The sequence below is a fragment of the Oncorhynchus gorbuscha genome, linkage group LG02 (assembly GCF_021184085.1).
Source record: "Oncorhynchus gorbuscha isolate QuinsamMale2020 ecotype Even-year linkage group LG02, OgorEven_v1.0, whole genome shotgun sequence".
In the NCBI taxonomy this organism is placed as follows: Eukaryota; Metazoa; Chordata; class Actinopteri; order Salmoniformes; family Salmonidae; genus Oncorhynchus; species Oncorhynchus gorbuscha.
Window position 1 is genome coordinate 13,415,583 of NC_060174.1, and position 59,026 is coordinate 13,474,608.

General features: G+C 45.2%; 3 protein-coding genes across 8 annotated transcripts; 1 reads left to right on the forward strand and 2 right to left on the reverse strand.

The window, feature by feature from the left end:
• Window positions 1-4,476: 4,476 nt before the first annotated feature.
• LOC123997436 (single-stranded DNA-binding protein 3-like) lies at window positions 4,477-34,802 on the reverse strand. 4 transcript variants are annotated; one of them, XM_046301682.1, is made up of 18 exons: window positions 34,666-34,802; window positions 33,325-33,502; window positions 32,344-32,416; window positions 32,123-32,184; window positions 31,780-31,864; window positions 18,073-18,162; window positions 15,197-15,271; window positions 13,588-13,650; window positions 13,317-13,454; window positions 12,113-12,180; window positions 11,975-12,023; window positions 9,829-9,864; window positions 9,513-9,567; window positions 9,264-9,328; window positions 7,841-7,919; window positions 7,351-7,379; window positions 6,288-6,389; window positions 4,477-5,784 (listed from the first exon to the last, which is right to left on the reverse strand). In XM_046301682.1, the coding sequence occupies exons 1-18, from the start codon at window positions 34,721-34,723 to the stop codon at window positions 5,755-5,757; spliced, it is 1,335 nt and encodes a 444-aa protein (XP_046157638.1). In that variant the 5' UTR covers window positions 34,724-34,802; the 3' UTR covers window positions 4,477-5,754. The 4 variants fall into 4 exon arrangements, with proteins under 4 accessions (XP_046157638.1, XP_046157628.1, XP_046157654.1 ...); XM_046301672.1 differs by having other exon boundaries at window positions 4,477-5,787; XM_046301698.1 differs by lacking the exon at window positions 15,197-15,271 and having other exon boundaries at window positions 34,666-34,800.
• Window positions 32,831-50,033, forward strand: acot11b (acyl-CoA thioesterase 11b). Of its 3 annotated transcripts, none has more exons than XM_046301646.1 (16): window positions 32,831-33,299; window positions 39,944-40,142; window positions 40,385-40,454; window positions 40,613-40,673; window positions 41,002-41,103; window positions 41,569-41,704; window positions 43,568-43,721; window positions 44,988-45,107; window positions 45,385-45,523; window positions 45,746-45,801; window positions 46,079-46,145; window positions 46,322-46,405; window positions 46,770-46,903; window positions 47,085-47,216; window positions 47,470-47,596; window positions 48,563-50,033. In XM_046301646.1, the coding sequence occupies exons 2-16, from the start codon at window positions 39,953-39,955 to the stop codon at window positions 48,719-48,721; spliced, it is 1,731 nt and encodes a 576-aa protein (XP_046157602.1). In that variant the 5' UTR covers window positions 32,831-33,299; window positions 39,944-39,952; the 3' UTR covers window positions 48,722-50,033. The 3 variants fall into 3 exon arrangements, with proteins under 3 accessions (XP_046157602.1, XP_046157594.1, XP_046157612.1); XM_046301638.1 differs by lacking the exon at window positions 32,831-33,299 and adding an exon at window positions 38,502-38,794; XM_046301656.1 differs by lacking the exon at window positions 32,831-33,299 and adding an exon at window positions 39,350-39,497.
• lrriq3 (leucine rich repeats and IQ motif containing 3) lies at window positions 49,929-57,214 on the reverse strand. Its single transcript, XM_046299315.1, has 7 exons — window positions 56,936-57,214; window positions 56,225-56,548; window positions 55,983-56,113; window positions 55,324-55,462; window positions 54,598-54,733; window positions 53,669-54,398; window positions 49,929-50,370 (listed from the first exon to the last, which is right to left on the reverse strand). The coding sequence occupies exons 1-7, from the start codon at window positions 57,212-57,214 to the stop codon at window positions 50,199-50,201; spliced, it is 1,911 nt and encodes a 636-aa protein (XP_046155271.1). The 3' UTR covers window positions 49,929-50,198.
• Window positions 57,215-59,026: the final 1,812 nt, after the last annotated feature.

The following is a 59,026-nucleotide window of genomic DNA, read 5'->3' on the forward strand; positions in this document are numbered from 1 at the left end:
CCTAATCCCTACAGCTAATGATACATTATCCCCTAAACCCTACAGCTAATGACACATTATCCCCTAATCCCTACAGCTATTGACACATGATCCCCTAATCCCTACAGCTATTGACACAGTATCCCCTAATCCTTACAGCTAGTGACACATTATCCCCTAAACCCTACAGTTAATGACACATTATCCCCTAATCCCTACAGCTATTGACACATTATCCTCTAATCCCTACAGCTATTGACACATTATCCCCTAATCCCTACAGCTAATGATACTTATCCCCTAAACCCTACAGCTAATGACACATTATCCCCTAATCCCTACAGCTATTGACACATTATCCCCTAATCCTTACAGCTAGTGACACATTATCCCCTAAACCCTACAGTTAATGACGCATTATCCCCTAATCCCTACAGCTATTGACACATTATCCCCTAATCCCTACAGCTAGTGACACATTAACCCCCAATCCCTACAGCTATCCAGTCATTTCACAATCGGAGAGAGGGAGAGAAGTGGATAATAGCTGGGGCAAGTGGATGACATTTTGAATTGAAATCCAGCCCTGAGCGTAGTAGAGTGATACGTTTGCCCAGTGTGCAGAATGCATACAGATGCTTAGGTTGGTTTACCTGTAAATCCTGTGCAGGGACAGGGGCTTGGCAGTGCTACAAGGTAAGGTGGACTGAGTAGCAAAGGCAATGCAAAGACAGCACATGAGAAGGAGGGAATGAATATGAGTGGAATGATTTCTCCTGTCCATACATCACCATCACAGCAGAGCCAACTTTAGTCAGCTAAGAGCAAAACCTCTCACCAGAATCATCAATTCAACTGTAGTGAGTGGCTGAGCTCTCCATTGGGTAAGAACATTTTGGATGGAGCACTAGCTGGATGAGAGATATTTTGCATTGTAAATCAAGACATTTTGCATAGTGCTCCTACTGTTTAGCAATGGACAAATGAAGAGACGAAAAGCACACCAGAGGCAGCAAGGTTCCAGCCACTGCCTCAGTGAGAGAGAGCCAAGAGAAGAGCAGCAAAGCAGTGGAGGTGGTACAGGGCCCCAAACAAACATATAAATATTGTAAAAGAGAATAGAAGTGTTAGACACCTTCTATGATATTGATACATTAGAATTGTTCTCTTTAGGTTTGAAAGAGAAAGTACATAATGAATGTCTAGTGTTTCTACTGGTATTCAAATAGTATTATTCAATATTCAAATTTGGTATTCAAATAGTTACCACCAAATGGTGTGTCCGCTGATCTTTTGTGTGATCTATGTGTTGATCACAGTCGGCACTGGGGGCCCCTGTGTTACTCCACAGACAGTCCTCCTGGCCAGGTCAGAGCCAATAGTCTGAAGGGGAATTCGGAATGTATTCAGACCCCTTCACTTTTCCCACATGTTTTTACGTTACAGCCTTGTTTGATTTAATTAAATGTTTTCCTCATCAATCTACAGTACACACAATACCCCATAATGACAAAGCGAACACAGATTTATTTTTATTAAAAATAAAAAACATACCTAATATACATAAATATTCAGACCCTTTGCTATGAGACTTAAAATTGAGCTCAGGTCCACCCTGTTTCCATTGATCATCCTTGAGATGTTTCTGCAACTTTATCTTGAACTTTAACCGGAGGTGCCTTACTGCCTAAACTAGTTACCAACGTAATTAGAACAGTAAAACTATTTTGGGGGTCATACCTGTGGTATAACGTCTGATATACCACGGCTTTCAGCCAATCAGCATTTAGAGTTCAAACCACCCGGTTTATAAACAAAAGTAACTGTCACAGTTTAACAGCCCATATCTTTAACATTAGTCTAGCTGCTTAGGCTATGCCATTACCCCGCTCCCTGGGCACGTTAAATGTGTCTGTCTCATCTCATTCACCGATATGAACTGATGTAGAAGAAACTGGACAGGCAAAAGCAAATTCCTTGTGGACAACTGTCTTGTTGCATTTACCTACCCAGTGTTTTCATATTCCTGTGTATACGAACCAGACAAGACAGATTAACCTATTTCACACTATTGAGACACGACCATGTCCTCCTCTATAGGTCTCAGCGGGTTTGGCCCAGCCCGGCAGAGTGGTTCCCCTGCGGCCTGTTCCATCAGATGATGCAGGACTTCCTGTTGTCTCGGCTGGAAGCGATAGGCTATAGTGCCCTCTGCCGTGGTGGTCTGGTCAAGGCGCCGAGCGAGGATGGTGGGTCCTGCCTGCTACAGGCTGGTGTGTACTGTGACCCTGGGGCAGCAGGGAGATGGAGGAGTGCTGGTACTGGCTAGTCTTGGATCTCGAGACATACACCTGTTTCCCCACACTTACAGGAGCAGAGAGATGTTCTGTACCACCAATCTGCTTGTTGTGTGCTGTAAGGTAGATGAAAGGCCCTAATCCAATGGATGAAAGTGGTCAGACAAAAAGCTAAGGCATACAAGATCTGCTTTCCAGTTGGCACCCTATTCCTTACATCAGGGGTGTTCAAACTACATAGGGCCCCATGGGTCCTTGTCGAAAGTAGTGCACTAAATAAGGATAAGGGTCCCATTTGGGATGCAGCCCCTGGACCAGAGGTCATCAGCACCAGTCACTTCCTGTCTGTCCAGTTTGTATGGAAGACTCCTCTTCCCTTCCTTGTCATATTTGATGTGTACTTGAATTCAAAAATATATATTTTATATGCATAAAAATTGTTTATACATTTGTTGTGTTACTGGTTCTTTTTTTGAACACTTCTCCACTTTGTGACAGTCAGGGGGGGTAGTGGATGAGAGTATTTGCGAGACCAGCGAGTGTGAGAGATTGTCTAGGTGGCTGATGATCCTCAAAACTAGAGAATGACCCTGCTTTAGGTAGCATCCAAATGACCCTGCTTTAAGTAGCATCCAAATGACCCTGCTTTAAGTAGCATCCAAATGACCCTGCTTTAAGTAGCATCCAAATGACCCCGCTTTAAGTAGCATCCAAATGACCCCGCTTTAAGTAGCATCCAAATGACCCCGCTTTAAGTAGTATCCAAATGACCCCGCTTTAAGTAGTATCCAAATGACCCCGCTTTAAGTAGTATCCAAATGACCCCGCTTTAAGTAGTATCCAAATGACCCCGCTTTAAGTAGTATCCAAATGACCCCGCTTTAAGTAGTATCCAAATGACCCCGCTTTAAGTAGCATCCAAATGACCCCGCTTTAAGTAGTATCCAAATGACCCTGCTTTAAGTAGTATCCAAATGACCCTGCTTTAAGTAGTATCCAAATGACCCTGCTTTAAGTAGCATCCAAATGACCCTGCTTTAAGTAGCATCCAAATGACCCTGCTTTAAGTAGTATCCAAATGACCCTGCTTTAAGTAGCATCCAAATGACCCTGCTTTAAGTAGTATCCAAATGACCCTGCTTTAAGTAGTATCCAAATGACCCTGCTTTAAGTAGCATCCAAATGACCCTGCTTTAAGTAGCATCCAAATGACCCTGCTTTAAGTAGTATCCAAATGACCCTGCTTTAAGTAGCATCCAAATGACCCTGCTTTAAGTAGCATCCAAATGACCCTGCTTTAAGTAGTATCCAAATGACCCTGCTTTAAGTAGCATCCAAATGACCCTGCTTTAAGTAGCATCCAAATGACCCTGCTTTAAGTAGCATCCAAATGACCCTGCTTTAAGTAGCATCCAAATGACCCTGCTTTAAGTAGCATCCAAATGACCCTGCTTTAAGTAGTATCCAAATGACCCTGCTTTAAGTAGCATCCAAATGACCCTGCTTTAAGTAGCATCCAAATGACCCTGCTTTAAGTAGCATCCAAATGACCCTGCTTTAAGTAGCATCCAAATGACCCTGCTTTAAGTAGTATCCAAATGACCCTGCTTTAAGTAGTATCCAAATGACCCTGCTTTAAGTAGCATCCAAATGACCCCGCTTTAAGTAGTATCCAAATGACCCCGCTTTAAGTAGTATCCAAATGACCCCGCTTTAAGTAGTATCCAAATGACCCCGCTTTAAGTAGTATCCAAATGACCCCGCTTTAAGTAGTATCCAAATGACCCCGCTTTAAGTAGTATCCAAATGACCCCGCTTTAAGTAGTATCCAAATGACCCCGCTTTAAGTAGTATCCAAATGACCCCGCTTTAAGTAGTATCCAAATGACCCCGCTTTAAGTAGTATCCAAATGACCCCGCTTTAAGTAGTATCCAAATGACCCCGCTTTAAGTAGCATCCAAATGACCCTGCTTTAAGTAGCATCCAAATGACCCTGCTTTAAGTAGTATCCAAATGACCCTGCTTTAAGTAGTATCCAAATGACCCTGCTTTAAGTAGTATCCAAATGACCCTGCTTGCTTTGTAGAGTGGGAAAACGTGAAGAAATAAAAATAAAAATAGACAAGAAGTTGAGTCATTGTAAAATGATATTAACAAGCATTCTTTCCTCAGTTTGAAATAAAGAAAACACCAGTAAATAAAGGCAACCTGGGACAGAGGTGTATAACGCTTAATATTCACAGAAAATGAAATAAACCTTTTATCACATTTACAAGACTGCCGCTAAGTTTATGGTTTAGAAAGCGTTGGACTAATTTCAAAATAACTGGGTCAATATACATAGTCAAATTGGTATCAAAATATAAAAAAAACAGCAACAAGGAGACAAAATACCCGGAGAAAAAGAAAAACTATCAACTACCAATATGCATCTCAGGTTACAATGGGTTTAACTCTTCCACCGTCACATCATCCAGATGGAACAGTAGGAAACCACGGCTACAACGATGTTGAGAAAAAGGACAGAGTGTTAAGCACAGGCAGGGAAGAGGTTAAACACACATCACATGTGGACTGGAGCGGCGCTAGGTAGTATGTTGTTCACAGATCTCAGCGTTCATGCACCTATGTTGTTTCCAAACCCACAGTTTAGCCCAAGTTCGCTTTCCCCCTTGACAGAGAACAAGAACAGCAGTGAGACTGTTTAAATAAAAAGCTGAATAAACCAGTGCAGAATTAGATTGCTCTCCTCATCGACAAAACCATAACCCACAAAACATTCCTTATCGATGAGATTTTGTTGACACATTGAATGGGATCCAATTTCACTTTTTAAAAACCCACTGAGCACTTAAACTGTTAAAAAGGCCCAGTTCCATCACATCACTTCCCCTTAAAATATGGATAAATAGTACATAGGGACAAAGTCATTTAAAGGAGTAGTCACAGAGTTAAAGGCAGATTCAGACGCCTGTTTTCAGTCTCATTTTGTGACACATACTGCGTGGCTGAATGCAGGACCTGAAATATGAAAAAAATAAACAAATAAATTGAGAGTTTTTCCTAGTTTACAATGCTTAATGCACATCTGTGTTTTAGGTGGCTATAAGTTGAAACATGGACAGAACATCTTGCACCACAAAGCAATAATAAAATCATAAGAGGTCAACTTTGACCATTTTCTTTGCTGGGCAGGGGGGGGGAATAATCATTTCTGCAAATAATTTTTAAAAATGGTCATGTATGCAGTAGTTTCAGTAGCTGGTTTCGTCACACTTGGGGTGGTGATGAATGAAGAACTGTCCTTCATTTGGAACGAAGAGGAGCAAGAAGTCGCCATTTTGAAAATTCGCATATCAGCATTCTGGAATTGCGTGGAACCAAAATGGCGCCTGTCCCTGGTTCTGTGCTGATACGTTTTGGCCATGTCCTGTTATGAGCTCAGATCCTCTGAGTGATGGCAGATTGAGGGGGAGTTCACACACTCATCGTCATGGTAGGGGAGTACTGCTGAGGGACACAGACAAAGAGTTAAAATCAGGAGAGCTTACGCTAATGGCATGACACACACACACAACAAACAATAGAATACATACTGCAACTGTAGAAAGGAAATGCACTTCCTCACTCTAACCCCCAAAAACCTTATTTGGCACCTGCCCAGTGCCCCCACACTACACTGCCACTGTAGAGTCAATGATGCTGTCACAATGATGCTGTCACTGTGGCTTCCCTTGGGTGTCAAAGTGCCATGACCGTAGCTTTACTGTGGAGTCAATACTGCCATATAGGCACTACTTATAGTTACTGGCAACACAGTGGCCTCAGCTGGGTTGTGTTCACTAGGCACTAATTGGAAGAAAACTGACTGAAACATGGAGTGACTACCTGATCTTGTTCAACAAGAAACAATTTTAAAAAAAACATTTCTTCAACACTTATAATTTTATCCTCTCCTACACTAAAACACATTAAAACATTTTATATTGCATGGTGAGAAGGGGACTTACATTCTCACTCTGAAAGGAGTGCAGGAAGTTCCCACCCAACTCGTCACCGTCCCTCGGGGTTCCAGGAGGGTTACTAATGCCACTTAGATGGTTTGGAGAGTTCTGCGAGGAGGCAGGAAAGAGACTAAGTAAATAGGCAACAACAAGTAGTCTAAGTGTCGTCATTGTCCCTCTTGACATTGACAGCGCTGGAGTTGGCAAGAGCAGAGAAAGGTCTGGTCCCAGGCTATAGGAGGAGACAACAGGTCTGGTCCCAGGCTATAGGAGGAGACAACAGGTCTGGTCCCAGGCTATAGGAGGAGACAACAGGTCTGGTCCCAGGCTATAGGAGGAGACAACAGGTCTGGTCCCAGGCTATAGGAGGAGACAACAGGTCTGGTCCCGGGCTATAGGAGGAGACAACAGGTCTGGTCCCGGGCTATAGGAGGAGACAACAGGTCTGGGCCCAGGCTATAGGAGGAGACAACGGGTCTGGGCCCAGGCTATAGGAGGAGACAACGGGTCTGGGCCCAGGCTATAGGAGGAGACAACAGGTCTGGTCCCGGGCTATAGGAGGAGACAACAGGTCTGGTCCGGGGCTATAGGAGGAGACAACAGGTCTGGGCCCAGGCTATAGGAGGAGACAACAGGTCTGGTCCCGGGCTATAGGAGGAGACAACAGGGCTGGGCCCGGGCTATAGGAGGAGACAACAGGTCTGGTCCCGGGCTATAGGAGGAGACAACAGGTCTGGTCCCGGGCTATAGGAGGAGACAACAGGTCTGGGCCCAGGCTATAGGAGGAGACAACAGGTCTGGGCCCGGGCTATAGGAGGAGACAACAGGGCTGGGCCCGGGCTATAGGAGGAGACAACAGGTCTGGTCCCGGGCTATAGGAGGAGACAACAGGTCTGGGCCCAGGCTATAGGAGGAGACAACAGGTCTGGTCCCGGGCTATAGGAGGAGACAACAGGTCTGGGCCCAGGCTAAACAAGAAGTTCAATAGAAACGTATTGCACAAATTAGTCCAAATGATTTGTTATGTTTTGCCAGTAATCTATATGTATAGCCATGTTATAGTATTCACCTTGTTGAGTCCGTCCATATCACCAGAGCCTAAAAAAAATAAACGTTTATAGTTCATGAATACTGAAATTAAAACATTAGGATTCTTTACTGAACTAATAATGCAACAGGTCATATGTGTGCTAAAGATATATGTATGCTAAAGCCTGGCACTGTTGCTGAGAATATGTCTCCTTGCGTCACATTACTGGTTGATCTACTACACTGTACCCTGAGTCCCAAATGGCACCCCATTCCCGATATAGTGCACTACCTTTCACCAGAACCCTATGGGCCCTGGTCAAAAGTAGTGCACTATATAGGGATTAGGGTGTCATTTGAGACACCACCACTGAGGGAGCCTACGTTCAGATTGTCTGAATGAACAACTACTCCCAACTCGTCATGCACTGGTTAGTGAATACTGTTCTAAACTGAACACAACCCCAATTGGCACTTGAGAACTATATGTTGTATGGTAACCACTGGCAGAGTAGAGCGCAGTGCTTTACCTAGCGATCCATTCATGTGGTGTGGTTCCATGCCTGCCATGGCCCCCAGGGGTCCGTCAGAGCCAGGGCCCATAGGGAACTGTAGCGGGAGACAAGCACTGCCTTACTACACATGTCAACAGAACAGGCACCACTATCACAACAGACTAGGCCAGGAAGAAACAGGGTATGTCCCAACAGGGTAGGCCAGGAAGAAACAGGGTATGTCCCAACAGGGTAGGCCAGGAAGAAACAGGGTATGTCCCAACAGGGTAGGCCAGGAAGAAACAGGGTATGTCCCAATAGAGTAAGCCAGGAAGAAACAGGGTATGTCCCAATAGAGTAAGCCAGGAAGAAACAGGGTATGTCCCAATAGAGTAAGCCAGGTAGAAACAGTGTGTGTCCCAATAGAGTAAGCCAGGTAGAAACAGTGTGTGTCCCAATAGAGTAAGCCAGGAAGAAACAGGGTATGTCCCAATAGAGTAAGCCAGGAAGAAACAGGGTATGTCCCAATAGAGTAAGCCAGGTAGAAACAGTGTGTGTCCCAATAGAGTAAGCCAGGTAGAAACAGTGTGTGTCCCAATAGAGTAAGCCAGGTAGAAACAGGATGTGTCCCAATAGAGTAAGCCAGGTAGAAACAGGGTATGTCCCAATAGAGTAAGCCAGGTAGAAACAGGGTGTGTCCCAATAGAGTAAGCCAGGTAGAAACAGGGTGTGTCCCAATAGAGTAAGCCAGGTAGAAACAGGATGTGTCCCAATAGAGTAAGCCAGGTAGAAACAGGATGTGTCCCAATAGAGTAAGCCAGGTAGAAACAGGGTGTGTCCCAATAGAGTAAGCCAGGTAGAAACAGGGTGTGTCCCAATAGAGTAAGCCAGGTAGAAACAGGGTATGTCCCAATAGAGTAAGCCAGGTAGAAACAGGGTGTGTCCCAATAGAGTAAGCCAGGTAGAAACAGGGTATGTCCCAATAGAGTAAGCCAGGTAGAAACAGGGTGTGTCCCAATAGAGTAAGCCAGGTAGAAACAGGGTGTGTCCCAATAGAGTAAGCCAGGTAGAAACAGGGTATGTCCCAATAGAGTAAGCCAGGTAGAAACAGGGTATGTCCCAATAGAGTAAGCCAGGTAGAAACAGGGTATGTCCCAATAGAGTAAGCCTGGTAGAAACAGGGTATGTCCCAATAGAGTAAGCCAGGTAGAAACAGGGTGTCCCAACAGAGTTATATAGAGTCTCAAAAGGCACCCTTTATAACAACAGTTATTTTGTCCAGGGCCCATAGTGCACTATATAGGGAATAGGGTGCCATTTGGGATGAACAGTTTCATTATGTAGGACTAGTTAATGTTTCTTACAATCGTATCTTAAAAGTTATCTGGCGATGAAGAAACATGAAACAACGTGACTACTACAACAGATTTGAGAGGGCTGGTATGAGAAGCAAACTCACATTTGATCGGTTGCCAGGTCCAGTGTTGATCATAGTGTAGAGGTTGTCCCCAGAGTTGTTAGAGTCTGAAAAGTGGTTGATAAGCAATCAATCTCAATTATTATTATTATTATGATAATCAATAGACAAGTGTACTTCGGGCAATGAGAACAGCCAAGATGGCAAACACACTCATTGAAGATGACAGTTATTTGTCAAAACATTTTTACATTAATTCCTATTCCCCAAGGTGGACTATGGAGTACCTACCCGCAGGGCTGGGCATAACGGGTGTTCCAGTGGGTCCCCCTCCACCAGAACCCCCCTTTAGAGTGTCAGAAGAACACAACCCATTTATAATTAAACAGTGAATCACAAAACCAGCAATGTATCTGTACCAGGGTCAAATCTACAAACACGAAAACAATAATATACTGGTATCTGACTGAAGTGTGTATGTGTGTGTGTGTGTGTGTGTGTGTGTGTGTGTGTGTGTGTGTGTGTGTGTGTGTGTGTGTGTGTGTGTGTGTGTGTGTGTGTGTGTGTGTGTGTGTGTGTGTGAGAGAGGTCGTCAGAGAGTACTTACCCCATACGCTCCAGGAGAAGGTGATGAGTAAGGCATCTGAAACAACCACAACATTACAGGAACAGGGAATCTAAATCGGTGTTCACCTCTCGAAACGGTATCATTCATCATTTTAGCATCGCAGCCTTATCATTATCCATCTTACATGGAAGCTGGGGGTGTCCCGCACCCTATTCCCTATATAGTGCACTTCTTTAAACAGGGGCCTTATGGGTTGTGTAAGGCGCTATAAAGGGAATAGGGTGCCATTTAGGATGTAGCCTGGGATATATAATACTACAATTACATCCAGGACTGGGGAACTTGGTAATGCATTAGATCTCCAGAGCTCTTACTGAGAGAGGTCAGACAGACTGCTGCAATCTGAACAGACAACATCATGGTGTGTATAATATTATATATATATATATATGCCAAGATCTCTTATTGCTGTCACTTGTTATATCCACTTCAAATCAGTGTACACTTGTGGCCAAAAGTTGAGAACAACACAAACATTAATTTCCACAAAGTTTGCTGCTTCAGTGTGTTTAGATATATTTTTGTCAGATGTTACAATGGAATACTGAAGTATAATAACAAACATTTCATAAGTATTAAAGGCTTTTATTGACAATTACATAAAGTTGATGCAAAGAGTCAATATTTGCAGTGTTGACACTTCTTTTTCAAGACATCTGCAATCTGCCCTGGCATGCTGTCAATTAACTTCTGGGCCACATCCTGACTGATGGCAGCCCATTCTTGCATAATCAATGCTTGGAGTTTGTCAGAATTTGTCTCTGCTCTAGATGGTTGGGAGAAGTTGCTCTCGGAGGATGTGTTGGTACCATTCTTTATTAATGGCTGTGTTCTTAGGCAAAATTGTGAGTGATCCCACTCCCTTGGCTGAGAAGCAACCCCACACATGAATGGTCTCAGAATGCTTTACTGTTGGCATGACACAGGACTGATGGTATCACTCACCTTGTCTTCCCCAGACAAGCTTATTTCCAGGTGCCAAACAATCGGAAAGGGGATTCATCAGAGAAAATGACTTTACCCCAGTCCTCAGCATTCCAATCCCTGTACCTTTTGCAGAATATCAGTCTGTCCTTGATGTTTTTCCTGGAGAGAAGTGGCTTCTTTGCTGCCCTTCTTGACACCAGGTCATCCTCCAAAAGTCTTTGCCTCACTGTGTGTGCAGATGCACTCACACCTGTCTGCTGCCATTCCTGAGCAAGCTCTGTACTGGTGGTTCCCCGATCCCGCAGCTGAATCAACTTTAGGAGAGGGTCCTGGCGCTTGCCAGACTTTCTTGGGCGCCCTGAAGCCTTCTTCACAACAATTTAACCGTTCTCCTTGAAGTTCTTGATGATCCGATAAACGGTTGATTTAGGTGCAGTCCTACTGGCAGCAATATCCTTGCTTGTGAAGCCCTTTTTGTGCAATGCAATGATGACGGCACACGTTTCCTTGCAGGTAACCATGGTTGACAGAGGAAGAACAATGTTTCCAAGCACTACCCTCCCTTTGAAGCTTCCAGTCTGTTATTCGACTTCAATCAGCATGACAGAGTGATCTCCAGCCTTGTCCTCGTCAACACTCACAACTGTTAACGAGAGAATCACTGACATGAAGTCAGCTAGTCCTTTTGTGGCAGGGCTGAGATGCAGTGGAAATGTCCTGTGTAGCTCAGCGGGTAGAGCATGGCGCTTGTAATGCCAGGGTAGTGGGTTCGATCCCCGGCACCACCCATACGTAGAATGTATGCACACATGACTGTAAGTCGCTTTGGATAAAAGCGTCTGCTAAATGGCATATATATTTTGGGGGGATTCAGTTCAGTTGCATGGTAAATAGGGACTTTGCAATTCATCTGATCACTCTTCATAACATCCTGGAGTATATGCAAATTGCCATCATACAAACTGATGCAGGAGACTTTGTGAAAATTTATATTTGTGTCATTCTCAAAACTTTTGGCCACGACTGTAGATAAAAAGGGAGGAGACAGGTTAAAGAATAATAACGTTCGACACCTTGTAGAGTCCATGCACCGACAAATTGAGCATGTTCTGAGGGCAAAAGGGGGATGCAACTCAATATTAGGAAGGTGTTCCTAATGTATTGTATACTCCGTGTCGAGAGGGGAAGTTGGACTCACTGAGTTGCCGTTGTTCGGATTGGGCCATGGTCGACCAGCACCTGGGCCCCTGCATTGTGACGAGAGAAACCCCAGTTAGAAAACAACACACACGGGAGATGCATCATGTGAAAGAAGAGTAATAGAGACAAGGCTCACATCATGTTCACTCCTGGCATCCCAGGGCCCATGGCATTATGTGGAGGCCGCATCCCACCACCAAAGTTCTGCAACGACAACTAAGAATCAGACCATAACCAGACCGAACCAAGGCCAAGAACCGAGACAGACTGGATGGGTGATGGTGACAGGCAGTTTCAATAATCAGGGGGCGAGTCTCTGAAAGACTACAGACATTTTGTAAACTTCTTAGAGATAACGGCTGCCTACAGACGGGGGTGTAACATTACCAGTCTGATATAACAGCTGCCTACAGACGGGGGTGTAACATTACCAGTCTGATATAACGGCTGCCTACAGACGGGGGTGTAACATTACCAGTCTGATATAACGGCTGCCTACAGACGGGGGTGTAACATTACCAGTCTGATATAACGGCTGCCTACAGACGGGGTGTAACATTACCAGTCTGATATAACGGCTGCCTACAGACGGGGTGTAACATTACCAGTCTGATATAACGGCTGCCTACAGACGGGGTGTAACATTACCAGTCTGATATAACGGCTGCCTACAGACGGGGTGTAACATTACCAGTCTGATATAACGGCTGCCTACAGACGGGGTGTAACATTACCAGTCCGATATAACGGCTGCCTACAGACGGGGTGTAACATTACCAGTCCGATATAACGGCTGCCTACAGACGGGGGTGTAACATTACCAGTCTGATATAACGGCTGCCTACAGACGGGGGTGTAACATTACCAGTCTGATATAACGGCTGCCTACAGACGGGGGTGTAACATTACCAGTCTGATATAACGGCTGCCTACAGACGGGGGTGTAACATTACCAGTCTGATATAACGGCTGCCTACAGACGGGGGTGTAACATTACCAGTCTGATATAACGGCTGCCTACAGACGGGGGTGTAACATTACCAGTCTGATATAACGGCTGCCTACAGACGGGGGTGTAACATTACCAGTCTGATATAACGGCTGCCTACAGACGGGGGTGTAACATTTACCAGTCTGATATAACGGCTGCCTACAGACGGGGGTGTAACATTACCAGTCTGATATAACGGCTGCCTACAGACGGGGGTGTAACATTACCAGTCTGATATAACGGCTGCCTACAGACGGGGGTGTAACATTACCAGTCTGATATAACAGCTGCCTACAGACGGGGGTGTAACATTACTAGATATAATGGGAGCAGAACAGTAGTGGCCTACCTGGGGTCCTGGCCCCATAGGGCCCATGCCTCGAGGCCCACTCATCCTCTGCATTGGTCCCAAGTTAGGATGGCCTTGTGGTCGTGTGTGATCCATGGTTTGGAGCATGAGATGGGGGCCAGGGCCACCGCCAGGAGGCTACAAGACAGACAGGGGAAAGAGGGAGGGATAACTCATACGGAGGTAAATCTCTTTGTTAAACGACAGTAGACTGATGACAGCATTGTATGGTGATGTTGGTGGAGAATGCTGGGTACTGTAGTTTGTTTACCTGGTTGCCCATTCTTATAGGAGGGCCTCGTGGGCCTGCGGTGAATCGTGGGTTCATGAAAGACTACAAACACAAATAACAATTAATTTAAACTTGTGTTCCATCACAACATCAGCACAATTATACTGAAGAAACAACCATTGCAACCATTCATAAGGGAGGTAGTTGCTTCACTTGTAATATCTATAACGTGTATGTCGATTCTGTACCGGTACCCCCTGTATATAGCCTCCACATTGACTCTGTACCAGTACCCCCTGTATATAGCCTCCACATAGACTCTGTACCAGTACCCCCTGTATATAGCCTCCACATTGACCAGTACCCCTGTATATAGCCTCCACATTGACTCTGTACCAGTACCCCCTGTATATAGCCTCCACATTGACTCTGCACCAGTACCCCCTGTATATAGCCTCCACATTGACTCTGCACCAGTACCCCCTGTATATAGCCTCCACATTGACTCTGCACCAGTACCCCCTGTATATAGCCTCCACATTGACTCTGCACCAGTACCCCCTGTATATAGCCTCCACATTGACTCTGCACCAGTACCCCCTGTATATAGCCTCCACATTGACTCTGTACCAGTACCCCCTGTATATAGCCTCCACATTGACTCTGCACCAGTACCCCCTGTATATAGCCTCCACATTGACTCTGCACCAGTACCCCCTGTATATAGCCTCCACATTGACTCTGTACCCCTGTATATACCATTGTACCCCTGTATATAGCATTGACTCTGCACCATACCCCCTGACTCATTGACTCTGCACCAGTACCCCCTGTATATAGCCTCCACATTGACTCTGCACCAGTACCCCCTGTATATAGCCTCCACATTGACTCTGTACCAGTACCCCCTGTATATAGCCTCCACATTGACTCTGCACCAGTACCCCCTGTATATAGCCTCCACATTGACTCTGTACCAGTACCCCCTGTATATAGCCTCCACATTGACTCTGCACCAGTACCCCCTGTATATAGCCTCCACATTAACTCTGCACCAGTACCCCCTGTATATAGCCTCCACATTGACTCTGTACCAGTACCCCCTGTATATAGCCTCCACATTGTTATTTTACTGTTGCTGTTTAATTATGTTAGTTTTATTTTCTACTTATTTTTTTTACTTGCCACGTTTTTCTTCTTAACTTCTTAAAACATTGTTGGTTAAGGGCTTGTAAGTAAGCATTTCACTGTAAGGTCTACGCTTGCTTTATTCGGAGCATGTGACTAATAACATTTGATAGAACATCTACAATAACGGTTTCCTATATCACAGTTCGTTTTAACGATGTTTCTGCACTGCCGCCAAAAGCATCAAGCCGAATGACAGATGCGGAAGCATAGAGCGTACAGACAGAAATAGCATGGAGGCGCCAAGGCGGTGAAACGACAGTCGCCTTCCCAATAGGAAAGCACAAAGAGAAACACAGAGCTCCAACAGAGAGACAGAGTCTGCATCCCAATTTAAAAATCACACCATATTCTAAATATAGTGCACTACTTTTCACCAGGGCCCCAGGTCAAATGTAGTCCACTATATAGAGATGAGGGTGCGATTTGGGACACATCTAGGAGGGGAGAGCAGCAGTACCTGGCTTTGTGGTCCCATCATACTGTTAGGGAGAGGAGGCTGGGGGTGAGGAGAGCCCTGGGGACCAGGAGCACCCTGTGGCGTCACAGAGACAGAGAGCGACAGAGAGAGGGGAAGACAGACACAGAGGGAGGGAGGTAGAGAAAGGAGGGTTACTGAGCTGAGCAGAGGAGAGAGTGAGAAGCTGGTGTGCAAATGCAAAAAGCTGCCCGGTATATCTGTTGATTATTCACTCCACAGTAGAAGAGAGTGCAATAAGAGAGAGAGAGGAAAAGATAGAGAGAGGATGTGTGCTGTGATGCCTGCCAGTCAGAATAGCAGCCAGCCTCCAGCTTATCATCACTGCCAATTTCCCCCTCTGCCAATTAGCACAGCATTAATTAAGCCCTATGCAATTAGCTTTACATTGCTGCCCCCAAACACTGTCATTGTGGGCCAATGCTTCTGGTAATAGGGTGGCTTAATTAACAACATTTACATATTCAAATGACTGTGATAAAGGGAGATCTCTGTGCGTGTGTATGTCTCTTTCGCTCACACACTGAGATGGGCTACATATACTGTAATTACTTCTCTGGTTTTCAAAACACAAACATCTAGGACTAATCCTAGAGGCAACATGCCTACATAGTCTACTTGAAGAAACAGAAGTGTGTGGTTTGACTTTCACTAGAGGGAAAGCTGCCAAGAGTTTATCCTCATGAGGTATTGATTTACGGCAGGTGTTACAGCACCTTTCGATTTCTCGATTAAGGTTTAGGCCCAACTGCACCTCCCGGTTTCACTACAGTACACTGTGTGTAGACAGACAAATTATTTTCTGATGTCTACTAAAAACACAGGCTGCTTCCCAAACGGCACACTATTCCCTACTTTTGACCAGAGCAGTGTGCTATGTAGGGAATTAGGGTACCATGTGGACGCAACTAGACTACAGACCAGAGCAGAGACTAGACTACAGACCACAGCAGAGCAGAAACTAGACTACAGACCACAGCAGAGCAGAGACTAGATTACAGACCAGAGCAGAGACTAGACTACAGACCACAGGCTCAGAGCAGAAACTAGACTACAGACCACAGCAGAGCAGAGACTAGACTACAGACGAGGGTCGACCGATTAATCGGAATGGCCGATTAATTAGGGCCGATTTCAAGTTTTCATAACAATCGGATATCAGTATTTTTGGGTGCCGATTTACCTTTATTTAACTAGGCAAGTCAGTTAAGAACACATTCTTATTTTCAATGACGGCCTAGGAACGGTGGGTTAACTGCCTTGTTCAGGGGCAGAACAGATTTTCACCTTGTCAGCTCGAGGGATTCAATCTTGCAACCTTACAGTAAGCTGGTCCAACGCAATAATGACCTGCCTCTCTCGTTGCACTCCACAAGGAGACTGACTACCTGTTACGCGAATGCAGTAAGCCAAGGTAAGTTGCTAGCTAGCATTAAACTTATCTTATAAAAAACCATCAATCATAATCACTAGTTAACTACACATGGTTGATGATATTACTAGATATTATCTAGCGTGTCCTGCGTTGCATATAATCTGACTGAGCATACAAGAATCTAAGTATCTGACTGAGAGGTGGTAGGCAGAAGCAGGCGCGTAAATATTCATTCAAACAGCACTTTCGTGCGTTTTGCCAGCAGCTCTTCGTTGTGCGTCAAGCATTGCGCTATTTATGACTTCAAGCCTATCAACTCCCGAGATGAGGCTGGTGTAACCGAAGTGAAATAGCTAGCTAGTTAGCACGCGCTAATAGCGTTTCAAACTCTACTCGCTCTGAGCCTTCTAGTAGTTGTTCCCCTTGCTCTGCATGGGTAATGCTGCTTCGATGGTGGCTGTTGTCGTTGTGTTGCTGGTTCGAGCCCAGGGAGGAGCGAGGAGAGGGACAGAAGCTATACTGTTACACTGTCAATACTAAAGTGCCTATAAGAACATCCAGACCACAGCAGAGCAGAGACTAGACTACAGACCACAGCAGAGCAGAGACTAGACTACAGACCACAGCAGAGCAGAGACTAGGCTACAGACCACAGCAGAGCAGAGACTAGGCTACAGACCACAGCAGAGCAGAGACTAGGCTACAGACCACAGCAGAGCAGAGACTAGGCTACAGACCACAGCAGAGCAGAGACTAGACTACAGACCACAGCAGAGCATCATTGAAACACCACACAACAGCTACAGATGTGGAAAGCACATCAGCAGGGTGGTAGAACAGAGAGACAGCCGAGCAGATGAGAGAGAGGAAAGTTGCACAGTAGTGTGGCTCATGCATGCAGGCTAAACTCTTTACTTGAGAATCACACATACAGTAACTTAGCGATGCTTTATTGACATCAGTGGAGTTCAGCAGAAATTGAAGTCAGTTTTTCTTGCTTGTGGATCTCAAATTAGTATTCAGCAACTAAAGCAGTGGTCTCCAACCTGTGGTCCGGGGACCACTTGTGGTCAGGGAGGGTACTTCAGGTGCTCCACACATTTCCCCCCATAACATTCTAATAAAGAGATCTGGTGGTCCAATGGAAAGGAAATAATTAGGAACCACTGCCATAGAGCAGGGGTTGGCAACAGCTGGCATGCGGGCCAAAACCACCATTGTTTAGAAAAAAAATAGTATTAAGAATGTTTCTATTGGGTAAAAAAAAAGAGACAAAAATCACCAGGAAAAAATACAATTCTAAAATTCACCTCAAAAATGTATTGTTATTTTCAAATTAAATCTATATTTTTATAGTTGTAGTCAAATGATTATAATTATGTTCCATTCTCTCCAAAATAAATCATCCCGCAGCTGAATCTAGTGGCCTACCCCTGCCATAGAGTGTAGATTGAGGGGTGTGTGAGTGGTAGGAATCAGTGACCTGGAAGAATCCAGGGGGCATGGGTCCACTGGCAATCCCCTCTCCAGGGGGAATCCCCCCCATCACAGGACTGGGGGCTGCAGCAGCACTCTGGAAACATAAAACAAATGCCAGTTAGAGGGGTTTCATCGGAAATACGGGTTGCAGATCTAACTGGTTTGCTTTGTATGAGTTTGTAGGGTTAAAAAACCTTTCAACATATTCAACATGTCTGGAATCATAGACAGCATAGCCATTAGATAGATGGATTGTTAAACAACAGATACACATAAACGTTTCACAGAGTGGGAATCTAATTGCACAGCCAAATGTGCTGATCCAGCAGGGGCCCAGTAGATTTGATAAGAATCTGTGGGATTCACTCCTTCACTTCAAAGTGCTCAGGCACAGCAAGATCTCACTGGTAGGCCATTTCCTGTCTCGACCACCATAATTCACTAATGGACCATTTGCTTTGGTCACACACTTTCTCTCTCCTTTAGTAGGAGCCTTTGACCAGAGGCTAATGCCTACAGGACAGACTGACATTAGTATCTGGTATCCATGGCTATAGATTGGAGGTTGAGACCCTAGAGCTGTACTAAGTAGGGGAGTAAGGGTATACAGTACCCATGCATGTACGCACACTCACACACACCTTGAAAACAAAAAGCCACACACACACCCCTTACGCTATCCTTCACATACCTCCCTCTAGTCTCTAAAGCGCTAGACCTACTCAGACGTCACGAGTCGATATAGCCAACACACTCAGGGTCCCTGGTATATCGACTCACTGCACCCCTTCCAAATTCTATCTGAGTTGGGCCCTGCAGGGCCCCTGAAATACCACTGCAGGGAGAGAAGTGAGGCTGGAGCGAGTCAGCCAGGACCAGACATCACTGAGGCCAAGCCAGCCTGTTACTGGAACACACAGACAATTAACTATGTTCAGGGAGGATCCTTCAATACTACCACTCCTGCACTGAGCCTAAAGAGCAATACACAGCTTTAGGAGACTAGTATTGATGTCATAGAATAGTGTGATCAACCCACAATCCTCTCTGAGAATGATAACTTCTAAATCATTAACAGTCATAGTTATGTTCCATAACGATTATGCTCAATATCTATTCCAGGGCTGGGGTCAATTCCATTTCAATTTAGTCAATTCAGGAAGTAAACTGCAATTCCAATTCTTCTCAATGCCTCTATGAGGACTTTCATAAAATCACAAGTGTAATAGATCAAAATAAAGCTTAACTTCTTGCTAATCCAGCCGCTGTGTCAGATTCCAAAAAGGCTTTACAGCGAAAGCACACCATGCGATTATCTGAGGACAGCACCCAGCATACAAAACCATGAAAAACATATTTCAACCAGGCAGGTGCGACACGAAAGTCAGAAATAGAGATATAATAAATGCTTTGATGATCTTCTTCTGTTGGCACTCCATCGCAAATGGAGTTCGATAATGTCCTTCTTTATATCCTTAAAAACTCAATTTAGCTGGCACGCTTCAGTCAATAATCCCTCCATCAAAATTCCATACCAAACGTTACAAACTTTTCCAAACAAGTCAAACAACATTTATAACTTATACAATTTAAGATGGAGTACCAATGAACACGCTCTCATTCACGCGCTTGGAAACACTACAGCAAACTACAATTTCTGGCTCATTTTTCCAAAAACCAGCTTGAAACTTTTTTTTTACCCCTTTTTCTCCTCAATTTCGTGGTAACCAATTGTTTTTAGTAGCTACTATCTTGTCTCATCGCTACAACTCGGGGTACGGGCTCGGGAGAGACGAAGGTTGAAAGTCATGCGTCCTCCGATACACAACCCAACCAAGTCGCACTGCTTCTTAACACAGCGCGCATCCAACCCGGAAGTCAGCCGCACCAATGTGTCGGAGGAAACACCGTGCAAACTTGGTTAGCGCGCACTGCGCCCGGCCCGTCACAGGAGTTGCGATGAGACAAGGATATCCCTACCAGCCAAACCCTCCCTAACCCGGACGACCCAGTCGCAACCAGTTACGACAGAGCCTGGGCGCGAACCCAGAGTCTCTGGTGGCACAGCTGGCGCTGCAGAACAGTGTCCTTAACCACTGCACCACGCGGGAGGCCTCTGAAACTCTTTTTAAAGACTGTTGATATCTAGTGGAAGTCCTAGCAACTGCAATCTGGGAGGACTTTGCCTTATAAAAGTGACAGCCATTGAAAATAGTGGCAGGCTGAATTATTTTTTTCTTTCTGGATGGTTTGTCCTCTGGGTTTCGCCTGCCATATCAGTTCTGTTATATTCACAGACATTATTTTAACAGTTTACTTTGGGCATGCTTTTCATCCGGACGTGAAAATACTGCCCCCTACCCAAGAGAGGTTAATGGCCTTTTCCATCACACACCAGTGTTTATCTTCATGTAAGCTTGTGTTAACTTCTAGGCTTATGTTATTTAAGTCATGTTTTTCATCTAAGATGAAATTTTTTTGAATTTTGACTCAGAAAGGGTTGGTCACCACTGCCCTATATAGTGCACTACTATATAGAGAACAGGGAGCCATTTGGGATGTAACCTCTGTTCTGCTGCCGGAGAGGAGGGCCAGGACTACCAGATACTTTAGTACAGGAAGGGGCAGATGTCATTCTCTGTTGCCTGGGGGTCTGAGGAGTGGAGCAGCTGAGTGGGGGAGGGTTTCTTTATGACAGACTAGATCCATGCCTCTGGGTCAGTGTGTGTGTTTAAGAGTTAGGCAAAGCTGTCCTTGTTTCATACAAAGTCATTAAAGAGGGGTTAGGAAAGGGTAGGCCCCAGCCGCTGTTGTTGTGCTCTCTGTACAGAAACAGACAAACGCCCCCATCCACATCGACGGGGCTGTAGTGGAACGGGTTGAGAGAAGTTCCTCTGTGTCCAATCACTAAGTACTTAAAATGGTCCACACACATGCACACAGTAGTGAAGAAGGCACGACAGTGTCTCTTCCCCCTCAGGAGGTTGAAAAGATTTGGATTTTTAAAATTTTAATTTAACCTTTATTTAACTAGGCAAATCAGTTAAGAACAAATTCTTATTTACAATGACGGCCTACACCGGCCAAACCGGGACGAAGTTGGGCCAATTGTGCGCCGGCCTACGGGACTCGCAATCACGGCCAGTTGTGATACAGCCTGGAACCGAATCAGGGTCTGTAGTGATGCTTCTAGCACTGAGATGCAGTGCCTTAGACTGCTGCGCCACTCTGAAGCCATGGGCCCACAAATCCTCAAAAAGCACCATTGAGAGCATCTTGACTGGCTGCATCACTGCTTGGTATGGCAACTGCAACCGGTCGATTACATGACGCTACAGAGGGTGGTCTGGACAGCCCAGTACATCACTGGGGCTGAGCTGCCTGCCATCCAGGACCTCTATATCAGGCGGTGTAAGGAAGGCCCAGAAAATTGTTAAAGACTCCAGCTACCCAAGCCTTAGACTGTTCTCTCTGCTTCCACACAGCAAGCTGTACCAGAGCAACAAGTCTGACAGGTGCCTGGCAATTCCCAGCCCTACTAGTCACCTTACCCCTCTATATATCTACCACTCCAGTATCCCTGCACATTGGAAATATGGCACTGACCCTTACTTAATCGTGTTCTTCTTATTTCTATTCCTCGTGCATTTTGTTCTACTTTACTTTATAGTACAACTGTACCTGCGCACATGACAATAAAACTTGAAACTGAAAGGCCTTGCAGTAGGACCCAAAGAAGAGAACTCTCAGGCTCTCTACTACTACTCAACCATCCTCTCCTTGCCGCCCTCCTCCTCTCTCTCTTCCTCCTTTCCCCCCTCTCTCTCTCCCCCCCTCCTTTCCCCCTTCTCTCTCCTTCCCTCCCTCCCTCCTTTCCCCTCTCCCTCCTTTCCCCCTCTCCCCCTCTTTCCTCCCTCCCCCTCTTTCCCCCTCTCTCCTTCCTTTCCCCCTCTCTCCCTCCCTCCTCTTTCCCCCTCTCTCCTTCCTTTCCCCCTCTCTCCCTCCCTCCTTTCCCCCTCCCTCCTTCCCCCGCTCTCTCCCTCCATCCTTTCCTCCCCCTCTCTCTCCCTCCATCCCTCCCTCCCTCCTCCCCCTCTCTCTCCCTCCCTCCTTCCCCCTCTCCCTCCCTCCTTCCCCCTCTCTCTCCCTCCCTCCTTCCCCCCTCTCTCTCCCTCCTTCCCCCTCTCTCTCCCTCCCTCCCCCCCCTTTCTCTCCCTCCCTCCCCCCCCTCTCCCTCCTTCCCCCCCCTTTCCTCCCTCCCTCCTTTCCCCCTCTCTTCCCTCCCTCCTTTCCCCCTCCTTCCCCCCTCTTTCTCTCCCTCCCTCCTTTCCCCCCCTCTCTCTCCCTCCCTCCTTTCCCCCTCTCTCACCCTCCCCCCTCCTTTCCCCCCTCTCCCTTTCCCCTCCTCTCCCCCTCCCTCCTTCCCCCCTCTCTCTCCCCTTGCCCTCCCTCCCACCCCTTGCCCCCCCCCCTCTCACCATCTTGCCTTGTCCTCTCTCCTCTCTCCTTTCCCCCCCCTCTATCTCTCTCTCCCCCCACAATCTCACCTTGTTCCTCTCTCTCTCTCTCTCTCTCTCTCTCTCTCTCTCTCTCTCTCTCTCTCTCTCTCTCTCTCTCTCTCTCTCTCTCTCTCTCTCTCTCTCTCTCTCTCTCTCTCTCTCTCTCTCTCTCTCTCTCTCTCTCTCTCTCTCTCTCTCTCTCTCTCTCTCTCTCTCTCTCTCTCTCTCTCTCTCTCTCTCTCTCTCCCACCCACCCCTTGCCCCCCTCTCACCATCTTGCCTTGTCCTCTCTCTCTCTCTCCTTTCCCCCCTCTCCTCTATCTCTCTCTCCCCCTCCCCTTGCCCTCCCTCCCACAATCTCACCTTGTCCTCTCTCTCCTTTCCCCCCTCCTCTCTCTCCCTCTCCCCTTTTCCCTCTGCTCCACCCTTGGTCGCTGGGCATATGCTACAGTGGCCCCTCCCCCTTTCCCAATCTGTCCCTTAGCTCCTTGACAGCCATCAATCAGCAGCTGACACCATGGCGACGGAGTTCCCAGGGGACCATCTGTCAGACCCACCGTGAATATGCCAGGGAAGGAGGGAGGGTCTGTGCTTTACGAGCCGTGATGCAGAGCTGCTTCCCTGCCTGTTAGCTGCCCAGCCAGCCACCTCCCCCATCTAGAAGCCCCACACCCCAGCAAGCCACCTCCCCTCATCTATAGCCCAGCCAGCCAGCCAGCCAGCCAGCCACGTCCCCTCATCTAGCCAGCCAGCCAACTCCCCTCATCTATAGCCCAGCCAGCCAGCCAACTCCCCTCATCTATAGCCCAGCCAGCCACCCTTTTCCCCTCATCTATAGCCCAGCCAGCCAGCCACCTCCCCTCATCTATAGCCCAGCCAGCCAGCCAGCCATCTCCCCTCATCTATAGCCCAGCCAGCCAGCCACCTCCCCTCATCTATAGTCCAGCCAGCCACCTTTCCTCATCTATAGCCCAGCCAGCCATCTCCCTTCATCTATAGCCCAGCCAGTCACCTCCCTTCATCTATAGCCCAGCCAGTCACCTCCCTTCATCTATAGCCCAGCCAGCTCCCCTCATCTATAGCCCAGCCAGCCAGCCACCTCCCCTCATCTATAGCCCAGCCAGCCAGCCACCTCCCCTCATCTATAGCCCAGCCAGCCAGCCACCTCCCCTCATCTATAGCCCAGCCAGCCAGCCACCTCCCCTCATCTATAGCCCAGCCAGCCAGCCACCTCCCCTCATCTATAGCCCAGCCAGCCAGCCACCTCCCCTCATCTATAGCCCAGCCAGCCAGCCACCTCCCCTCATCTATAGCTCAGCCAGCCAGCCACCTCCCCTCATCTATAGCTCAGCCAGCCACCTCCTCTCTTCTATAGCTCAGCCAGCCACCTCCTCTCTTCTATAGCTCAGCCAGCCACCTCCTCTCTTCTATAGCTCAGCTAGCCACCTCCTCTCATCTATAGCTCAGCCAGCCATCTCCTCTCATCTATAGCCCAGCCAGCCAGCCAGCTCCTCTCATCTATAGCTCAGCCAGCCACCTCCTCTCTTCTATAGCTCAGCCAGCCAGCCACCTCCTCTCTTCTATAGCTCAGCCAGCCAGCCACCTCCTCTCTTCTATAGCTCAGCCAGCCACCTCCTCTCTTCTATAGCTCAGCCAGCCAGCCAGCTCCTCTCATCTATAGCTCAGCCAGCCACCTCCTCTCTTCTATAGCTCAGCCAGCCAGCCACCTCCTCTCTTCTATAGCTCAGCCAGCCAGCCACCTCCTCTCTTCTATAGCTCAGCCAGCCACCTCCTCTCTTCTATAGCTCAGCCAGCCAGCCACCTCCTCTCATCTATAGCTCAGCCAGCCAGCCACCTCCTCTCATCTATAGCTCAGCCAGCCACCTCCTCTCATCTATAGCCCAGCCAGCCAGCCACCTCCTCTCATCTATAGCTCAGCCAGCCACCTCCTCTCTTCTATAGCCCAACCAGCCAGCCAGCCAGCCACCTCTCATCTATAGCTCAGCCAGCCACCTCCTCTCTTCTATAGCCCAGCCAGCCAGCCACCTCCTCTCATCTATAGCTCAGCCAGCCACCTCCTCTCTTCTATAGCTCAGCCAGCCAGCCACCTCCTCTCATCTATAGCTCAGCCAGCCACCTCCTCTCTTCTATAGCTCAGCCAGCCAGCCACCTCCTCTCTTCTATAGCTCAGCCAGCCACCTCCTCTCATCTATAGCTCAGCCAGCCAGCTCCTCTCATCTATAGCTCAGCCAGCCAGCCACCTCCTCTCTTCTATAGCTCAGCCAGCCAGCCACCTCCTCTCTTCTATAGCTCAGCCAGCCACCTCCTCTCTTCTATAGCTCAGCCAGCCAGCTCCTCTCATCTATAGCTCAGCCAGCCAGCCACCTCCTCTCTTCTATAGCTCAGCCAGCCACCACTCCTCATCTATAGCCCAGCCAGCCACCTCCTCTCTTCTATAGCCCAGCCAGCCAGCCACCTCCTCTCATCTATAGCTCAGCCAGCCACCTCCTCTCTTCTATAGCTCAGCCAGCCAGCCACCTCCTCTCATCTATAGCCCAGCCAGCCAGCCACCTCCCCTCATCTATAGCCCAGCCAGCCAGCCACCTCCCCTCATCTATAGCCCAGCCAGCCAGCCACCTCCCCTCATCTATAGCTCAGCCAGCCAGCCACCTCCCCTCATCTATAGCTCAGCCAGCCCTCTACTCTCTTCTATAGCTCAGCCAGCCACCTCCTCTCTTCTATAGCTCAGCCAGCCATCTCCTCTCATCTATAGCTCAGCCAGCCACCTCCTCTCATCTATAGCTCAGCCAGCCATCTCCTCTCATCTATAGCCCAGCCAGCCAGCCACCTCCTCTCATCTATAGCTCAGCCAGCCACCTCCTCTCTTCTATAGCTCAGCCAGCCAGCCACCTCCTCTCATCTATAGCTCAGCCAGCCAGCCACCTCCTCTCATCTATAGCTCAGCCAGCCAGCCACCTCCTCTCATCTATAGCTCAGCCAGCCACCTCCTCTCTTCTATAGCTCAGCCAGCCAGCCACCTCCTCACATCTATAGCTCAGCCAGCCAGCCACCTCCTCTCATCTATAGCTCAGCCAGCCACCTCCTCTCATCTATAGCCCAGCCAGCCAGCCACCTCCTCTCATCTATAGCTCAGCCAGCCACCTCCTCTCTTCTATAGCCCAGCCAGCCAGCCAGCCAGCCACCTCTCATCTATAGCTCAGCCAGCCACCTCCTCTCTTCTATAGCCCAGCCAGCCAGCCACCTCCTCTCATCTATAGCTCAGCCAGCCACCTCCTCTCTTCTATAGCTCAGCCAGCCAGCCACCTCCTCTCATCTATAGCTCAGCCAGCCAGCCACCTCCTCTCATCTATAGCTCAGCCAGCCACCTCCTCTCATCTATAGCCCAGCCAGCCAGCCACCTCCTCTCATCTATAGCTCAGCCAGCCACCTCCTCTCTTCTATAGCCCAGCCAGCCAGCCAGCCAGCCACCTCTCATCTATAGCTCAGCCAGCCACCTCCTCTCTTCTATAGCCCAGCCAGCCAGCCACCTCCTCTCATCTATAGCTCAGCCAGCCACCTCCTCTCTTCTATAGCTCAGCCAGCCAGCCACCTCCTCTCATCTATAGCTCAGCCAGCCACCTCCTCTCTTCTATAGCTCAGCCAGCCAGCCACCTCCTCTCTTCTATAGCTCAGCCAGCCAGCTCCTCTCATCTATAGCTCAGCCAGCCAGCCACCTCCTCTCATCTATAGCCCAGCCAGCCAGCCACCTCCTCTCATCTATAGCCCAGCCAGCCAGCCACCTCCTCTCATCTATAGCTCAGCCAGCCACCTCCTCTCTTCTATAGCTCAGCCAGCCAGCCACCTCCTCTCATCTATAGCTCAGCCAGCCAGCCACCTCCTCTCTTCTATAGCTCAGCCAGCCAGCTTCTATAGCTCAGCCAGCCACCTCCTCTCTTCTATAGCTCAGCCAGCCAGCCACCTCCTCTCATCTATAGCTCAGCCAGCCAGCCACCTCCTCTCATCTATAGCTCAGCCAGCCACCTCCTCTCATCTATAGCCCAGCCAGCCAGCCACCTCCTCTCATCTATAGCTCAGCCAGCCACCTCCTCTCATCTATAGCTCAGCCAGCCACCTCCTCTCTTCTATAGCCCAGCCAGCCAGCCACCTCTCATCTATAGCTCAGCCAGCCACCTCCTCTCTTCTATAGCCCAGCCAGCCAGCCACCTCCTCTCATCTATAACTCAGCCAGCCACCTCCTCTCTTCTATAGCTCAGCCAGCCAGCCACCTCCTCTCTTCTATAGCTCAGCCAGCCACCTCCTCTCATCTATAGCTCAGCCAGCCAGCTCCTCTCATCTATAGCTCAGCCAGCCAGCCACCTCCTCTCTTCTATAGCTCAGCCAGCCACCACTCCCCATCTATAGCCCAGCCAGCCACCTCCTCTCTTCTATAGCCCAGCCAGCCAGCCACCTCCTCTCATCTATAGCTCAGCCAGCCACCTCCTCTCTTCTATAGCTCAGCCAGCCAGCCACCTCCTCTCATCTATAGCTCAGCCAGCCACCTCCTCTCTTCTATAGCTCAGCCAGCCAGCCACCTCCTCTCTTCTATAGCTCAGCCAGCCACCTCCTCTCATCTATAGCTCAGCCAGCCAGCCACCTCCTCTCTTCTATAGCTCAGCCAGCCACCACTCCTCATCTATAGCCCAGCCAGCCACCACTCCTCATCTATAGCTCAGCCAGCCACCTCCTCTCTTCTATAGCTCAGCCAGCCAGCCACCTCCTCTCATCTATAGCTCAGCCAGCCACCTCCTCTCTTCTATAGCTCAGCCAGCCAGCCACCTCCTCTCTTCTATAGCTCAGCCAGCCACCTCCTCTCATCTATAGCTCAGCCAGCCAGCTCCTCTCATCTATAGCTCAGCCAGCCAGCTCCTCTCATCTATAGCTCAGCCAGCCAGCCACCTCCTCTCTTCTATAGCTCAGCCAGCCACCACTCCTCATCTATAGCCCAGCCAGCCACCTCCCCTCATCTATAGCCCAGCCAGCCAGCCACCTCCCCTCATCTATAGCTCAGCCAGCCAGCCACCTCCCCTCATCTATAGCTCAGCCAGCCAGCCACCTCCCCTCATCTATAGCTCAGCCAGCCAGCCACCTCCCCTCATCTATAGCTCAGCCAGCCACCTCCTCTCTTCTATAGCTCAGCCAGCCACCTCCTCTCTTCTATAGCTCAGCCAGCCACCTCCTCTCATCTATAGCCCAGCCAGCCACCTCCTCTCATCTATAGCCCAGCCAGCCAGCCACCTCCTCTCTTCTATAGCTCAGCCAGCCACCTCCTCTCATCTATAGCTCAGCCAGCCACCTCCTCTCATCTATAGCCCAGCCAGCCAGCCACCTCCTCTCATCTATAGCTCAGCCAGCCACCTCCTCTCTTCTATAGCTCAGCCAGCCAGCCACCTCCTCTCATCTATAGCTCAGCCAGCCAGCCACCTCCTCTCATCTATAGCTCAGCCAGCCAGCCACCTCCTCTCTTCTATAGCTCAGCCAGCCAGCCACCTCCTCTCTTCTATAGCTCAGCCAGCCACCTCCTCTCTTCTATAGCTCAGCCAGCCAGCCACCTCCTCTCTTCTATAGCTCAGCCAGCCAGCCACCTCCTCTCTTCTATAGCCCAGGCAGCCAGCCACCTCCTCTCATCTATAGCTCAGCCAGCCACCTCCTCTCTTCTATAGCTCAGCCAGCCAGCCACCTCCTCTCATCTATAGCCCAGCCTATAGCTCAGCCAGCTCAGCCAGCCACCACTCCTCATCTATAGCCACCTCCTCTCATCTATAGCCCAGCCAGCCACCTCCCTCATCTATAGCTCAGCCAGCCACCACTCCTCATCTATAGCCCAGCCAGCCACCTCCTCTCTTCTATAGCTCAGCCAGCCAGCCACCTCCCCTCATCTATAGCCCAGCCAGCCACCTCCCCTCATCTATAGCCCAGCCAGCACCCCTCATCTATAGCCCAGCTCACCAGCCACCACCCAGCCAGGACCACAAATACAAATTCCACCTAGACACTGTTGCCCTAGAGCACAAAAAAATAAATGAAACCCAATCAAATGAGAAAACATAAAGAGAATTACTTGACACATTGGAAAGAATTAACTATAAAAAAAGATCAAACTGGAATGTTATTTGGTTCTAAACATTTACATTTAAGTCAGAGTACACAGTGGCAGAATACCTGATCACTGTGACTAACCCACAATTAAGAAAAGCTTTGACTATGTACAGATTCAGTGAGCATGGCCTTGCATATTGAGAGGCTGCGATAGCCTGTCTTCTCTTCCTATGTTCACACAAAATAAGTGGAACCCGAGCTGCACTTCCTAACCTCCTGTCAAATGTATGACCATATTAGAGACATATTCCCCTCAGATTAAAACACACCAGATGTGTGACCTGTTACCACATGAAAAGGGCAACCAGTGGAGTCACACCATTGTAAATATAACCTATATTTATCAGTTTATTTATTTTCCCTGTTGTACTTTAACTATTTGCACTTTGTTACAACACTGTACATAGCCGATAATATAACATTTCAAATGTCTATATTATTTCAAACTTGTGAGTAATGTTTACTGTCAATTTTGGATTATTTCCCTTTTGTTTAATGTCTATTTCACTTGCTTTGGAAATGTAAACATGTTTCCCATGCCAATAAAGCCCTTTGAATTGAAAGGGGGGAGAGAGAGAGCAAGAGAAAGATATAGAAGAGAGACAGGGGGTGGAGAAGGGAGGGATCGAGCGAGAGAGAGAGAAGGAAGTCTGGGCCCACGCAAACAAAGTCAGAGCACTGTTCCCACTGTCCATGTACTAGCCTAAGGTGAACACAGGAAGAACCAACATCGATACACAGGGATCCCATCTCTCGATACCGCCACAGACATAACACAGTTGACTAGTTTCATTGACATGTCAACAAATGTATTCAAAAGCCAAACAAGCCTATTAATTTGCAGACCCTACTGCTCTTCTTCACAATCACAGCATGTCTGTGTCAAAAAGCTGTCCATTTCTGTTGGCTAGCACTAGCCTAACGCTAAAGATGTATGGTTGTTAGCTAGCTAGCATAACAAAGACTAGGTCTAATGAAAGAAATGGCAGATGTGGCTCAGCTGTGTGCTCCCTCCTCCTACTGGCTCCCAGGTCACCTGCCAGATCGGCAGGGCTGTTGTTTCCTTGACAACCCTCTCTGGCAAGAACAAGACCTAGCAAGAACAAGGCCCAACATCCCTGCTTTAACCCCTTCCTGTGATGTCAACCCCACAATGGGTGGATCTCAAGTCTACAGTGGCCTCCTCTCCTACTTGCATCTTTTCCTTTGTCTGGGCTGGTCTTAGTGGCATGCAGCACTGTACAGGTGAAGCACATCCCTTTGTGAGCTTCTGCTATGATACTGGCTCCTATCTTGTCTTCTTAGATCAGTGAAGGGTGTACTCATAAGTGCACACCATAGCTAAATGTTTTTGCAATGAAAACAAGCATTGCTCATTGGACAACATGTTGATCCCCTTCCTGTTCGGCTGTTTTGGTTCCTAGTGAAAAGGGAAGGAAATAGAAAGAGGAAGACTTCTTGGATGCTCCCTAGTTTGACTACTTGTCCTGGAGAAGCCTGACCAGCAGTAGTATGAGATAGGAGTGATGATGGGAGACTAAAGCCATTTCCCAAGTGCATAGTGTTCTGAACATGCAAAAGACACAATATGCAAATGGTCGATATGCAAGAGCCAAGTTTAGAGACAGGCCACAACCGTTTTGGAAAAATCCTAAAAACTACAAACTCTATGAATTTGAGTTCCAATGGAGTAGGCTACTACCATCCTGCAAGTTCAGGAAAAAATACATTCTAGCACAAGATGGAGACAATTTCATCTTTAGTAAAAATATATATATATTTTAACTCTTGGCCACTACCATTTGAGATAATTGAGACTCTGAACCCATTTTGTTCAAACTCTGCTTACAAACATTGCTCAACAGCGACTGGCCACAACAGAGCAGGGTCATGTTCATTGGAGCACACAATAGAAAACACTTTGGAACCGAAAATAAAAATGAGCCTTTCTCATTGGACAGATCCATGTAACACCTCCCTGTTTCAGTTTTTTTTCTTTTCGTTTGGAGCCCTAATGAACAACACCCAGGTCTGAATTTTTCCTCTGGGGGATGAAATGAGGTGGGGAGAGAGCTGAGAGCTGAGAGCTGCAGCACGGTAGAGAAACAGGGAGGGGGGGGGGGTCCACATCAGATCAGACATGTCTGACTCAGGACATGCTGACATCAGCACCATTTTCCCAGAAGCCTTTAAGCTCCATACTGTCGGAGGGTCATCATCAGGGCCAATAACAGGGCAAGATGTCAGCTGGATGGACAGCTATAGGACGCTGCCGGGACAGCCTGGCAAACTAGAACCTACACAGACCTGGTCCATCAGACAGACCTGGTCCATCAGACAGACCTGGTCCATCAGACAGACCTGGTCCATCAGACAGACCTGGTCCATCAGACAGACCTGGTCCATCAGACAGACCTGGTCCATCAGACAGACCTGGTCCATCAGACAGACCTGAAGTTCACAAAGCCTGATAAACAGCTACACATACATGGCTCTGAAACATCCTGTCCTACTGCTATGACATACTCCGTACACTACCCAGAGAGGAGTGCAGCAGCAACACAACAGCTATATATGCAGGAGAGTACAATTGGATGCCAATTAAATTAAGATTAGAAGGTATGGCCCAAGAAACAAAGAGGCAGAGAAACGTCTCTCTATCGCCACTACCCAAGGCATCGAAACCGTACAAGGGGAAACAAGGATGATGGGTCTATATAGTAGGTCTAGATCTCACAGCAGAGGAAAGTACTGGTTGCATAAGTTTGCTTTCCAACTCCTGATTCTTTTTAAATACGCTTGTCTGGGTGCGCTCTCATTCTTATTTAATGTAGGCTCAAAGGAAACCAGGGCCTGTATTCATAAAGTATATCAGAGTAGGAGGGCTGATTTAGGATCAGATTTCCCTTTAAGATCATAATGAATACAATTATATGGACAGGGAGACCTGATCCAACATCAGCACTCAGACGCTTGATGAAAATGGGCCCAGGCTCTTCAGCAGAACCCCTGCAACATGTGCAGCAGCAAGTCTTATGAGGAGGAGCAGAACTCACGTAATCATGGAAGGCCTTGGCTTCACTGGAGTGGTCACACGTCTCTCTTCTTTCTGGTGCAGCACAATACAGGTCCCAAAATACACTGTGGACAAGACACACAGGTTGTGAAGCAACGGAATGATGTACATGATACAATATGGTGTATTGACATCAATGGAGTCTGCTCATGGGAGGACGGCTCATAATAATGGCTGGAATGGAGTATAATGGAATGGCATCAACCACATGGAAACCACATTTGATGCCAGTCCATTGACTCCATCCCAGCCATTGTTATGAGCCGTCCTCCCATGAGCAGCCTCCATTGATTGACACACTGATTGACATACAGAACACTTACCACCACCAAGAGTGTAGGAACCCAGGGGGTTCCCCGAGTGTGATGTTCTTTTCCCATCGGATCTGGAAAAGGGGAGAATAAAAAACATTTTGAATGAACAATAGGGCCTACTTTAACAAACAAAAAACAGTGACATGTATTGATTCAAAATGGGAATTAGTTTGTTATTGAAGTATGGTCACATGGATAGGACCGATATCCAGTTAGTAGTAAATACTCACCTCTGATAAAAAGGTCTGTGCAGACTTCTGTGCTCCTATGTGTAACAAATATTCATAGACGTATAAAGCTAACCTGCGAACAAAAACAACAGTTTGAATAATAATATTATGGCATAAAAAGCAAATGTTTTAGAACTACATTTGAGTCTACTCTAAATTAGCCTCATTTGACTTTATTATAAAGCAGATAAATTAGCCTCGACACAAACGGTAGGCTTAATGTATGGGTGACTCCAGTCCTTGAGGGCCTGATTGATGTTGGGTGTTTGGTCTCTAAACAACTAAGATGCCTTGCACTTTGAGACACATGATCGACAGTTGAGTTGTGTAATAATTTGTCCAAACAGTTGCAGTTCCGTTTTGTAAGTAAATACGAGAGTTTCTATTGGACACATTTTTTGTAGGTCCCGCCCCATTTCGTTCGTTTCCGTTTCAGAAACGTTTTGCAACAGAATCGGCAGGATGAATACACCCCTAAATTTGAAGTCAGACGGTTTGCATGGACCACCGACTCCAAAGGGCCTTTTCGCACGATGGCTTTCCAAACACTTCAAATCGGAAACATTGTAACCAAGAAGAAAACGCGTAATTATAGGTCGATAAATGAGTGTTGGATCGTAGCGGCGAACTCAAACAAAGTAGTAACCAAAACACTGGTGGGAGCTACATTTTAATCAATTAATGTAACATACAATACGTAAAGCAAATTGGACGGTGCATTTGTTTAAGCTATTAATTTTTCCATAAACAAATATATAGTTTACAGACCCTTAATTGAAAATAAAAGCACCCATTTACGTGCAGTAATGAGGCCAAGGAAGAGCATAAAGCCGAAGTCAGAAACGGGAACGAATGGCGAGCAGACAAGGCGGTTCATTCAATTCCATCCTCCTCGGTAAGAGGAAATTCGCTGTCCGGCAAACCACAAAGCCGAGGTGGGGTATAATATGCATTAGGTAAGAAATATGTTTGAAAACTTACTTTTCCCGTGCTTGTCCATCCGACGGCACAGCGGACCCTTTGCCTTTAGGGAACATGGTTTTGTGAGGGTGAACGCCCGCCTTATCTTTCTCTATTTTCGCTATTTCATCTGTCAGACCATCAGTCTGCCACGGCCGCGACCCTCTCTCGCACTCCTTACTGCACTTCTCAACCGAGCCTGGTCAAGGAGAAGGGGATAGGGCTAAATTGAATGGCAACTATTTTCACCAATGAGCGTACAGGAATTCCATTTAGCCCTGCCTTAACGTTATGTCATGCTTTGCTGTTGCCAATTGGAGGTGGTTGTTCCAGTAGGACATCTACTTTACATATCCCAACGTTCATTATCATGCAAAGTAAGAATAAAAGGCACACTTTATTCAACATTGAGAGGTATCATCTAGACAAGCACTCCAGTTTCAGCCCTGCTATGACGACAATGTATTAAATTGTAAGTGATTATTGGAGCCCAAATTATACTTTTTCCATTGGACATGAGCAAAACAAAACATGTTTAGTGTATTTTCATTTTAGGCGAACGGGTTATGCCAATGTTAACCCATATTATATATCATTTCTGTGTTTGAAATGTCAGTCATAGACTATTGTGAAATGCAAAGGTTTTTTCCCCCGAAGTAGTTTAAACAATGTATCAATCAAATGTATTTATAAAGCCCTTCTTATATCAGCTGATATCTCAAAGTGCTGTACAGAAACCCAGCCTAAAACCCCAAACAGCAAGCAATGCAGGTGTAGAAGCACGGTGGCTAGGAAAATCTCCCTAGAAAGGCAGGAACCTAGGAAGAAACCTAGAGAGGAACCAGGCTATGTGGGTTGGCCAGTCCTCTTCTGGCTGTGCCAGGTGGAGATTAATAACATAACATGTCCAAGATGTTCAAATGTTCATAGCTGACCAGCAGGGTCAAATAATAATAGGTCTAGGCTACCACCTGTTTCCATCTAGTCTAATATTTTATAATTGACTATTCTGAACTGAAGTAGTAGCATCTTCCTCTTTAAGAAAACGGCAAGTAAAAAGAGACGCCTTATTGGTTGTTGATGTGGAATAGGTTCACGTGTTCTTAAAAGCTGTTGACTAACAAAGCACCCGTAGGTAAACAAGATACACGCTCTCACGCGTCTGGCTGAAAATTAGTTTTGTATCCTAAAACGAGCAATTCGAATGTCCTGATATCACATTGCTACCATTTGTATTGTCATTAGCCTTCTATTTTTGGTACTTTGCACATTAAAGGCTAGCCTACTGTAGCCTCACACACCATCGTTAAAAAAAATTGTCTTCTCATTTTATTTAAATCATATTAGACTCAAACTAGTTACCTGAAAGTATTTTTCTGGAGTTGTTTAACCTAGTTTTGTTCTCATTGACAACACACATCTTATTCCTGATCGACTGGTGAATTTATTTGAAACCAAATAGGCCTCCAGATATGACAATGCATTTCAACTCCGCGATAGCCGAGGTGCCAGTCACAGTTAGTTGATGGGGGGGTCTTGAAACCGTCAACAGACGAGGCTATAATGCTGCGTTCATAACCAACTGGGAGTGTGGTATTTACTACATGCATGGGAAAAAATTCAGCCCCTCCAACTGGGGCATTCAGCCCCTCCAACTGGAAATTACAAGTGGGAAACTTGTCATCACCTACTAAGGAAATTACCTTGATAACATTTTAGCAGTTAAATGCAACAGCAAACCTTCTTTATAAAAACAACTATTCATGTTTTTTGAACACTATCATTTGTTTAAAAGCATGATAGCTGTACTTTATCTTATGGTTGTTGCAGCTTGTTGGTCAATAGTCAATCGGCATTTCTCAACCAGTTCAAAGCACGTGAATGCATCCAACTGGTAATTACAACTTCACAACTCGGTGATTACCACCTTCCAACTTGGTTATGAACTAATCTTAACTTATTGGGGTAAATTGTGAGAGCTAGCTGGCACTCGTTCTGTAAATATTATGTAAAAAAACTATCTTGGCTCTCAACCTGTAACCTTAAATTCACCATAGACAAACTTTGTTACGGGGTTACGCCAAATTAAAATGTGATTCACGTTTTTTAAATTTTTATAACAAAATCATTCTTCACATTTTCAAACAGTACATTTATATTTTCCAACGGGACTATACATTTGGGTGTTTTTTCTCGCCCAAAATAACATTAAACTGTAATATTCATATGTGCAAAACAAGACATAAACCATCTAGTGTTCAGCGAAATAACAACACACTGTCAAATACAGGTAGCCTCGTCAAATAATTAACATCCAATCACATAAACCGTTTCTCTGTCGTGGAAAACCTTCACTCTTGCACAGACATTTAGAAACGAAACATGACCATTTGGAAAATAAGCCACGGAGCATTTTCAGCGAGAATAAAGACGACTTTTGAGTAGTAAGACAGTATAAAAGCAAGAGATACCATTAACAAGAAGGGTCGAGAAGTGTCTTATATGGTGAGCTACTGAGTGGCTAGGACAGGCAAGCCTCATTCTATTGTGGAGGACTTATTTCTTCCTGCTGCCGCGGATATGGCTGGGACAATGCTGGGGAAAAGGACAAAAACTATACAGACAAAGCATTCCTCAATCAACACTGTTTTACGACGCATCAGTGACATGGCAGGAGATGTTTTGAAACAATTACTGCTTCGCATACAAACTAGTGAATTATATGCGTTACAGCTGGATGAGTAAACAGATGTGGCGGGCCTGGCACAGCTCCTGGTATAGGTCTGTTACGTTTATGGGGGGGTCAATTAAGGAAGACCTCCTCTTTTGCAAACCAGGACAACATGAGAGGATATTTCTAAAATACTGGACAACTTTGTGACATTAAATGGACTTTGGTGGTCAAGATGTGTTGGTATCTGTACTGATGGCGCAAAAGCCATGACAGGGAGACATATTAGAGTGGTAACGTGCGTGCAAGCAGTTGCTCCCGATGCCATTTGGGTAAACTGCAGCATCCACCGAGAGGCTCTTGCTGCCAAGAGAATGCCGGACAGCTTGAAAGATGTTTTGGAAACTACAGTGAAAATTGTTAACTTTGTTAAAGCAAGGCCCCTGAACACTCAAGTATTTTCTGCATTATGTAATGATAAGGGCAGTGACCATGTAACGCTTTTACAACATGCAGAAGTGCACTGGTTATCAAGGAGGAAAGTATTGACATGTTTTTTTGAATTGAGAGACGAGCTTAAAGTTGTCTTTACTAACCATGATTTTCACTTATCTGACCTCTTGCATGATGATGACGTTTCTCACACGACTGGTCTATCTGGGTGTTTTTCTCTCCTGAATGATCTGAATCTAGGATTACAGGGACTCACCACAACTATATTTAATATGAGGGACAAAATTGAGGCTATGATTAAGAAGTTGGAGCTCTTTTCTGTCTGCATTAACAAGGACAACACACAGATCTTTCCATCATTGTATGTTTTTTTGTGCACATTGCAGAGTTATGTGCATCCTTTCAAGCATACCCTTCTCATTAACCTGTGGTGAGTTATTCACAATTTGTTATGAACAAATAAGGTTTTATATGTAAGATGGCTAAATAAAGAGCAAAATTATTGATTATTATTTGTGCCCTGGTACTATAAGAGCTTCCCACGAGCCGGGTTGTGACAAACTCTCACTCATTCTTATGTTTAATAAATGTATCGTATAGTGTGTGTGTGTGTGTGGCAGGCTTACATTGATGGCAAAAAACAACAGTGCGTTGACCTTGGTGCTAGAGGGGGTACGCAGCTGGAGGTTGAATGTTTGAATGGGTACAGGACTATAAAAAGTTTGGGAACCACTGCAGACTGAGTTATCTTTCAGGGGACCTTGTGGTATAGGCCTATACAGGGACGTAACTTTAGTTTTAGAAGTGTGGGGGGAGGGGGACATTTTTTAATCCAGTCGGATAAACACTCCAAACATCCTACCTGACCGCTCGGAAATGTACGCATGGTTCTAAAGCACACTGTTGCCTCGTTTTGTATCATATTCCAATGATAAAACTTGGGGGGACAGAAATTCAATTTCAGAATAGGGGGGATATTAGAATGGGGGGGGGTTAATAGTAATATATGGCACAGCTCTTGCAGTACATGGTCATTGGATAATCGCTAAGACTTCCCTGTTCACATTAGGTTGTGTATGTGGAACACTTTGAGAGGAATAGTGTTACCTCCCTTGGACAGAGGTTGGCACCAGTAGTATCTGCAGGGGCACTGGGTCGTGTACTGTACTTTATTTTCCCAATCAATTTTTGGTTTATTTCTCATTAGATGAACCGACTTGCCTGGTTAAATAAAACTCTTTGTTATATCAGGAAAAAATGAAAAAATATTCACATTCGAAATATGAATATTTTTTTCTGATATAACAAAGCTTTATTTAACCAGGCAAGTCGGTTAAGAACAAATTCTTATTTACAATGACACCTGCCCTGGCTACAGGTTTGGACCAATTGTGCACTGCCCTATGGGACTCCCAATCACCACTGCACCACTTGGGAGCGCATTAACATGTTTGTTGTTATATCTCAAACGGATCTTTGAAAATGATTCACAATTCAAAAGTGAATATTTCCATGAATCTAATGAGAAATGAACCTAGCCTACACCACAAGGTCCCCTGAAAGATAGAACCGCAGAGTATTTAGCCTACTATGAACGTTTTTACAATACTGCATGATGCTCCTCTGCCCAGTTTAAAAAACAATAACAAATACCCCAGTGGCGCTCTTTCATGCAGATCTCAGGTTTAAATATTTAAAACTGTTAATGGACCATTTCCACATTAAAGTTCCACCTTAAAAAGTGTCATTTAAATTGGTACCCCACGTCCAGCAACAGGAGGTGTGTCTGCTCTGTTTAGCGGCGTCATGCCACCAGTGATGTATATAAACCCTTGATTGCAGACGCTATGTATTGGTCGTTGAGTCTATGAAGCCGCCAGTCAGCCATATTGGCACTCCCTATTAGGAGCGGTCATCGGAATTCATGGAATTCTACCGTATTTCAATTAAATGTTTCAAGGACAAAATCACATGTATTTATTGGTAGTTTTTTTTTCTAGTGGGGACAGTAACAGTACTCTGAATTTTTTATTTTATTTTTATGTTTAGCTCACATAATATATTTTAAAGTATGCATTAAGGTAAATGTAATATAATAAACGTGTCAAAAACGAAACTAGACGTTAATAAATGCATTTCTATAGCTTCCAAAATCGTTTTGAGAACCCAGGAGGAGTACCAAGATGGCTGCGCGGTGGAATCAGTATTCCATGGTTTATATACATCATTGCATGCATGCCACACAGTTGTGTCCGGAGAATGAAGGAATTGGCAGAGAGTGGAGATTTACACGAGACTGAAAAGTTTTGTTTTGCTTATTCATTCATGCAAATGTGACCTGACCGTCTGCTGAAAAGTTCCCTTTGGGTAAGTCTATTTTATTGTCTTGGGAAATTATGTAAAACGTTTAAAGAGCGATTGCCAAGTCATTGTTTTTACTCTGTCACGTTTTACTCTGTCAATGTATTCCATCAGTGAGTGACTCATTCCACCACGCGTATAGCCTAGTAGTCTCATGAGTGTGAGATAATAACCGAATAACTGGACGAATCCCGTTTGTACATTAGACCAGTCAATTGGACGTCACTGCTACTGCTCCACTAAATCGTATGTCCGGTGAGCACGAGACAGGTGACCATTTCATTTGATCAGAGAGCTGGAACAGACAGTTGATAATATAAATAGACTAACTGCAACGTTCTATTTTAGCCGTAATAGACGAATACACTAGTCTATTCTTTGAATTGGATTAATTTCAACCAGATCTACAGTCTACAGTCAGCGAGTCTTTCGAGTTTCCTATCCAATTCACTAAGGGTATTATTATACAGCATTACACAGTGTTCTTCGAGGGAAAAACATGTTTTTAAGCAATCTGTCAGATGACAAACTGAGCTACAGATTTTTTCCCAAGTAAAGCACCTTCTTTTGTGAAGCACAATAACCATTTTGTTGGGGCATGAGTGTGCTGCTTGAGCGAAGTATTATTTGAAGGCACAAAAACAGGAGAAAATTGCAAAAAAAGAGGAACAACATGTTTAGTTTAATTGAGACGTGATTACTCCATTGTGTAAGTTATTTTGGTATTTCCATGAGACCCATTGCATAAACAAAGCATTTAGGGTGGGAATTGCCTCTTGTTCACCTATAGTCCTTCTGCGAGCCAAGTAGGCTTAGCTCAGACTGTGGAATAATCTGTTTTGTTCTGAATTATTTTTCCTTGTAACTAGATTAAGATTTCCTCGAATGTTATAAATAGGTTGCCACTAAGACCTTGGCATAATGAACTAATATAATCATTTATTCAAAGAGCTTGAATAACTACAATATTCTTTGTTTGTATTCTAAAACCAACCAAGCAGCACCTTTTTTAAAGAGGTGAAACGGTGTACAATAAATGGTTATAACACTATAAATTGTTATAACACCATGCATGACACACTAGATTGAGACTATCCCTTTCAAATACTGTAATAAACTTTAGCTTCTACTTTTCCCCTGTGTCCCGCTGTACAGTCCAGAGTCATGTCGTGTGAGAAGGGCGACGGAGACCCCATGGAGGATCCCCTCTTCATCTTGGAGAGTGGCGAGGTGTACAGGAACCCCACAGAGGTCAAGATGAGCCAGATCGTGATGCCCTGCCACGCCAACCACTGTGGAGAGCTCAGCGTAGGACAGCTGCTCAAGTGGATGGACTCCACAGCCTGCCTGTCTGGTGAGCGATGACCTTAACCTCATAGTATGACCTCTAAAGAAAAAGCGGTCCTTCTCAAGTCCCAACCTGGGGCTCTGGCCCAAAATAGTACACTTTTTGGAAATAAGGTGTAATTTGGGATGCAGCCTCTGACTGCAGCCCTCCGAGACGTAGCTTGAGATCAACAGCTATGGAGTCCTGTCAGCCGAGAAGGCACGTATGTACTGTACATATGATGTTTGTGGACCTCTATGTTGTCACAGCTGAAAGACATGCTGGGTCTCCCTGTATTACTGCCTCTGTTGACGACATCCACTTTGAGCACACTATAGGGTAAGTATTTCACTTCCTGAAACATAGTTTTTCAGTATATTTACAGTGACTTATAGCCTTTAGCCTAGCCACAGAAAGGAGGGGCTGGTGTTCTTCTGTTCACACTGTAACCACTGTCCAATGTTGATCATAGAAATGTTTGTTTATTTTTTACGCAGAGTCGGACAGGTTGTTAACATCAAGGCAAAAGTGAACAGAGCCTTCACATCCAGCATGGAGGTTTGTGGGGACACCATCTTTGTGTAGTAAATATTAAATCTATTGAACTTTTGTTTTGAAATCATTAATAATGTATATTGGGGAGAGAAATGATACACAATGCCATAATAGAGAATCCCTGTTTACAACCTGTGTTCTTTACTGTAGAATCTAGTCCCGTTTTAATTCACCAAATGGTAACCTATGCTCTGTGTTCAATGATATAAATGTACAATTAGTGAATAGAGGGCACCATGTGTGACGAGACCTTACTAATATATGTATGTAACAATATCTCTGACACTCTGCCTGGTGTCATCATATGATGCCATGTGGGCCCTATCCGCAGGTGGGCATCACGGTAAGCTGCGAGGACCTGTTCAGTAGCTGCCAGTGGAACGTGTGCAATGCCTTTGCCACCTTTGTGGCTCGACGTACCGAGGAGGGGAAGGTGAGGGCTGAAGAGTGAGGGGGCACCCATCTTGGTTTGACAGTGTTGGATGTATCAACCACATCAATATGTCATGCTTCAATAGGAGGACACACACAGTGTTGGATGTATCAACCACATCAATATGTCATGCTTCAATAGGAGGACACACACAGTGTTGGACGTATCAACCACATCAATATGTCATGCTTCAATAGGAGGACACACACAGTGTTGGACGTATCAACCACATCAATATGTCATGCTTCAATAGGAGGACACACACAGTGTTGGACGTATCAACCACATCAATATGTCATGCTTCAATAGGAGGACACACACAGTGTTGGACGTATCAACCACATCAATATGTCATGCTTCAATAGGAGGACACACACAGTGTTGGACGTATAAACCACATCAATATGTCATGCTTCAATAGGAGGACACACACAGTGTTGGGGTGTGTGTGTGTTTACGTTGCAGGTGCAGCTGAAGCAGGTGATTCCGCGGACGCAGACAGAGCAGATGGAGTACAGCATCGCGGCAGAGAGGAGGAGGATGAGACTGACTCATGCTGAGATCATCACAGACTTACTGAGCAGCAACACAGCTCAACTAGGTAATATACTGTCAACACACAGCTCAACTAGGTAATATACTGTCAACACACAGCTCAACTAGGTAGTATACTGTCAACACACCGCTCAACTAGGTATTATACTGTCAACACACAACTCAGCTAGGTAATATACTGTCAACACACAACTCAGCTAGGTAATATACTGTCAACACACAGCTCAACTAGGTAATATACTGTCAACACACAGCTCAACTAGGTAATATACTGTCAACACACAAATCAGCTAGGTAGTATACTGTCAACACACAGCTCAGCTAGGTAATATACTGTCAACACACAGCTCAGCTAGGTAATATACTGTCAACACACAGCTCAACTAGGTAATATACTGTCAACACACAGCTCAACTAGGTGATATACTGTCAACACACAGCTCAACTAGGTAGTATACTGTCAACGCACAGCTCAACTAGGTAGTATACTGTCAACGCACAGCTCAACTAGGTAGTGCACTGTCAACGCACAGCTCAACTAGGTAGTGCACTGTCAACGCACAGCTCAACTAGGTAGTGCACTGTCAACGCACAGCTCAACTAGGTAGTGCACTGTCAACGCACAGCTCAACTAGGTAGTGCACTGTCAACGCACAGCTCAACTAGTTAGTATACTGTCAACACACAGCTCAGCTAGGTAGTATACTGTCAACACACAGCTCGACACACACAGCTCAGCTAGGTAGTATACTGTCAACACACAGCTCAACACACACAGCTCAACTAGGTAGCATACTGTCAACACACAGCTCAACTAGGTAGCATACTGTCAACACACAGCTCAGCTAGGTAGCATACTGTCAACACACAGCTCAACTAGTTAGTATACTGTCAACACACAGCTCAACTAGTTAGTATACTGTCAACACACAGCTCAACTAGTTAGTATACTGTCAACACACAGCCCAACTAGGTAGTATACTGTCAACACACAGCTCAGCTAGGTAGTATACTGTCAACACACAGCTCAGCTAGGTAGTATACTGTCAACACACAGCTCAACACACACAGCTCAGCTAGGTAGTATACTGTCAACACACAGCTCAACACACACAGCTCAGCTAGGTAGTATACTGTCAACACACAGCTCAACTAGGCAGTATACTGTCAACACACAGCTCAGCTAGGTAGTATACTGTCAACACACACAGCTCAACTAGGTAATATACTGTCAACACACACAGCTCAACTAGGTAATATACTGTCAACACACAGCCCAACTAGGCAGTATACTGTCAACACACAGTCTCTGAATGACCTTGAGTGGTCCAGCCAGAGAAGAATGGGAGAAACTCCCCAAATACAGGTGTGCCAAGCTTGTAGCGTCATACCCAAGAAGACTAGAAGCTGTAATTGCTGCCAAATGTGTTTCAACAAAGTACTGAGTAAAGGGTCTGAATACTTATGTTAATGTGGTATTTCAGATTTTATTTTTTGCAACATTTTCTAAATGTTTTTGCTTTTGCTTCGTCATTATGGGGTATTGTGTGAAGATTGAGGGGTAAAAATGATTTAATCTATATTAGAATAAGGCTGTAACGTAACAAAATATGGAAAAAGTCGAGGGGTCTAAATATTTTCCGAATGCACCGTAAGTCCACAGGGCGGCAGGGGGTTAAGCGTGTTGGGCCAGTAACCGAAAAGTTGACGTAAATGTAGTTATAGCTTATAAGGTCCTAGTTATAGCTGAGAAGGCCCTATTTATAACCTTTACATGTCACAGGATACCACAGATGTCCAAGTCCCACTTATCTCTAATATGAAATGATATCAGTGGCAGTCACACCCGTGCCCAGCCTGGTGAAGAGCAGCATTACAGTCCAGTATGTGTCTTTGTGCGTGTCAACAGGAGAGTGTCAGGAATACCAGGGTGCGGTGTCAGCAGAGCGAACCCGGGTGGAGAGTGTGGAGCTGGTGCTGCCTCCCCATGCCAACCACCAGGTCAGCACCTTCGGGGGTCAGATCATGGCCTGGATGGAGAACGTGGCCACCATCGCAGCATGGTGAGTGTCTTGTCTGTAGCCTGTCCTTCTCATAGAGATAATGAGGTTTCTTATTGTGACAGAATATGGAGATAGTTAGTATATATTAAAGGCCCCATGCAGACGTCATTTCTGGGTAACAATTAAGTACCTTACTGTGATTGTCTTTCAATGAAAATTGTCAAAAAGAAACAAAAATATAAATTTCTCAAGCAAGAATTTTGCTTGGACTGTCTGAGTGGGGAGGGGGAAACTAAAAACTAGCTGTTATGGGTAGAGAGGGTCGGACCTCTTTCTTATTTGTCTATTAACTAGTTAACCGCATGCTGATGTCACTAGGCAGACTAAAAGCTCTTACTCTAAAAGGGCATTATCATCATTTGAACAGTATTATTCCAACCTCATATCACATTTTGACTGCACTGGGTCTTTTAATATACACTGAACAAAAATATAAACACAACATGTAAAGTGTTGGTCCCATGTTTCATGATCTGAAATAAAAGATCCCAGAAATGTTCCATAAGCACAAAAAGCTTATTTATTTTACATTTTGTGCACAAATATTTGTTTACATCCCAGTTAATGAGCATTACTCCTTTGCCAAAATAATCCATCCACCTGACAGGTGTGGCATATCAAGAAGCTTATTAAACAGCATGATCATTACACAGGTGCACATATTTTACATTTACATTTAAGTCATTTAGCAGACGCTCTTATCCAGAGCGACTTACAAATTGGTGCGTTCACCTTATGACATCCAGTGGAGCAGCCACTTTACAATAGTGCATCTAAATCTTTTAAGGGGGGGGGGGGTGAGAAGGATTACTTTATCCTATCCTAGGTATTCCTTAAAGAGGTGGGGTTTCAGGTGTCTCCGGAAGGCACCTTGTGCTTGGGACAATAAAAAACTTTAAAATGTGCAGTTTTGTCGCACAACACAATGCCACTGATGTCTCAAGTTTTGGGGGAGCGTTGCTGAGGAATATTTCTGTCTGGAATAAAGCTCTTTGTGGGAAACTCATTCTGATTGGCTGGGCCTGGCTCCCACCCATGGGTGCACCCCTGCCCAGTCATGTGAAATCCATAGGTTTCAATTGACTGAAAATCTTTGAAATTGTTCCATGATGCATTTTATATTTTTGTTCAGTGTATTTAGTAGAATGAGTAGATCTAAACCATGTTGACTTTTTTCTTCTGGAGAAGAAATGTGATAATGCTATTAGTCTAATATGCTCTCTTTCCTCCATTCTCTCTCGCTCTCATCTCACTCTTACTCTCTAGTCGTCTGTGTAACGCTCACCCCACTCTGAGGACCATAGACATGTTCCACTTCCGGGGCCCGTCTCACATCGGTGACCGGCTGGTGCTAAAGGCCATTGTTAACAATGCCTTCAAACACAGGTGAAACACAAGTCTTATTCATTAGGCACCAAACTGAAGAAAATTAGAACCGCTTGTTCTCAACCACTGTCCAATAACAACCGCCTGTTTTCGTTTCTGTTGAAAAACGTAGATTTTTTGTTGTTGCTACGGTGAGCCCCAATGAACTGAATGAACTCAATTTCAGCTTTGAGGGATATTTACTGGCAACAAACCAATGAATGGGAAACTGGTATGGCAACCTTTTATGTTTGTATGATATTAGTCTATGTAACCTATTTGTGCGTGTGTGTTCCAGTATGGAGGTGGGTGTATGTGCAGAGGCCTACCAGGGTGCGGGTGCGTTGCGGCACATCAACAGCGCCTTCATGACCTTTGAGGTGCTGGACAAGGACAGGAAGCCACGTACATTACCCCGGATACGACCCGAACCTGTGGTGAGTTCTGCAGATGACCTCAGAAGAACAGGCTGTTGGACCTGTGGAGTGTGTGTGTGAGAGAGAGACTGCATGCAAGAGTGTGTGTGTGTTTATGGAGGTCTATATTGAGAAATGCCATATGGTTGTTGAATTTGTAATGTTAAGAGATGCATGCGTCTGCTCATCCAATGTTGGTGTAGAACTGTGAAAGCCCATTTCACTTGTTTATTTAATTGTCAGGATGGGAAGAGACGCTATCAGGAGGCTATTGCTAGGAAGAAGATTCGTCTGGATAGGTGAGGAGATGAAAATCATCACAGTCCTATTCCCCATTTCTATCAGTGAGTGCAGGGGGTGTCAAACTCATTTTGCCCCTCCAGTAGATGAGCCCCCTCCCTTAAAAATCAATTATATACAGTATATCATTTTTTTTGCTAAGAAATCATGCCAGGCCACATTAAATTGGGCTGATTGAGTGATACCCCTGAATTAGTGTGTAAACAGTAAACCAAACTATTGAGTCAAAACACATTTTCATCTGTTTTGACATTACTATACACTGTCTGTTTACAGAAAGTACATAATCTCCTGCAAGCAAACGGAGGTTCCTCTGTCTGTGCCCTGGGACATCAGCAACCAGGTAACACACAAACACAAACTGACCACAACTTACTACTACTACTCCTAGATTAAATGTGTTGTTTTGGGGTTTGATAACAGATTTAACAGTCTACTGCCTCCCTGTGTACTGGCCTGTGCTTGTTTTGAAACAACAATCATTCTTCCGATTCTGAATCCAAACCTTATTTTCCCCAGATGTATCTCAGCTACAACAATGTGTCTGCACTGAAAATTATGGCTGCTCGAAGCAACTGGATGTTAAGCTCTGAGAAAAATAAGGTTAGTATTGCAAGTAGAAAAGGGTAAGAATATGATTGAACACCATTGATATTATTCATTAGAATGATGTTCAAGGATTGCATGTGTCCCCTCTCCTCCTCCCCACTGTCTAATCAAATCATTACTTTCTAATGCACAGTCATAGTTGCACCCCCCCGAATTCGGCCCACACGTTGATTTGATTAAGTTGGGACTGGGAGGAAGGAATGTGCAACAAGTCAACCGTCTTTCTTAAAGGAGCTCGCTACATAAAACATTCCACTAAATGTCAATAATATGTCATAGTAAAGGAATAGGCTCTGCTTTAACCTGTAAAAATCCTATATTCATGGTTTAACCCCCCTCCTTCCTGATCTGTTCCAAGGTCAGTCTGTACACGCTGGAGGAGAACCAGATACTGTGTTTTAAAGTGGAGACTCATGTCACTGTCCCTGCTGAACAAGCGTTCCATCTGCTCTCAGACCTGCGCAGGAGACATGAGTGGGACAGGCATTACCAGTGGGTATCACATTCACAACTGACGTAGTCACAACAGTCACAGCTAGTCGGAACACAGCCACAAGTGGTCACAACCATTCACAAAGTAGTTACTATAATCCTTTTGATATCCGATATCCAATCTACATTTGGATTGAAACCTCAATTTCACAGTGTGTCTTTTCCCTTTCGTCCTATGTAGAAAATGTGATGTGATCATCCAGGCAGATGAGGATGACACTATCTACCGCGTGGCCACTCCGTGTGTCAGTAAGGGGGGGAAGGGCCAGGACTTCATCCTTCTGGCCTCTAGGAGGAAGCCCTGTGACTCCAGGTAACGCGGCCTGTCTGTCATCCATCAGCATCCTGACTTCACCAATATGCTTTATGTTTTGCTTGGTCTTTGTTCCCCAATGACTCAACAATCCTTCCTACTTTCCAATGGCACTGCATTCTTTTCATGTTCTCTCTTCACCATAACTTACCCGGGTCTGGTTGTGTCCCACAGTACTGTATCTATCAACCTGCCAAATTCCACATCTTTATCACGCTTTAATGGCGCGATCCACCTCTTCTGTCCACCTCAGGGACCCGTACCTGATTGCCCTGCGCTCTGTCACCCTGCCGACCCACCCTGCCACTGAGGACTACACCCGGGGTGAGGTGCTCTGTGCCGGCTTCAGTATCTGGGAGGAGTCCAATGCTGTCACCAAGGTGGGGCAATGGGGCTCTTCGCTAGCTAAGCGAAAAGCTTGCCTGGTCCAAAATCTGTTTGTGCTGTAAAGCCGACTTCTATGGTCATTGTCATGTCAAACATGACAGCAACCGTAGTTGGTAAGACAGTAGAAGCAGATCTGGGACCAGCTAGCTCAGTGATTTTCTTCATCCCACAGTGTATACACCTTATCCTGTAAGCTGAGTGTAGAAAGAAGTGCAAGCTTTCCACCCACCCTCTTCGGAGGACAAAAATAAATGTTGTTTTTACATCTTTTTCTTTTGTCGGCTTTACATACACATTTTACATACATCATACTTTTTATATTTTTCTACAGTAGTTACATAGCAAGAATATAGAAATTTGATATTTTGATATACATTACATCTAGATAGATGATAAACTCAGCAAAAAAAGAAACATCCCTTTTTCAGGACCCTGTCTTTCAAATATAATTAGTAAAAATCCAAGTAACTTCACATATCTTCATTGTAAAGGGTTTAAACACTGTTTCTCATGCTTGTTCAATGAACCATAAACAAATCATGAACATGTGCCTGGAACGGTCGTTAAGACACTAACAGCTTACAGACGGTAGACAATTAAGGTCACTGTTATGAAAACTTAGGATACTCAAGAGGCCTTTCTACGGACTCTGAAAAACACCAAAAGAAAGATGCCCAGGGTCCCTGCTCATCTTTGTTCACAGACACATTATTCAAGTTCTGTTAGTCACATGGCTGTGGAACTTGTTCAGTTTATGCCTGTTGGTGAATCTTGTTATGTTCATAAAAATATTTCCACATGTTACGTTTGCTGAAAATAAACGCAGTTGACAGACAGGACGTTTCTTTTTTTGCTGAGTTTAATACTTCTACATTATACATGTTTTCAGTCATAAATATTATAGAACATGTGCTTTTTGTTTTCTTTTTGGACCACATTGTCCCTGTGTTTTACCTCAGATCTCCTACTACAACCAAGCCACACCAGGAGTCCTCCCTTACATCTCCAACGACATTGCAGGCCTTTCCTCCAGCTTCTACGGCACCTTCCACTCCTGCAACAAGTACCTGGAGGAGAACAGAGACAGCCTGGTCGTCCTGCCCCCCTCTGACCTGTGACCGAATGGTTTCATCATGCTGGCCCAGCACCTCCTACCCCATGGGGAGGCAGGGTAGCCTAGTGGTTAGACCAGCAACCGAAAGGTTGCAAGTTCAAATCCCAGAGCTGACCAAGGTACAAATCTGTCATTCTGCTCCTGAACAGGCAGTTAACCCACTGTTCCTAGGCAGTCATTGAAAATAAGAATTTGTTCTTAACTGACTTGCCTAGTTAAATAAAGGTCAAATAAAAAAATCCACCCCTCTCCTCTTTAGGAGATACAGTTCTGGGATACCCCCTCTTGATCTCAACTGCCAAGGAAATCAGAAGTTATGCATTTCTCAAATGTGGGATTAGTCAAAGGACTTTTAGTTGTTACTGGTATTACTGTCTTTGATGTGATATTCCAGTGTACATTTTCTACACTACAGGTTACTTACTTATTGCAGTTGGGCTCTGTATTAAATGTTAGGTCTTATCTGGGCAATACTACAGTTAGTAGCCCTATGCACATGAGAAGTATGCAAGTTGGTTTGTTATGCTACAGTTAGGCTCCCGAGTGGCGCAGCAGTCTAAGGCACTGCATCTCAGTGCAAGAGGCATCACTACAGTCCCTGGTTCGATTCCAGGATGTTTCACACCCGGCCGTGATTGGGAGTCCCATAGGGCGGTGCATAATTGGCCCAGCATCGTCCGGGTTTGGCTAGAGTAGGTCAACATTGTAAATACGATATTTTTCCTAACTGACTTGCCTAGTTAAATACTCTTAGACTGCCAGAACTTTTAGACTGCCTGGTCCCAGTTTGGCATGACAATGACCATGGCAATGACTTGGCTATACAGCACAAACATATCTGGGACCAGGCTATTTAGACCAAATATTTTTAAAATGTGCAATACTACGCTCTGTAATAAATGTTAGATCTTATCTGGGCATTTAAACAGTTAGTAGACCTATGAACGTGAGACATGGTTTGTTATGCTGCAGTTGAGTCTGACATGCTTGTACATGTTCTGCCTTGTCTCTAGCTACTGAACTGTGGGTAAAAAAGCAGACTAGTTCATGCCTGAGCATTTACATGCAGCTTGTTTTAAAATACTGGTAGGATATGTCCTACCTCATTGAATCATGTTCGTAATCAACCTTTCAAATCTGTAGTCAAGATGTACATTAACTGTAATTTTGATTTGAGAGACTAATCTCAGAGACAAATGGTTAGCTTAAAAATAAAAACAGATGTGGACAATGGCTAAGTATTTCAATATGAGTAGACATCATGAGGTGAATGAATTTCTGTGATTTCACTCAAACAATAAACACTAAAGACCTTGGTTTGACCTCTCTTGTTCATCTTCCCAGAATCCTCACATTCCTTACTCCTTGTGGTTTCATAAACAGAATTAAAGATAAACAAATAGCCCCCCCCAAAAAAACGTTCATAGCATTAAACTTTTGAGAAGCATGGTGGAGGGATACAGGGGGACCAGAGGTGGTGATCAGGCAGTCTGGTTGACCGGTACAGGATGCAGGACCTCCATCTTGGCATGGCTGGCCTTCACACTGGCCACTCTCTCCTGGGCTTGGAGGAGTTGGTTGGTGTTCTTCGTGGCCAGATAAGTGTCTCTGTTCACTCTGGATGTAATGGCCTCCTCCTTTAGAGACTGTTGCCTGTAATACGTAACAGCAAACACGAGAATGGTCCAACTTTAACTTCCAAGGCTTTATGAAGCCTTCATAAACCATTTATAACACATTCATAGATGCCTCAATTATCAATAATCATGCCATGCTAAATAGTACCTTCGGGAAAGTATTCAGACCCCTTGACTTTTTCCACATTTTGTTACTTCACAGCCCTATTCTAAAATGTATTAAATATTTTTTTCCCTCAGCAATCTACACACAATACCAATATTGACAAAGCGAAAACAGGTTTTTAGGAGAATTTTTTTTAATAAGTATTCAGACCCTTTGCTATGAGACTTGAAATTGAGCTCAGGTACATCCTGATCATCCTTGAGATGTTTCTACAACTTACAGTGCCTTGCGAAAGTATTCGGCCCCCTTGAACTTTGCAACCTGCTGCCACATTTCAGGCTTCAAACATAAAGATATAAAACTGTATTTTTTTTGTGAAGAATCAACAACAAGTGGGACACAATCATGAAGTGGAACGACATTTATTGGATATTTCAAACTTTTTTTAACAAATCAAAAACTGAAAAATTGGGCGTGCAAAATTATTCAGCCCCCTCAAGTTAATACTTTGTAGCGCCACCTTTTGCTGCGATTACAGCTGTAAGTTGCTTGGGGTATGTCTCTATCAGTTTTGCACATCGAGAGACTGACATTTTTTCCCATTCCTCCAAACAGCTCGAGCTCAGTGAGGTTGGATGGAGAGCATTTGTGAACAGCAGTTTTCAGTTCTTTCCACAGATTCTCGATTGGATTCAGGTCTGGACTTTGACTTGGCCATTCTAACACCTGGATATGTTTATTTTTGAACCATTCCATTGTAGATTTTGCTTTATGTTTTGGATCATTGTCTTGTTGGAAGACAAATCTCCGTCCCAGTCTCAGGTCTTTTGCAGACCATCAGGTTTTCTTCCAGAATGGTCCTGTATTTGGCTCCATCCATCTTCCCATCAATTTTAACCATCTTTCCTGTCCCTGCTGAAGAAAAGAAGGCCCAAACCATGATGCTGCCACCACCATGTTTGACAGTGGGGATGGTGTGTTCAGGGTGATGAGCTGTGTTGCTTTTATGCCAAACATAACGTTTTGCATTGTTGCCAAAAAGTTCAATTTTGGTTTCATCTGACCAGAGCACCTTCTTCCACATGTTTGGTGTGTCTCCCAGGTGGCTTTTGGCAAACTTTAAATGACACTTTTTATGAATATCTTTAAGAAATGGCTTTCTTCTTGCCACTCTTCCATAAAGGCCAGATTTGTGCAATATACGACTGATTGTTGTCCTATGGACAGAGTCTCCCACCTCAGCTGTAGATCTCTGCAGTTCATCCAGAGTGATCATGGGCCTCTTGGCTGCATCTCTGATCAGTCTTCTCCTTGTATGAGCTGAAAGTTTAGAGGGACGGCCAGGTCTTGGTAGATTTGCAGTGGTCTGATACTCCTTCCATTTCAATATTATCGCTTGCACAGTGCTCTTTGGGATGTTTAAAACTTGGGAAATCTTTTTGTATCCAAATCCGGCTTTAAACTTCTTCACAACAGTATCTCGGACCTGCCTGGTGTGTTCCTTGTTCTTCATGATGCTCTCTGCACTTTTAACGGACCTCTGAGACTATCACAGTGCAGGTGCATTTATACGGAGACTTGATTACACACAGGTGGATTGTATTTATCATCATTAGTCATTTAGGTCAACATTGGATTATTCAGAGATCCTCACTGAACTTCTGTAGAGTTTTCTGCACTGAAAGTAAAGGGGCTGAATAATTTTGCACGCCCAATTTTTCAGTTTTTGATTTGTTAAAAAAGTTTGAAATATCCAATAAATGTCGTTCCACTTCATGATTGTGTCCCACTTGTTGTTGATTCTTAACAAAAAAATACAGTTTTATATCTTTATGTTTGAAGCCTGAAATGTGGCAAAAGGTCGCAAAGTTCAAGGGGGCCGAATACTTTCGCAAGGCACTGTAATTGGAGTCCACCTGTGGTAAATTCAATTGATTGGACATGATTTGGAAAGGCACACACCTGTCTATATAAGGTCCCACAGTTGACAGTGCATGTCAGAGCAAAACACCAAGCCATGAGGTCGCAGGAATTATCTGTAGAGGTCAGAGTGGCCTCCATCATTCTTAAATGGAAGAACCACCAAGATTTCCTAGAGCTGGCCGCCCAGCCATACTGAGCAATCTGGAGAGGAGGGCCTTGGTCAGGGAGGTGACCAAGAACCCAATGGTCACTCTGACAGAGTTCTAGAGTTCCTTTGTGGAGATGGTTGTCCTTCTGGAAGGTTCTCATCTCTGCAGCACTCCACCAATCAGGCCTTTATGGTAGAGTGGCCAAATAGAAGCCACTCCACAGTAAAAGGCACATGACAACCTGGTCTGATGAAACCAAGATTGAGCTCTTTGGCCTGAATGCCAAGCGTCACATCTGGAGGAAACCTGGAACCATCCCTATGGTGAAACATGTTAGTGGCAGCATCATGTTGTGGGGAGGTTTTTCAGTGGCAGGTACTGAGACTAGTCAGGATAGAGGCAAAGATGAACAGAGCAAAGTACATAGAGAGCCTTGATGAAAACCTGCTCCATAGCACTCAGGACCTCAGACTGGGGCGAAGGCTCACCTTCCAACAACCCTAAGCACACAGCTAAGACAACGTAGTAGTGGCTTCAGGACAAGTATCAATGTCCTTGAGTGGCCTGGACTTGAACCCGATCTAACATCTCTGGAGAGACCTGAAAATAGCTGTGCAGCGACGCTTCCCATCCAACCTGACAGAGTTTGAGAGGATCTGCAGAGAAAAATGGGAGAAGCTCCCCAAATGCAGGTGTGCCAAGCTTGTAGCGTCATATTCAAGAAGACTCAAGGCTGTAATCACTGCCAAAGGTGCTTCAACAAAGTACCGAGTAAAGGGTCTGAATGTAAATGTGATATTTCAGTTTGATTTTTTTCAGAAATTAGCAAAAATTTCTAAACCTGTTTTTGCTTGGGTAGTGTGTGTAGATTGAGGGTAAAAATGATTTAATCAATTTTGAAATAAGGCAGTAACGTAACAAAATGTGTAAAAAGTAAAGGGGTCTGAATACTTTCCCAATGCACTGTAGGTGGTAAAAAAAAAGGGTCTGTTATAACATGTATATATTATTATTCTACATTTCACATGAAGCAGCTACAGTATTTAGGCATTATAAAGGGTTTTAAAATCATACTGAATGACAATAATAAGATTGAGGTAAGTTTAGAGGTGATCCTCTTGCTGACCCTACAGTACCTGTCCTCTATGCATCCCATTTTGAGTTCCCTCTGAATCCGGGACTGCTGCCTGCTGCTGGCAACCATGACACTCCTCTCCTGCTGTGTGTGACTCTGCCTCTGCCGCACAGCATGCCTGTTGACCGTCTTGGACAGGAAGGCATGCTGCCTGCTGAAGGCGACAACCATGGCCCGTTCCGATGCACGCCTCCTCTTCTCCTCCAGGAACACAGCGTGTCTCTGCCTGACCTCCTGCACCTCCCTGTCCCGGCTAGCTCTCAGCAGGGCCAGGGCCTCCTCCACCTCCTCCTGCTCCTTCTCTCTCACCTGGAGCACTACCTCCCTACGGGCCTCCAGGAGGCCGTGGCGTTGGCCCTGGGCGCCCTCCCTCCGAGCCTGGGAATGGGCCACCTGCTTGGCCCTCCTCTGCAGGGCCTCGGCCTGCTCCCTCATCCGGTAGGCCCGCTGGATCACCTGGAAGGGGGCTAGGCTGATGGAGCCAAGGCAGCGACCCATCAGACGCTTCTCGGCATTGATCAGGGGTGGTCGAGGTTGGGGCCGCTTGGGTGGCTCGGGACGCTGTGTGTGGAACAGGCGCATGGCGCTGCGGATGTCCCGTCCCCCCTGTTGCCGGGAGATGAGCATGTTGCTGACAGGCTCGACCTGGTGGACCAGAGCCTTGAAGCCGATGAGGCGGAAACACATTTTCCCAAGCTTCTCTTCATAGAACTCCTCTGCAGCAGTGAAGTCTGATCAGAGACAGACAAGATCAACACAAATGTACTCTAATAACAACACTATTGTGATGATTAGAATGGTCATACTGGATGGATTCTAATGTTACTCTTACATCTACATACCAAATGGCACCCTATCCCCTATATAAGTCCTTGGTCAAAAGTAGTGCACTATATAGGGAATAGTGTGCCATTTGAGATGCAATCCTACCTCTTTTCGCCTCACTATGCTTGGCTCTGTTGGACCTCATGGTCTTACTGTTCTGAAGGGTGTTATGCGGAGGACTGATGTCTTTCTGTTTCTTGGCCTCTAAAGACGCCTGGCTTGTCACCACCTCTTGTATAACCTGTCAAACAGGGAAAAAAACACTTCTTTAGTTCACATGTAATTACATATATTGCATGGGGAAATGCATGGGAAAACGCATGGGGAAACGAAAATAGCTGTCAGAAAAACATGTTAACTTTTTACCTCTGGGCTACCAGCCTGCACCAATTTCTTCAGATTGACATACAATCTCTTGATTTTCGCATCTTGTTCCTTGTGCCTCTGGAAAACGTTCTCAGATCATGACAAATGTTGTTTACTAAAACAGAAACTCTACAAATATTATCAGATGTTTGCCTAGTTGTTTATTTTTTAAATGGTTTCACAATGACGGTATTCATATACCTTATACATGACCCTTTTCATCCATGTCTGCAAATTAAAGTGGAATAATGGAGGCCATATAAACTCGATTGAGTGGGTGTTTCATTCTAGGAGTATCAAGTGTCTTAAAGTAGGAGTACTGATCTACGATCAGGTTCCCCCTGTCCATGTAATCTTATTTATTATGATCTAAAAGGCAAAACGGATCCTAGATCAGCATTCCCACTCGGAGCCGGTTGACACAGCTACATTGCAGGGTGTAATGGAATTATTGGGGGTCCAAACCTGCAGGTGCTGTTTAGCTGTGCACTCTTTGACCCATGTCTCTCCCTGGGTCTGTTGACTGTCTGTCTCCACAGAGGGGATGGGGGACAGATGGACTCTGATGCTGAACCTCTCCTGTCTCGGCACAGCAGGGACAAGTCTGACAGAATAAAAACAGATAACATTTCAGTGAAACACCATGACACAGAATACACAAGGAAAGAGAGGTGATTGTGTGCGGTCAATGAGCTATAGGAAAATGATTTCCTACATGAGGCTTTGGTTTCCTATATAAATCAATTCTTTAAAGGGATAATCAGAAGTTGAAACAATAAGTTTTCTCCGCGCCACTGTTTTGGTAAAAAGCTGAGGGATGGGACTGGAAAAATGTAATTACACTCAAAGGACTGACCATCAATGATCTAAAAATTAAAGAGAATTAACCATGTTTTGAGGCTATACAGTGTTTGTTTACATTTACTTTGTTTAAAAACATTGGAGTAAAACAAGCTAATATTTGGGGTTCTGATGGGGTGCGACAGTTCTATTCTTCAAGAATCAATGGGTACATATCATTAATTTATAAGTCAAAATATTGATGTAGCAACTGCTGATTGCCCCTTTTATGGAATACTTGTGTCAATTTTCATTGAACAGTATGGCAACATTAAATGCTTTACCCAAGCCTTTTTCTGGTCAGATGTCCCCTGATCCATCGTTGGATGATCAACGTTGGAGAATAAACGGACTGGATCCTATTGACCTCTGATATAATCTTATGGATTGCTCTCATTTCACTCTGATAAGGCCCCTGGATGAGACAATTTCAATGTTTATGGGAAAATGATGGAGGAAACACCATGGATATAACATGGGAAACACATTTCAAATGACATCAAGGAGCACAAGAAGGCCTACAAACCATCTTAGCTGCTGGATAGAGGTTCAAGTAAAAATGATGACAGAGGGTTTTGAAATGCAGAGGGAGGATCCAGTTTTCAATGATCTCCTCGTCAGAGACCACAAAGTTATCCAGAGCCTTCAATGACCAGATGCTGTTGATGATGCAGTGTCTGTAGTTTCCTTTTAGGCTGAGCGGTGTGTCGTAGAGGGTCAATGCTGTGAGGTTAGGACAGCCTGACAACCCCTCAATGTTCTTTCTAGTCCCAATGTTGTTGTCATGGAGATGGAGCAGCTGGAGTCGTCTCAGGCTGTCCCAGAACACTACGCCGGGGAGTTGGGTTATCTGAAAGACAGATGGAATACATCTATCTAGCTCTGGTCCAGGGCTTTACTGTCCATTCCTCTATTAATGAGTTGCAGTAGCACCCTAGACCAGAGCTAGACTACATCATGCTCACATTTCATATTCTGAATGAAAGGCATCTGCAAAATTCCAAACAAAGAGAGCAAGATATAGTATTAACCATGATGTTTAGTATGATACAGCATATAAATGGTTTTACTACAATCAGATACAGACAGTATCAATCAGGTATATCAAAGGAACAAGATATACCACTCAAATCAAGTCAATTGAGTCATATCTAGGTCTCCCTCAGAAATAGATATTTTGATATCATTGGGATTTCCTGGTTATGTAAAGTTAAGGCCTTAATTAAGTAAAAGGTACCTGATTTCCTTTAAGATCCAACTTCACTATATGCACACATGCGATGAGAGCATCTATCGTGGATATAAAATTGTCTGCCAAGATGCATACTCTTAGTGACCTGCAGCTTCCCACATTATCCAGGTTTTTCAGCAGTAAGCAGCTCAGATTGACCATAACAACCTGTTGAGGGTCAGTCTCTTTCTCCACTAGGTCCAAACCTGGTCCCTGCCCATGGCTTAATATAAGGGACTCCGAGCAGGTCACTAGGTATTTCCTTTGGGCATCAAGTGAATCCATTTCTTCAGTGGTCTTCACATTTTCCCTCTGATCTGAAGAGGCATATTACACAGGCTAGTGGTCATAATACAATAGTAGCCTAGCCACATTTGTTTTTAAAAAACGGAACAAAATTCATAATACTTAAAGTTAGCACGTAGAACATAGGATCATGAGTTGATTGTAAAATATTTTGCTATTTCATATGTGAATTTTGCTCACTCTTGCAGTGCTGCGGTCTCTGTGAACTGCAAGGTTTTCATGTTGTCATGGATACAGTTAATATGTACATTTGCGCTGTGCGGAAGCGTCAGACAGAAAGCATGGTGTGTTGACCGTGCGTTTCTCGCTTTGCTGTCATCCGAATAAAATAGCTGTTATCATAAACTTTTGGCCAATGTCGATATCGACAACTGTAAATAAGACGGGGTTATTGGCTATTTAAACGTCTGAAAGAAACGAACGAATGACTAAATGTTGGAAATTAATGTTCATCTGAATGTAGGCTATGAATTGGATTGCATTTATCATTGAACATTTAGCACACACATTTCTACAATCATCACAAATTGGGGCCTGAGCCCTGAGAGCCTGAGGTTCGCTGGAGACACATCGAGTTGTCGTCTGTGGAATGCCTGTATGTTCTCTGTGTGCCCGGATATGCTTGACTCGTTCTCCTCGACTCTGGCGGCGTTGCAGGCACTGCAGCCGGGCGTATCCACTGTCCCACTGCCCCTTGGCACCAAGCTGAGGTCTCTACAGGAGGCCCTGCAATCTAAACACCTGGAGAAGATGCTCAAGTATAGGAAGAGACTCATGGAGGACGTGGAGAAGAAGAAAGGGAGCTGACTCTGAACTATAGTGATAACTATGCTAATATTGCTTCTAATACCGTTGTTCCTTTATAATCATGATAGGAATTGTTCTGTGTTAAATTGAACTGAAATATGGATACAATGTGGTGGGTTCATGTTAATGATCAACAGGTGCATAGGTTGGGTCAGCTGTTTTGATATTTAAGATTTAGATTTTTGGGCATATTTAAAAATGTGTCTATGGGGAAATGATATGGTATTGACAACCAATTGTGTAATAATGACTGAAAATAATTGACAAAAAGCTTTCAGAGTTGTGTGCCTCTTCATTGTTCGAAGCTAGTATGAGGCATCATAGCCATCAGTTCTGATTCCATTTCTATGTGCATTCCACTGGTGCTCTGCTCTATTTTTGAACACAAGTGTAAGGGAACGGCTCTTGACATCCTATACAGAGTTCTACAACTGCACCATCGAGAGCATCCTGACTGGTTGCATCACCGCCTGGTATGGCAACTGCTCGGCATCTTGGTGCTACAGAGGGTAGTGCATCACTGGGGCCAAGCTTCCTGCCATCCGGGACCTATATACTTGGCAGTGTCAGAGAAAATACCCAAAAATAGTCCAAGACTCCAGTCAAATCAAATCAAATGTATTTATATAGCCCTTCTTACATCAGCTGATATATATCAAAGTGCTGTACAGAAACCCAGCCTAAAACCCCAAACAGCAAGCAACGCAGGGGTAAGCATTTCACGGTAAGGTCTACACCTGTTGTATTCGGCGCATGTGACAAATAAAGTTTGATTTGAGTTATGTATAGGTAGTGGCCTATTGGCAAGCAAGTAGTCAATGATGTCATACTGGCATCCCTATAGGTTTCACCAGAGAGAATGTGGGGAATGAGCATATCCACCACACAGACCATTATGTCAAATTGGACTGGGACATGGTCCGTGGCAACTTTGTAAAGTATAGATGAAGTGGAAGGCTAAGCAACATGGATGCCATTCCATAG

Excerpts from the sequence above, each read along its gene's own strand:
- lrriq3 (XM_046299315.1), bottom strand. The coding sequence starts at position 57,214 with ATGGATTCACTTGATGCCCAAAGGAAATACCTAGTGACCTGCTCGGAG. Across the intron at positions 54,734-55,323 it reads CAGCTAAACAGCACCTGCAG|GTTATACAAGAGGTGGTGAC; the intron begins GTTTGGACCCCC and ends CCTGTTTGACAG. Across the intron at positions 50,371-53,668 it reads ATGGGATGCATAGAGGACAG|GCAACAGTCTCTAAAGGAGG; the intron begins GTACTGTAGGGT and ends TACGTATTACAG.
- LOC123997436 (XM_046301672.1), bottom strand. The coding sequence starts at position 34,723 with ATGTGTGTTGTCAATGAGAACAAAACTAGGTTAAACAACTCCAGAAAA. Across the intron at positions 32,417-33,324 it reads GATGGACAAGCACGGGAAAA|GTTAGCTTTATACGTCTATG; the intron begins GTAAGTTTTCAA and ends TTTTGTTCGCAG. Across the intron at positions 12,024-12,112 it reads ATGCCAGGAGTGAACATGAT|GGGCCCAGGTGCTGGTCGAC; the intron begins GTGAGCCTTGTC and ends GTCACAATGCAG.
- acot11b (XM_046301646.1), top strand. The coding sequence starts at position 39,953 with ATGTCGTGTGAGAAGGGCGACGGAGACCCCATGGAGGATCCCCTCTTC. Across the intron at positions 45,802-46,078 it reads AAGAAGATTCGTCTGGATAG|AAAGTACATAATCTCCTGCA; the intron begins GTGAGGAGATGA and ends GTCTGTTTACAG. Across the intron at positions 46,146-46,321 it reads CCTGGGACATCAGCAACCAG|ATGTATCTCAGCTACAACAA; the intron begins GTAACACACAAA and ends TATTTTCCCCAG.